The sequence below is a fragment of the Aquarana catesbeiana genome, linkage group LG08 (genome assembly GCF_042186555.1).
Source record: "Aquarana catesbeiana isolate 2022-GZ linkage group LG08, ASM4218655v1, whole genome shotgun sequence".
Classification (NCBI taxonomy): Eukaryota; Metazoa; Chordata; class Amphibia; order Anura; family Ranidae; genus Aquarana; species Aquarana catesbeiana.
Window position 1 is genome coordinate 165,872,300 of NC_133331.1, and position 72,089 is coordinate 165,944,388.

Consider the following 72,089-nt stretch of genomic DNA (forward strand, 5'->3'; position numbering starts at 1 on the left):
TAGTATTTTACTTGCTTTTCATTTGTCCCTTTTTGTGATCCCTTAAACTTGGATACTGGCCGAGACCTCTACCAACTTTATTACCATCACTATAATTCCATCTAGACATTTATTGTGACACAGACTAGCGGCGTTCTATTACCTTGAACACCGCTGCTTCATTCCTGAAATTTTACACACACCCTGCTCTCGGCCAGGCTCATCATTTAGAATCACTAAGTTACAAGTCAGTCTACTGGGACCCTGCATATATCACTGCCATTTGACCAGATCAGGGCAACCCTTATCAGCGTGATTTTATGTCTTTGAATCCCACAGTTTATTTCTATCATTATAGGGCCCTATATGTACCTTGTTATCAACCGCGGGCATATCACGCATTATTTCAGGTCACATTGCTCTATATTTCACCTGTATTATTCCGGCTTATTATAGAGAACCTCATCCACTTCACCGGCATATTATAGAGAGTTTCATCATATTTATATATTTTGTTCACATATAGTTTCATTACATTCACTCTTCACACTTACTTTGCACGTTGTCTGAATATTTTTATCAATATATTTTCTCTTTTTTTAATGAGAAATATTTTTTACACATTTTTTCCTTTCACCTAATAGTAATTTCTTTCTTTTTGATACTCATCACTTTTTATATATACACGTTATAGAAGTACATTTATTATTATATATACACGTTTATTGATAGGATTCACTACACACACACACACACACACACACACACACATTATTTTTTTTTTTTTTTTGCCTACACATGTACATATACACATCTTTTTTCACATTCTTTGTCATCTATTTACATGTCACGGTTTTGAAAACATTTCTCAACCAGTTAACACACCAAATAGCCAGCAGATGCTGAGACTCAATGACCATCTAATTGGGCAATCATGTGATACTCCATTGAGCTATATAAGAGTTTGTCTTTTTAATATTTGTTAGCTATGAGTAAGCACTCAGTCCTGAGTGCGAAACGCGTCAGCTTATCTGTACTTTCTGCATGACAGTCTTGTTATTTTGATGATCCCATTTTTTCAATAAAGTGAAGTTTTTTGACTACATCCGGTGTGCGGCATCCAAATCTTCCCCTCCATTCAGGTACACAGACAGATCGATAGGCAGGCAGATAGGTACACAGACAGACAGATCAGCAGACAGATTCATTAGCAGACAGATCGATAGACAGGCAGATGGATAGGCAGACAGACAGACATACAGACAGATCGATAGACAGGTAGATAGATAGATAGATAGATAGATAGATAGATAGATAGATAGATAGATAGATAGATAGATAGATAGAGCGAGAAGAGAGAGGGACAGAGATAGATAGAGACCTGGTGAAGATGAGGATATACTGTATACGATTGCAGTAGCAGGACACAGTGCTGGGACCCCTCATGGTACAAATACAGGAGATGATGTGTCATGAAATGCTCCTGCAGATTGCTGGGTGAAAGGAAGTTAATTCCCGGGCACAGAAGAAGCAGGGCACCCCCTCCCTCCACCGTCTGATCACAGACCATCATCACAAGATGAGAACATTACAAGGTATGTGGACGGACAGACACTGACAGAGTGTCAGATCACATTACCTTGATTCTTGCTTCATGGAGCCAACTTCCCACTGGCACAGAAACCGAAAGTGACACGGCTGCCCGGGGAAAGCACCACTCAAGTCCTACAGCGGTGCTAATGGTAAGATAGGCAGGCAGACAGAAGACTGACCCAATGAGAGTGGAGAGGCACTTAGCTTTGAGCCACAAAGCAACACAAAACCCCGCAAATGTAGCGTCTCGCCTGCAATCACGGGATTGCATTGGCATGACGCTTCCATAGTGCACTGTGGCTGGGGCCCGAGCACAGCGAACTTAAAGAACTTTTAAAACCTTTTTTTGTCTCTAGCTATGGATGGGCCGCCACTGGTAGCTGCGATATGTCGCATCCTAGTGGCTCACTTTAAACTTAGAACTTAGCTGTCATATACTGTAATTCATTATCATTAGGGATGCACCGATGCCACTTTTTTTTTTTTTTTGACACCGAGTACGAGTACCGATACTTGACATCATGTACTCGCCAATACCAATTACCGATACCTGATTTTTGTCATGTGACCATTTTTTAAAAAAAATCATGAAAAATTACACATTTTCACCATAATATGAGGAATTGAAACGCAGTCAAAAGATTATGAAAGAAAACATGTTTATTTGCTGGTCACAAAGCTGTTAAAGCGCAAATTGCACAGAACATGTTATTAAAAATAATGTCAATGTCATCAATGACATGTACATTGCAAGTTCACAATGTTTAGGCATGAGGAGAAGCAAGACCAGTATAGTACCTCAGTCAACTCACAACACAAGACATTATTTATAAAATTTCAAAAACCAAAATAAACACGTGTTTGTTTCCAGTATGGCAAGGATGTGTGTTAGGTTGGCATTTAGGCTGCAGTAAGGCCTCATGCGCAGCTTAAAGCAGCTGCTTCTCCAGGTGTTTTAGCTCTTTTGAGCTTTTTTTTTCTCTACCTGTTACCTCTTCCCCTCCATGTTAGTCTATGTGTTCATTCATGGCCATTGGCCAAGGAACACTATGCAGTTTCAGAAGTTTAGTGGCAGGGCAGCTTACAGGCAGCAGGCAGAAAAAAAAATCCAAAGAAATTGGAAATGGAAATCTTTGGAGTTTTTTTTGCCTGTAAACTTTCCTGCCACTAAACTCCTGAAACTAGTGTGCAATGGGCTGACATGGAGGGGAGGCGTTAACAGGCAGGAAAAAAGCTTAAACTCCTTGAGGAGCAGATGCTTTTAGCTGCATTGTACAGGCATTATGCCTTGAAAATGAAAAGCTCAAATGTCACACAGAACATGAAATATCATCATTGTTGATGACGCCACGTATAAAACAAACATCACAAGTTCACGTCATCACATCAACCAACCCAAATGCAATACAGTTAAAAAATGTTAGGCCTGAGGATGAGCAACTGAACAGTACCTCAAAACTAACATTATTTTGTAAACATTTTTTAAATAATAAAAAAAAAAGTGCTAGCTTCTAGTTCAACTTCTTATGAAACTCGTGAAAAAACATTTTTCACAGACCAAGCAAGGCCAAGGAGGAAAGGACTTAGCAGCAGTAAGGCACATGCACAATAAAGCTCAAAGTAGCTGCTCCTACAGGCGTTTGAGCTCCCTGTTTTTGAGCCTTTCGCTTGCCTGTAATGTTAACTCTATGCCGCTCCATATTAGGCTATGTGTCCCCCATGCTTTGCACGTTGAATCACCTATAGTGTGCAATGTGCACACCATAGGTGATTCACATTTTCACTTAAGGAAAAAGGTTGTGGTATGGAGTTAAAAAGGCATTTTTTTTTTTTTTTTTTTTTAAAGACCAAAATGGAGGGGAGTTAACAGGCAGAGGAAACGCACAAAAAAAACACTCAAATGCCAGGTGGAGCAGTTGCTTTGAGCTGCAACGTGCAACTGTGCATGATGCCTTACAGTTGGACAGTAACAGACGGTAAATTACTTTTCCAATTCAAACACAAGTGGCAAGTTTTTTTTGAGAAACAGAAGAATCTCTGCATGTTCATTTAGAAGTCAGTTTCTGGTGTCAGTCAGAATGTGTGACGCTGCACTGAACAATCTCTCACTTTCCACACTACTGCAAGGAGCTGAAAGATATTTTTGTGCCATTTGGGCTAGAGTGGAAAATCACAGTTTATTGACTGCCCAATACTCAAAAGGTTTGTCCAAACGAGGCACAGTGACCTCTCCAAGATATGCTTCTAGTTGTATGGTAGCAGCTGTGGGAGCACGTTCTCAAATGTAGATGAATAAGCAATTTCTTGAAAAACACTGTCCACAGTCACACCGGTACCTGGCTGTTGCTCAGTGCGAGGCCTTTTGGTAGCTGGTTTCTCAAGCACCTCAGGTGTAGCTGCCTGTGCCTGTAGTACCTGTACAGAAGATATTTGTTGCATTTCCAGCACGAACATCTCTTTGGCCTGCCTGCCAGCATCTGCAGTTGAGAAGAACCAATCTTTATACCTAGAAGAAGAAAAATACAAGACATTAGACAATGTCATGCAAGCAAAGCAACAACTGTGGAAGCTTGCTGTGGGGGCACTGCTAGAAGGAAAGGTGACAGCGGGGGACACGGCAAAAACAGTTGTCTGGCTTGCTCTGTGCAAAACCATTACACAGAGGCAGAGCAGGTAAGTTCGTTTGTCATTATCGATTTTGTTTTGTGTTTTTTATAAAGGTGAGATGTGATCGTGTTATCACTTGCATTACAAACATTTTTTTTTAATGCAAGCAAGTGATAATAAAACTGTAAAATATCACCTTCATCCAAAAAGCAAAATCATATCATCAATATTCAAATAAAAACAATGCAAAATAGCAGCCAGCAATAATTGATTACCTTGGATCGAGTAAAGTAGCGATGCAGTAAAGTGGATTTTGCTCCATGTCAGAGAACCGTTTCTGCAAAGCACCAAGCAATGTGTTCTTCATCGTTTTAACACCGTGGTCCTCATCCACTTCTTTAGATAATAATCGTTGTAGCACAGTCACTGCAGGAATTACATACAAGGCAAAAGAATCTGAACTCACTTGCCGAGTCAACTCTTCAAAGAGAGCCAAGATGTTGATCATCTTCTCCATGAGATTCCACTGATTTGCAGTGATCGTTGCAGGCAGCTCATGTTCTGACTCAAATGGCCCGTTTTTGCTCTATCAGAGACTACAGCATGTAAAAAGTGCTGTTCCAGCGAGTCTCAACATCTTGTTGAAGTCTTTTAATGGGTTGACCAAGCTGGATCTGAATATCTTGCAGCTGAGAATATGCCAGGTTTGAATGTTTAAAGTGCCCAACTATTTTGCAAACAACTCCCACAGCCTCCGTAATGCTGAGCTGTGATAAAAGCCCCTCTGAGACAGCCAGCTGCAGTGTATGTGCCACACATGAAAGACTCTGAAGACCAGCATCTTGTACACCTTTTATCATATTTCTGCCATTATCACAGACTACCACATGGACAGAACTTTTGGGAATTGCCCAAGTGTCAAGCATTTCTTCTAGTATGCTTCTTATAGCTTGGCCTGTGTGAGAGCCTTGAAATTTCTTTGTGTGCAGCATGACTTGGAGCAGAGTGAAATTGGCATCAATCCACTGTGCAGTTAAGCTAATTATAGACAAGGGACTCACACTACTGCTCCAAATGTCCATGGTGAAACTGATAGCCTTTATGTCCTCCTGTAGCATGTTGGTAATGTGTTTTTTCACTGTGTTGTGTAATTGTGGCAACATGACATCTGTGACATGACAGTAGCTGGGAATTTCGTACTTTGGCTACAAAAGATTCATAAGTCGACGAAAACCCACTTTGTGAACTATTGATAGTGGCTGATCATCAAGAACGATGAATTGGGTAACTACTTTAGAAATTTTTTTAGCCCTTGGTTTATCCATGGAAAATTTTTCACGTCTGGCAAGGGTTTGCTGCAGTGTCAGCTGCTGAGTGCAAGAGCTAGTGACAGCTGTAAATTCGCCATGCTCAGTCTTGTGTTTCATTTTGAGGTGTTTTATGAGATTACTGGTATTATAAGAACTAACTTTTTAAACCTCCTCTTGATATTTTGGCAGAACAGAGTTTGCAGTCTGCAATGCGTTTGTTGGTTTCATCAATTTAAAAAAACTTCCAGACAGCTGACATTTTGCTGGCAGTGGCATCCGTTTGCATTGCACTTAAAGCCAGAAATAAGTAAGTCGCTCTACCTTAAGGGGAAAAAAATTAGGAAAATGGGGAAAAAATTTTTAGCCCAAATGTTTTGATTTCTGATTTTTTCACACATGATGACACCTACTATTTTTTAGAATAATGAAGCTGCTGTCACCGGTGCTTGTTGTTTGTTCCTGCTGCATCCAGCATCTTGGTATGGCCAAGTAAACCAGCGGGGATGATGACATCCATCTGTCGGGTACAACGGTCTGTATCTCTACAACACAAAAAGCAGAGGATGGTCTCAGAAAGGCACATGCAGGAAAATGTTAGGCAAGAGACAATGATTTATGTAACAGAAGCAGTCATTTGCCGTCATGATGGACATGTTAGGCAACAGAGACATTGTGGGACACTAAGTTATGTAACACACACAAACACAGGCCAGCCGCCATGCTGGACAGTGGACATTATGTTAGGCAAGAGAGAGAGAGACAATGTGGGACAAACTAATTTAAGTATAACACAGGCCGACCGCCATATTAGGCAAGAGAGAGACAATATGGGACAAACTAACTTAAGAGTAACACAGGCCGGCCGCCATGTTAGGCGAGAGAGAGAGATGATGCGGGTAGGCAAATGATGATGTAAGCAGTGTACAGCAATCACCGGCCGCGGGACACATATGAAGAAAGCAAGCAACAGTTAGAAATAGAGAAGAGCACTCACTGGCCGCCATGAAGGGATATGGTGTAAGGAGGACGCTCGCCGTGTGGGGCAGCCATGTAGCAGGCGCAGCAGCAGCAAAACACATGTCTGTCACGAGGGAAACAGCACTCACCGCCGTGTCGAGAGGCCGCAACCTTATCCGGTTCCCGAACTCCGCCCAAGCTGACGTCACTTCCGGTATCGGTTTCACGATTTTCACAAGTACCGATACCCCCGAAAATGCCAAGTATTGGCATCGATACCGGTATCGGTGCATCCCTAATTATCATGTTTATCTGGGTCCTGCTGCCTGCCAATTCACTTTATTGGCATGTGTACATATTTATGATGCCATATGATGTCACATCTTTTATCATGTATTGGCTAGGGATGAGCTGAACATCCCCCAGTTCGGTTTGCACCAGAACTTGCGAACAGGCAAAAAATTTGTGCGAACACTGTTAAAGTCTATGGGACACGAACATGAAAAATCAAAAGTGCTCATTTTAGAAGCTTATATGCAAGTTATTGCCATAAAAAGTGTATGGGAACCAGTGTCCTGCCCCAGGGGACATGTATCAATGCAAAAAAAGGTTTTAAAAAAACGTCCGTTTTTTCGGGAGCAGTGATTTTAATAATGCTTAAAGTGAAACAATAGAAATGAAATATTCCTTTAAATATTGTGCCTGGGGGGTGTCCTTAGTATGCCTGTAAAGTAGCTCACCTTTCCCATGTTTAGAACAGTACCACAGCAAAATTACATTTCTAAAGGAAAAAATGTCATTTAAAACTGCTCGCAGCTGTAATGAATTGTCGGATCCCGGCAATATAGATAATAATCATTGAAAAAAATGGCCAGTCCATTACCAGGCCCCTTGGGGAACCCCGCACCAAAGTGTAAAAAAAAATTGCGTGGGGGTCCCCCAAAATCTATACCAGGCCCTTCAGGTCTGGTATGAATTTTAAGGGGAGCCCCTAGTCAAAATGTTTAAAAAATGGCGTAGGGGTCCCCCCAAAATCCATACCAAACCCTTATCCGAGCATGCAACCTGGCAGGCTTCAGGAAAAGGGTGGCAAGAGAGCATACCAGGCCACATGCCCTCAACATGGGGAGGGTGTTTAGGGGTCCCCCAAAATACTTTGTCCCCATGTTGCCTCATACCCACAACCCTTGCCTGGTGGCTGTGGGGATCTGCGGGCGGGGGGCTTATCAGATTCTGGAAGCCCCCTTTAACAAGGGAACCCCAGATCCCGCCCCCCATGTGAATGGGTATCGGTTACATTGTAGCCCTACACATTCAACAAAATAAGTGTCAAAATGGTAAAAATGACAGTAGACAATTTGGGACGTCAGAGGGGGTGGGGTCACCCGTTTACGTCACCGGGTGGCCCCGCCCTCAGCTATATAACAGTTGTCAATGCAGAAAGCCTGTGTCAGCGAGAAGTTTTTTCCGGGTTTTTTTTTTATCTTGGTCTGTCGGACACTGTGATCGAAGATGAATGGACATTGCGGGACACTTTTAATAATGGACTTACTGCCCTGAACTGTCTCCTGTCATTTTTACTATTTTGGCACTTTTTTGGTGAATGTGTAGGGGTACAATGTACCCGATACCGATTCACATGGGGGGGCGGGATCTGGGGTCCCCTTGTTAAAGGGGGCTTCCAAATTCTGATAAGCCCCCTGCCCGCAAACCCCCACAACCACCAGGCAAGGGTTGTGGGGATGAGGCCCTTGTTCCCATTAACATGGGGACAAGGTATTTTGGGGAGGACTCCAAAGCACCCTCCCCATGTTGAGGGCATGTGGCCTGGTACGGTTCAGGAGGCAGGGCGCTCTCTCATCCCCCCCCTTTTCCTGCAGCTGGCAGTGTTTTGGATAAGGGTCTGGTCTGGATTTTGGGGGGACCCCTATGCCATTTGTTTAAATTATGGTTCAGGGTATCCCCTTAAAATCCATACCAGTCCCTAAGGGCCTAGAATGGATTTTGGGGGGACCCCTATGTGATTTTTTTTAAATTGTGGCGCAGGGTTCACCTTAACATCCATACCAAATCTGAAGGACCTGGTATGGATTTTCGGGGGACCCCCACGCAATTTTTTTTTTTAAATTTTGGTGCAGGGTTCCCCTTAATATCCATACTATACCCAAGGGGCCTGGTGATGGACTGGGGGGGGGACCCATGCCGTTTTTTTTCAATGATTTTTATCTATATTGCCAGGATTCGGCAGTACATTACAGCCGCAAGCAGTTTTAACCATTTAAGGACCGAGCCACTTTTTGAGATTTGTTGTTAAAAACAGTTTTTTTTGCTAGAAAATTACTTAGAACCCCCAAACATTATACATTTTTTTTCTAACACCCTAGAGAATAAAATGGCAGTTGCTGCAATACTTTCTGTCACACCGTATTTGCGCAGCAGTCTTACTTTTTTTGGAAAAAATACACTTTTTTTAATTAAAAAATAAGACAACAATAAAGTTAGCCCAATTTTTTTTATATTGTGAAAGATAATGTTATGCCGAGTAATTGATACCCAACATGTCACGCTTCAAAATTGCGCCCGCTCGTGGAATGGCGACAAATTTTTACCCTTAAAAATCTCCATAGGCGATATTTAAAAAGTTCTACAGGTTGCATGTTTTAAGTTACAGAGGAGGTCTAGTGCTATAATTATTGCTCTTGTTCTACCGATCGCCGCGATACCTCACATTTTATGTTTGTCATTTACTTACATATCTGAGAAACACCAGATTTTATATCTGGCGTTTCTCAGGTATGTAAGTAAATGACAAAAATAAAATCAGGGATTAGGGATAAGCCGAACATCCCCCCCACGGTTCAGTTCGCATCCAGAACTTGCAAACAGACCGTTAAACACTGTTTAACACCGTTAAAGTCTATGGGACTTGAACGTGAGAAATCAACAGTGCGAATTTTAATGGCTAATATGCAAGTTATTGTCCTAAAAAGGGTTTGGGGACCTGGGTCCTGCCCCAGGTGACATGTATCAATGCAAAAAAAAGTTTTAAAAACGGCCATTTTTTCTGGAGCAGTGATTTTAATGATGCTTAAAGTGAAAAAATAAAAGTGAAAATTCCTTTATATATCGTACCTGGGGGGTGTCTATAGTATGCCTGTAAAGTGGCGCCTGTTTCCCGTGTTTAGAACAGTCCTTGCACAAAATGACATTTCTTTAAAGGAATAGAAGTCACTTAAAACTGCTTGTGGCTGTAATGTAATGTCATAATGTAATGTAATGTTGGGTCCCGGCAATATGGATGAAAATTATTGAGAAAAACGGCATGGGTAACCCCCCAGCCCATTACCAGGCCCTTTGGATCTTGTATGGATATTAAGTGGAACCCCGCACCCAAATTAAAAAAAGGAAAGGTGTGGGGCCCCCAGGCCCTATATACTCTGAACAGCAGTATACAGGCGGTCCCAAGAAAGAGTTCCCACAAAAAAAAATAAATAAAAGTCAGCAGCTACAAATACTGCAGCTGCTGACTTTTAATAATCGGACACCACTTACCTTTCCCAGGGTCCAGCGATGCGGGGGATCGGAAGCCCCGCTCGTCTCCCCCTCTGTTCAGCGGCGCCGGCATTGCAACTGTGGGCGCTTGGCTGTGGCTTCACAGCCGAGCACCCACTGCCGTGCGCCGTGATTGGCCACGCAATCATATGCGACCTGTCACGTGTCCCATATGATTGACAAGAGGGAGGGGGCAGAGCTGAGCCCTTCCTGCACCAAGGGGAAGTGATGTCACCAGCCCAGGCACTGAAGGAGGCAGACTACAAGGGACTCCATAGCAACAGGCATTTAGAGGTGAGTAACCAAAAAAAAAATTGTTCCAAATGTTTTTTTTTTTAGGCACATTTATGCATTTTTTTTTTTTGGGTGTAACACCATTTTAAGTTGAATCTGTTTGTAATTTGGAACAGGTACATTTTGTAAGTGTAGCTCCAGCCAAAAAATCTATTTTTAAGCTTTTTGGAAAACATAGGGAAGGGTTATCATCACCCCTGTAACATTTTTTTTGCTGTCTGTGCCCCTATTCAGAAAATTTCACCTCACTTTCTGTCCCAATGACAATTGGATTTTGAAAATTTGGGGTTTTTAGGGAAACAAGGATTGGTGATAAAGCATCAGTGGAGGAGACACCTTTTTCCCATTTTAACTCTTACAGGAGAGAATTTCCCTTCCTAGGGGTAGATTTCCTCTCACTTCCTGTTGTCTCCCTCTGTTTGTAAGTAGGAGTCGTTTGTAAGTCGGATGTTTGAAAGTAGGGGCCTGCCCTATATACTCTGCAGAAAATTGGGCCTTAGGTGTTGGTGGTACCAGAACACTGTAAGCCCTCACAGTTACTCTTGGTGGGCGCTGGAACGGGCCTTGCTGTGAAATATTATTGTAATTACATGCCCCTGTTGAACAGGGTCAGAAAAATTCGGCCTTTGGTGGTGGTGTGGTGGTGTTGCCACAACACTGTAAGCCCTTGAAGGGATCTCACATTCATAAAAAATTTATTCGGTTACATCAGCATCAGGTGCTTGGTAGCTGGTGATCAAAGACTGATTCATTTTTATGAAGGTGAGCCGATCAACCGAGGACAGGCGCATTCTGTGATCGGTTACAAAGCCTCCAGGAGCACTGAATGTGCTTTCCGAAAGAACGCTGGATGCAGGACAGGCCAGTAGCTCAATTGCATACTGTACAAGCTCTGGCCAGTGATCCATCCTCAAGACCCAGTAACCCAGAGGATTTTCAGTTGGAAAGGTCTCCAAGTCTGATCTTGCCCCTAGGTATTCCTGCACCATGTAAATCAGACGCTGGCGATGGTTGCTGGAACCGATCAGACCTTGGGGCTGCGGACTAAAAAATTGTCTGAATGCATCTGTCAGACGGCCACCTTCTCCGCTGCTCCTTCTGTGACTGACCAAAGCCTCAGCAACACATTGTTCAGGACCAGGAATTTGTAACCTCCCAGGCTCTGGAAACGCGTTGCACAAACCTTTCTGCAAGGCCTCCCGAACATGTTTCATCTCCTGCTCCCTCTGCGACGGCTGGATAAGTTCTGCAACCTTACCCTTGTAACGTGGATCAAGGAGGGTTGCCAGCCAGTACTGATCCCTCTCCTTGATACCACAAATCAAGGGTCCTTTCGCAGGCTTTGCAGGATCAGGGAAGCCATGCAGCGTAGGTTTGCTAAGGCATTCGGTCCGGAGTCCTCTGGGTCACTAAGGACGACCTGATCCGCAGCCACCTCCTCCCAGCAAGGTACAAGTCCATGGGTTTCTGGGGACTGTAAACGATCCCTTGAAGACTGCTGCTGATGCTCAGTGCTAGACTCCACCTCCATGCTGAAACAATCCTCCTCCTCTTCCTGTGTGATCGGCGGGCCCGCAGGAACACTGTCTGGATAAAGGGGGCCTTGAGAGGTAAGGAAGTCCTCCTCTTCCTGCCTCTGTTCTGCCTCAAGTGCCCTGTCCATTATTCCATGCAGCGTGTGCTCCAACAGGTAGACAAGAGGGATAGTATCACTGATGCATGCACTGTCACTGCTCATCATCCTTGTGGCCTCCTCAAATGGTGACAGGACAGTGCATGCATCCTTGATCATGAGCCACTGGCGTGGTGAAAAAAAGCCAAGCTCCCCTGACCCTGTCCTGGTGCCATAGTCGCACAGGTACTCATTGATGACCCTCTGCTGCGTGTGCAGCTGCTGCAGCATGGCCAACATTGAGTTCCATCTGGTGGGCATGTCACAGATTAGGCGGCTCTTGGGCAGGTTGTATTCCTTTTGGAGGTCAGCCAGCCGAGCACTGGCATTATATGACCAGTGGAAATGCACACAGACTTTCCTGGCCTGCCTCAGGAGATCCTGTAAGCCCGGGTACTTGCACAAGAACTGTTGCACCACCAAATTAAGGATGTGAGACAAACAGGGAACATGGGTGCAGTGTCCCTGTCGGAGGGCAGAGAGGAGGTTGGTGCCATTGTCGCAAACCACCATTCCTGCCTGAAGCTGGTGGAGCGTCAACCACCTCTGAGCCTGCCCCTTCAGAGCTGACAGAATCTCTGCACCAGTGTGGCTCCTGTCCTCTAAGCACACCAGCTCAAGCACCGCATGGCATCTTTTTGCCTGAGTGCTTGCGTAGCCCTTTGAACGCCTACGGAGCACCGCTGGTTCCGAGGACAAATCTATAGAGGAAGAAGCCATGGAGGAAGAAGAAGAGGAGGGGGTGGAGGAGAGAGGTGTGTCAGAATCACGACTAGCATTTTGGAGATGTGGTGGCGGAACAAGCTCCAACAACACTGTACCCTGTCCTGCATCCTTCCCAGCTGCCAGCAGGGTCACCCAGTGCGCCGTGAAAGATAGGTAACATCCCTGTCCATGCCTGCTTGACCATGAGTCAGCGGTAATATGCACCTTACCGCTGACCACCCTGTCCATCGAGGCCAATACTTGCCTTCCACATGCCGGTAGAGAGCCGGAATCGCCTTCCGTGAAAAAAAGTGGCGTTTGGGAACCTGCCACTGAGGTATCACACATTCCACAAATTCACGAAAGATAGCAGAGTCTACCAGCTGAAAAGGCAGCAGTTGGAGTGCTAGCAATTTAGACATCTAGCATTCAGCCGCTGGGCACGTGGATGGCTGGGACCGAATTTCTTTCGCCGGTTTAGCAACTGGGGTAGGGAAATTTGCCTGCTACAATCGGACGTTGGTGTAGCGATAGCAGATTTCCTGCAAGTACTTGGCACACCTAATTCTACACCTTCATTCCTCTCAGTGCAGGTTTCTGAGAGAACTGAAGGTATAGTGGGGTTGGAGAATCCAGCTGATGAGGAGCAAGGAGAGGTCCGCCTTGTTCTTTGGTGTGGGTCTTTTAAGTAACCTTGCCAACGGACTGCATGGGAGTTCGACATATGTCTGGTCAAGCATGTGGTGCCCAAGCGGCTGCTGTTTTGGCCACGCTTGATACGCTTCAAACATATGTTGCAAACAGCAATGGTGCGATCTGCTGCACACATCTCAAAAAAGGCCCACACCAAAGAACTTTTGGAAAAACGTGCGGAGTTAGCAGGGCCCTGCACATGTGGAGCTCTGTGGTGTGATCCAGTCGGTTGGCTGCCCTTAGGCTGGCCCCTGGAGGGCATCCTGCCTCGTTGGAGATGTGCCTCCTGCTCATCCTCCCCCTCCTCCTCTCTCCTATCAGGCACCCACGTAGAGTCAGTGACCTCATCATCCCCTCCCTCCTCATCACTGGAGCAAATCTGGCAGTATGCTTCAGCTGGGGGAACATGACTGCCAGTTTGTTGTCTTTCTTGGGCACCCCCTCTCTCTTGGCTCACGTTACTGCCTTCCTCAATCTGGGTACCATCATCGGAGCTTTCAAAATGCTGCACATCCTTCTGCAGCATGTACCCAACACTGTGGTCGAACAGTTCAGGGGATTCCTCAGGGCGTGATGGTGGGGCTAGGGAAGGAGTGACTGATGACATTGAGCCGATGGAAGAGGCCGTTTTGGCAGCTGTATTGGCAGTCAAAGTACTCTGAGCCTGGGTGACTCTGAGTCCCCTGATGATGACACGTATGCCCTGTGTTGAAGACGCGTAGGGGAGGGGCCAGGACGGAGTGTTAGGCAGCGATTGCTGCCAGTGTTGGGACGGACGCCATATCCTCGCTGCTGTACCTGTATACATGCTTGCTATAGGGTGGTGCACTGATGCACCCTGGAAATGTGAATACCCCCTCTTGGGGTGAGTGTTTTTATATCTGGTTGGAATAAATAATCTAAAAATGTATTACACTATATGGTACTTTCTTTTTATCCAATAACTGTTCCCATGCTGGAGTCTGTGATCCTGGAATCTGCACAAAGTCAGGGGTGGCTTAAAATCGTTTCCTGACTTTGTCTAGCGACTTAGTCACAATTTCTGAGGTAAGCGCATTACCTTGGGGGGGGGGTCACCTGTATTGCACCATCGCATGATCTGTGGCACGTGGAGATTTGAGCACGTTTTGAATATATCACAGTTGAAGATCTTGTACAAGCATTATTATCCATGTGCAGGACTATTCATACGCTTAATATTTATATAGTTCCTTTGAATATATTGTATACATGAATTGTGTGGCACTTAGCACTTTACAGTTTGTTTGGAACATGGCACTCTTTGGAATTTGTTTCCACATATGATGCATGTTTAAGTAATTGTGGTTTAGGTTTATAGGTTTACCGTATATGTTTATGCAATATTTATATTTATATATTTATTAATATTACTAATTTTGGGATTTTTTACCAATTAATGTTGGATGTGCTTTCAAATCTATTTGATACACAAATTTTGTGTCATCATATGGGTACACCTAGCACATTTAGTGCATCACTTATAAATTTGTGATTATATTTAATTTATTTATTAGTGTTGAATACGCTTTCACATATATATATTTTGATACACTGTTGGTCATGTCATCATATGGGCACGCCCAGCACACTCTAGCGCATCACTTTATTTATTACAGAGTATAAGAATGGCTTGGTCATCCACTCTACCAACTCTTCTGCATGTTGTGGCTCAACACGGTCAGCTGCCGAAAAAAAGGACAAGTGTGCCCCACGGCCACATGCTGAGGATGCACCGTGTCCACGATCAGCAATGTTGGCTGCAGACACAGAGCCTCAGAGCCTGCTTGTCCTCTTTTAGTGGCCTGTGAGCGTCTGCCTCTCCTTGTTGGCCTTCCAGACATACTGTATTTGATTTATTTGTAATGTATTTGAATAGGTACGCCAGGAATGGCCTGCAGTGAGATGTAGCTGCACAAAGCTGGGATATATATATACTGATTCTGAATATACTGCAGCTAACTGAATCAACTGCCTGCCTGTAGTATATTAGAAACAGAACAACAGGAACGGTCTGCAGCGAGATCTAGCTACACAGGATACAGTACTGAATATACTGCAGCTAACTGAAAGAACTGCCTGCCTGTAGTATATTAGGAACAGAACAACAGGAACAGTCTACAGTGAGATCTAGCTGCACAGGATAAAGTACTCAATATATACTGCAGCTAACTGAATGAACTGCCTGCCTGTAGTATATTAGGAACAGAACAACGGGAACGGTCTGCAGCGAGATCTAGCTGCACAGGATACAGTACTGAATATACTGCAGCTAACTGAATGAACTGCCTGCCTGTAGTATATTAGGAAAAGAACAACAGGAACGGTCTGCAGGGAGATCTAGCTGCACAGGATACAGTACTGAATATACTGCAGCTAACTGAATGAACTGCCTGCCTGTAGTATATTAGGAGCAGAACAACAGGAATGGGCTGCAGCGAGATCTAGCTAAACTGGATACAGTATACTGAATATACTGCAGCTAACTGAATGAACTGCCTGCCTGTAGTATATTAGGGACAGAACAACAGGAACAGTCTGCAGCGAGATCTAGCTGTACAGGATACAGTACTGAATATACTGCAGCTAAATGAATGAACTGCCTGCCTGTAGTATATTAGGAATAGTACAACAGGAACGGTCTGCAGTGAGATATAGCTAAACTGGATCAATTGCCTGCCAGAAGTAGATTAGAAACAGTACAGCAGGAACGGTCTGCAGTGAGATCTAGCTAAACTGGATCAAATGCCTGCCTGAAGTAGATTAGAAATAGTACAGCAGGAACGGTCTGCAGTGAGATCTAGCTAAACTGGATCAACTGCCTGCCTGAAGTAGATTACAAATAGTACAGCATGAACGGTCTGCAGTGAGATCTAGCTAAACTGGATCAAATGCCTGCCTGAAGTAGATTAGAAATAGTACAGCAGCAACACACTACACAGGGCCGACGTGCAGGCGGCCTTATATAGTGTGGGGTATGTACTTAGCCCCCTGAGCCATAATTGGCCAAAGGCACCCTGCCTTTGGCCAATTATGGCTCTGTTTGCTTACGGCGCTATGACTGGTCAAAGCTTGCAGGTCATAGTGCATGCTTGGCCAATCATCAGCCAGAAAACCACTGCAATGACGCAGTGCATTATGGGCCGTGACGCATCGCTCGAATTTGGCGCGAACAGCCCATAATTTTCGATCTTCGTCGAACGATCGAACAGCCGATGTTCGAGTCTAACTCACATTCGACTCGAACTCGAAGCTCATCCCTAATCAGGGACATATTTATAAAAATCTGGTGAATGCCGAAAATTCTCTTTTCTGTATTCATTGATATTTCCAGCAAACATTACCCACAGTTATATTGCAAAGAATGAGTTAGGACTGCAGATAATAATGGGGTGCCTTGTCGCAGCCTCTGCAGCTTATGTATTTGCAAATGTGTGCAAGCTATACACGTTTTTAACTGATAGACAGGACAGTTCGGTTGTTTGCAGGCTGGTTGGTAAGTTGAGCTGGGAATTTTTCTTTGTTTTTGTTTGACATGCATTGCCCTTCCATGAACACCTTGCTGTTAAGGCCAGTTATAACTTGGGGCAGTTGCCATTTGGTTGTACTCTTGGTTATTTGGTGAGGGGGCACACTGGATACCTTTGCTGCCACTGTGCTATTTGCTGGGTGTCCAGTGTGCCCCTGTGTCTTTAAGGAGTGGGTTCCCTCCAGGCAAACCTGCCCTCAATCTATCCATTGTTATGTGCTCCTACTATGGAGGCTCTCAAAATGTATAGAGTTATGCAGCGTACATACGGTCGGAATTTCCGACAACAAATGTTCGATGTGAGCTTGTGGGAAATTCTGACCGTGTGTATGCTCCATCAGATATTTGCTGTCGGAATTTCCGACAACAAATGTTTGAGAGAAGGTTCTCAAATTTTCCGACCAAAAACTTTGTTGTCGGAAATTCCGAGCGTGTGTACACAAGTCTGAGGCACAAAATTCCACACATGCTCTGAATCAAGTACGAGACAGAAGCGCTCGGTCTTGTAAAACTAGCGTTCGTAATGGAGATAGCACATTCATCACACTGCAAATTTTTTAATCTTTCAATGCAGCTAGATGCTAGAGTAATGAAGTTGCTTTGCTGCTGATATTCACACAGAGTTCTGACAAACTGATTTCTTTATTATTTCTCGTGATCTCCTGAATAATCCCTTTTTTTTTTTCGCCGGATCTCCAGAATAATGTTTATTATTTTTTTTATAGTGATCTACTTTTTTTTTTTTTTTTTTTTTTTATCTAGATCTCCCAATTTTTTTTTTGTTTTTTTGTTTTTTTTTATAGTGATCTCCATAATATTTTTTGTCATTTTGTGTGTCAAGTTACCACAACACCATTATTAGCTTGTATTTTTTAACCTCAAAGAGGTTGGTTGGTGTTGGTGTCCCTTGTTAATTTGAATTTGTATTTTTGAAATCTACCTGTCTACTAACAAACTGTCCTTTTTGAAGTAAAACGCATAGCCAAGTATTTGTCCAAAAAAAAAAAAAATATATATATTAGGGGTCATAACAAACTAAAGAGGAAGGCAACGTGAGATAAACTGTTGAAATTGGCGAAGCCTTTGTACCCTAGGGCAGACATCAATTATTTGACAGGCAAAATTAGTAGCCTGAGGAGTCCATTTAATAAGGAGCACAATCCAGTCCAGGACTACAAGAGATCGGGAGCAGCAGCAGATGACATATATGTCCCAAGGTTGTGGTCTTACAACAGCCTGCGTCTTTTGCCAGACCAGACCGAACCCAGGCCATCATTCTCTTGACTTCCTTCCACGCTTCCTTCCAGGCTGTGGCTGTGGTGTTGGAGTTGTGGCAGGAGGTGGAGGAGGAGTATGGTCCAACTCACATACATGACTTTTATTGGTGAGTTGGCCCCTCACCCCCTTATTTAGAGCCTGAAATATGACCTCCTCACAGATGAGGCGTTGGCCCTCATCCATTTCTTGCATCTTACTGGCCGTCATACAGCCAAAGGCCTCTTGAACATTGGAGGTGGTTCTAAGGGCCGCAGTAGCCTGCCACATCAAAGCAAGTGCTGACTCCTCCACGTTCCTCCCTTTCCTGGGCCTTTTTGTTGGAAGGCGGAGGCGAGGAACCTGCGATTCGGTCAGGCTACTGGGCCCGGTTACCTCCTGGCTGCCACTTTCCCCCACCTCCTCCTGGCTGACACTTTCCTGTGTATGAAAATGGGACATAGTTTTAATTTTTTGGTCATCAATCACACGCAAATTGAATATTAACAAATAGAAAAGACTATCATTCTGACCCCAGCATTTTTTCATTCTTGTCCCAATCATTTTTGGCTACTACTGTCTATTGATATGTAAACCACTTTGTTAAATCAGAAATTAGTGATCAATAATAGCATCTAGTTAACATCATTCAAGAAATATGTTGAACAATGCTATACCTGGCTCAAGCTGGGCTCCTCCACATCTTCTTGCTGGGTGGAAGGCCCAGGTTGTACATCGGGAAGTGTGGAAGGAAGGGTTGAGAGTGATTGCCTGGGTTCACTCTGGTATGACAAAAACCGCAGTCTATCGTAGTACCAGAGCCTGGGGACATAAACGTCATCTGCTGCTGCTCCTGATCTCATTTAATCCTGGACTTTCTTGCACTCCCTATTATATGTGCTCCTCAGGCCACCAATTTTGCACTTGAAATAGGGGATGTTTGCCGTGGCAATCACCGGCTTCACCAATTCCAATAGTTGATCCATCGCTGCCTTCCTCTTTATTTTGTTATTTCACTTGCCACAGACAGGGCAGTTCCCAGTACTTATCAATGAAGTTGGGGAGGAAGTCGTGGTCATTAAATGTATCCATATTCTCTGCAAGACACAACACAAGACAAACCCTAATGTCAGGCTAAACTCTCCTAATCTTGTCCCAATATAGGCCTCAATCTATAAGCAATATAGGCCACTAACCACTGATGCCCCAAGTTAGAATTGTACCTTTGTTAGCAAGATCGGCACTTTGGCTACTCCTTCCTCTGCTCACAGATCGTACGTACGACGCACGTGTGTTATGCTTTATCTACACTGCGCATGCGTGAAACTCCGCCCTGACCTTCTTTCTAGTATATTCCCCACCCCTTCTCTTCCGGGCAGTGGGAGAGCACATGGCGGAGAGACAACAGGTGCATGATAATAGCAGCAACGACGAGAAAAGCCTGGAGCCAGAAATTTCCCGATCCCGGAGGAGATATAAGGCCTCAAATATGTCCTTTGTAGAGATGGTGGACATCTTGAAGAGCTGTGATGGAAAGTATGGACCGTACCCAAACCCAAATATGAGAAAGGCCAAGATCATGACTAAAGTTGTGAGAAGTCTGCACAGGAATTTTGGGGTATGACAATCCAAGGAGCAATCGAGGAAACTCTGGTCAGACCTGAAATTGAGGGAGCACGATCAGTACAGAAGGATCAGGAAACTGCTTCTAAAAAGTAAGTATTTGTCGTGTGTTCCTATTATTATTATTACTTGCATGCTGCTCCATGTGCTTTTCTTTACTGCTGGACAGTTTAAAATGGCGGTTAAAATGGCAAGTTTCAGGACAGGTTCATGGGCACAGTAATCGCTCGTAGGAACCATCGTTCGTTTGACCACTAATACAATGTTTTTGGCAGATGCAGGTTAACTACATTTGTTATATTAAAATAAGTTTAGTACATTGTTGTCTAGATGGGTTTGTAGCTAGAATGAAATTCAAACTTTATTCAGTGTAAGGAGAGGACACTCAGCAGCTTTTTACACATCTGGACGCAGGAGCACTAGTGTGGGACACCAGAACACCCTTTTTATGGTGTCCCACACAGGTGCTCCAGTGGATACTAGTGGTCTCTCCATGTGTGAAACTTTACCAAAACAGGTAAGTATTCCAGCTTTAAGAAAGGGAAAAAATCATGTCTTCAGCTTGGAACTGCCAAAACAGACAATTGTACGACACTTCCAAGCAATGTTTCATATTCTTATTTCTTGCCTCAAATATCTGTGTGCTAAGTATATCCTTTTTTTTTTATTAACATGGGGAGAAAAGACTCGGGACATCTGAGGACACCAAGAACACCACACCTCCTAAAGAAGGGGAAATCCCCACACACCATGAAGATGTAAAGGGAGGAGAGGTTCATGAATTGGGCGAAATAGTGACCACAACAGGTCAGTGTCTGAGACCACAGCTTCAGGTAATAGATGTATGCCTGGATATTTATAATACATGGTGTTTTTTTTTATTTTTAGGTGATGTGGATGTTGTGGAAGAAGAAACTCATTTCAACAGTGCAAGTGCACAGATCCTCATCAGGGAGATAATGGTGTGCAATCGGGAATTAGAGAAGATCAAGGAAAACATCAATGATGTTGAAAAAAGACTCAACAACATCATTGATGTTTTAGGCAGAATATAAAACACCCAAAAAATGTTATAGTTTGTTGTTATATTTTTTATTTTTCCAAAAACTTATTGTAAAGTAATTTGAAAGCCAAATTTTGAAGATGCACACAATGTCTTAACATGTGCTATCTGCCATCCCGGGATATCAATGTACGCATTTTGTGGGTGCAACCCCTTCCTCGCAACTCAAGTAGGTGAGAGGAAGGGGTTGCACCCCCAAAACACGTCCATTGATCCCCCATGATGGGAGCTAGCACATGTTGACATTAGGCATGGGATCAGGAGGGAAATCCACATTTTGACTCCCAATTTGTGCGCATTTTCAAAATTTGGCTTTGACAGGGGTGACATCACCCCATCTGATTAAGGCAAGATCAACACAGTTTGGACATACTAATGTCTGATATGGCCTTCACTTTATCAAAGTTGAACTTTGTAAGTTCCTGAGTTGTGTATGTTATGGTTTTAAACATGGCTGTTGAACCAAAAAAGGATATTTCTACTGTCAAACATAAAAATGTTATACACCAAAGATGTCGTTTTTTTAAAAAAAAACTTTACTAACGCACATGTGAATGTTCACGGAGTAAAATGTTTTATAATCAACAATGTGTGGCTTCTTCTTTCAATGCTCAATACCAGTTTTTGGAGTAAGTTGGTGTTTACAGTGACAATGGGGGTTATTTACTAAAGGCAAATCCACTTTGTACTACAAGTGCACTTTCAGCGCAGTTTCAGTGCACTTTCAATGGCACTTGTAGTGCAAAGTGGATTTTCCTTTAGTAAATAACCTCCACAGTGCTCTAAAATTTGCCCCAATCAGGCCATTTTAGGGACTACAAGCAATTAATTCATGGTGCTGAAAATGATGATTCTTTTTATCATTAATGCATTACATACATTAACAACAAAACCAATGTGTTCGTGTAGCAGACCCACAACATAATAGTTAGCTGAAGAAGAGATTGTCACCTCATGTATCAAATAAATTACGTTTGCACTATTGAAGAAAATGGCCAAAATAAAAGGCCATTGGAGAACCTAGGAGACAGCTAAAGGATACACAAGCAGTAAATCAAATGATATATTATTTCAGTTTATAAAAATATTTATTTAAAAAATGTTTTAAAGATTCTCTGATACATCAATGGCCCCCCTACCCGCAAAGTACTCGAGATAACTTTGTCTAACTTTGCGGGCGCTTTGGGGGGGGGCAAGCCAGGATGACCAGGTTCAAGTGTCGTCAGATTAGTATTTTGAAATCTGGCCTCAGTTCCAAGTGAGGCCACATAGTTTGGTGGATTTTTTCTGAGGTAATTGTGGAGAATGCAGCAGGCAAGGACAATATAGTTCAGTTTATATTCCGCCATGTGTATAGCTGTCAGAAATAGGCGGAACCGGCGGCTAGCCATTATTCCAAATGCATTCTCCACGACTCTTCTGGCTCTGGCCAGCCGGTAGTTAAAAACCCTCTGCTCCAGGGTGAGGGTCCATCATGAGGCCATTGGGAATGGCCTCATGAGATGGTCACCCAGCCCAAATGCTTCATCAGCGATGTACACAAACTGGAGACCAGCCACGTTGTCTTCCAGAGGTGGCAAGCCCAAGCCGCCATTCTGAAGACGTCGGAAGAACTCCGTCTGGGCAATGACTCCACCATCCGACATCCGGCCATTTTTCCCCACGTCTACATACAAATACTCGTATGTCGCCGACACCACCGCCAACATCACAATACTATTAAACCCCTTATAGTTGTAATAGTATGACCCTGATTTGGGGGGTGGGATGATGTGGACATGCTCCCCATCTATTGCCCCTCCTCAGTTGGGGAAGTCCCAATGCTGGGCAAACTGGGATGCCACAGTCTGCCATTCCTGTGGGTTTGAAGGAAACTGTGAAGTCAAACAAGAAAAAAAAAATAGTATTTTTGCACATAACATTGCAAGCAGATTAGACACAAACATTCTTGGCCAACATAAGTATAACATTTATTTTATGGAGTATTTAAAGACAAAAGTATAAGGTCCACTTATCAGATTCCTCACCCCCTCTGATGGCCCATTGTAAAAATTTTAGGGGGGGGGGGGTGTTTTGGACAGGTAACCCTCTCCACTTCATTAAGAGCTGAATGCATAAATAATGTGTGTTACTTTGGCCAGCCCCTCCCTACTTACACTACTGGCAGCTCACTGGACAGGTAAGAAGTGTCATAATACAAAAATATAAATACACACTGTCCTAATTGAAGCACATTTTTACATTCTGCAATTACCTTTCAAGATAATAGGAGAACAAAACTTTAAACAGTACCACAAAAGAGGTAGGTATAGTGTGTATGGGTTTGGCAAAGTCAGCAGATAGAGTACTGCTATCAGTTGACTTAGAGGTTGGGGGGGAGGGAGGGTTCCAAATTAGTTTGGGCCCCCCCCAAAAAAAGAGCCTCTTGCACTCTGCCTGAATTTAAGGACAAAAAGAACATTTGTACACATTTTAGGGGGTGTTTAGGGTAAGCACTGCAATGGAGCTGACAAAATACATTGTTAAGTGACAAGGCTAGGTGTGCATGGACCCAGGATTGCATACTGGGGAGGTTAGTGAAGGCAAATATGCATGAAGGACAAAAAAGGAACTTTAAAAGCTTCCAGCATGCATGAGGACAAAGAGGACATTCACAGCATATTACAATCATGGTAATTAGGGAATGATGAAATAAATACAATACATTAGCAAACATTAAATACATAGAATGTGATGTTAAAGGAGAAAACTTACCTTAATATAGTCCTTCTGCAGGACCTGCATAATGGCAGAACAGGTCTCTGGAATAATGATCCCCAGAGCCTAGGGGGGAGATGCCTGTCCAGAACTTGATGTCCTGCAGACTTCTCCCCATCGCCAAGTACCGCAAGGTGGCGACTAGCCTTTGTTCTGGAGTGATGGCTTGCCGCATGCAGGAATCCTGCTTCATAATATAAGGGGACAGCAAAGCCCACAAACGGTAAAAAACAGGGTCCGTCATCTGGAGATAATTCCTGAAATCATCAGGATTATTCTCACGGATCTCCCGCAACAAAGGCATATGCAAGAATTGGTCACGCTGGAGCAAACAATTCTTCGTCCATGAACTCCTCCTCGCCCTGTTCATGGACTGGACTTGGGTCAAAGCAAGAACTCCAACATAAAGCCCCTGCACAGCACGAACTCTATGACGAGTACGTACCCGCAACATGGCTTCAAAGTGGTCGGCTGGTCAGAACGAACTAACAGAACGCACTGAAAATCAGAAAGGCCTGAGAAGAGCGAGCTGAAAATCAGAAATGAGCGGACAAGAACGCACTGAAAAACAGATATGATCTATTAAATAGAACGCACTGAAAGACAGGAACGAACTGACAACACGCACTGAAGAACAGATACGAACCCACAAGCACAAACTGAAGAGCAGTAATGAACTGAAAAGCATGAGGCTGAAAAGCACGAATCTTCTCTCACCAAACTTCTACTAACACGAGATAAACACGAGATTAGCAGAAGGAGCCCAAAGGGTGGCGCACTTGGTATTGAACTTCCTTTTTATAGTGCTGTCGTATGTGTTGTACGTCACCGCGTTCTTGGTGATTGGAATTTCCGACATTTGTGCAACAAGTTTGAGCCAACATCCGTCGGTAAAAAAAACATGGTTTTGTTGTCGGAATGTCCGATCGTGTGTACAGGGCATTAGGATTGCAGATGTTACTGGGGTGCATAGTCACGGCCTCTGCAGCTTATGCATGTATTTGCAAATGTGTGCAAACTAAACCCTTGCTTTTAACGTGAACTGTTAGACAGGACTATTTGGTTGGCTGCAGGCTGGTTGGTAAGTTGAGCTGGAAATTTTTCTTTGTTTTTGTTTGACATGCATGGCCCTTCCATGTGCTCCTTGCTGTTAAGGACTGTTATAGGTTGGAGCAGTTGCCATTTGTTTGTACTAGTGAATGGTACAGGATAAATAAGGTTCTAATGTAACACATAGTCTGATTCTTTGTCCAAGGAAATGATCTTTTATCAAATTATAGTGAATTAGATTGGCATATAAAGGCAGGGTTCACCAAAATCCACCAAAAATGTAATAAACACACCCACATTTTTGCATTGAAGCCATAATCATTGCAACAGCAATCAGTGCATGCCGGGTGCAATGCATGGGCACCTGCAAACTGTTCCCCAGCTCCGTACGGACCCTCAGTTATGGGGCTGGAAGGAGTAAACACTGGACTACAACTGCATTCATGTCACAGCTCTTGTGCTCCATTGAGAGCTACAAGTTCCTCTGCTTCAGTGAAATACAGAACTTGTAGTCTTACCCTTCACAGATTTGTATAAATGGTTAACATGGATGTGTGAGTGGAGCTATACACAACTTTAATAAATGAATAATATTAAAGTGGTTGAAAACCTCAGACATGAAATATGAACAAAGCATATCCCTCTATAGTGTCCGGGCTGGGCTCAGTCCTTCCTCCTCTGAGCTGGCCGCTCAGCTGTCGGCTAATTGCCAGCTCCTATCTCTCCACAGTGACTCACCTGTTGATGATATCCTGCTTGTCAGTCCTGCCTACTTAAGCCATCCAGTCCAGATGATCTCTGCCTTTGCCTTGGTCACATCTCTAGAGACGCTTGCCTGTGTTCCTGTTAACGACTTGCTTGGCTGACGTTCCTTCTGGCTCCAGATGCTGCTTGCTGTTCTACTACGCTCTTCTCTGGCTCACTGATGTTTTGGCTTGTCTAACTATCCGTTCCGGTTCCTGAACTCTGGCTATGTTTTGACTACGTTTACTCTGTTTACCTTTTTTTTATTATTATTAAACAAGTGTGATTTAACTGTACTTCTGTCTCAGTCTGATTCGTGGTTTCTGACAGTAGGCGAAGGCCATTAATTCAGAAGATGCAGTCAACTAACTTGTTGGTAATATTTTTTCCAAATTGGATGAGCAGGATCACTGCATGGATTAGTTTGCCATGTCGTTACAAACGCTCCTGAGTCGCACGGCTCACCTGGAATCTCCCACTGTGGCTGCTCAGGTACATTCTGTGTTGCAGGCCATCCATGCTGCTGCTCCGGTCTCTGTGCAGGCACCCGCCTCAAGTATTACCTCTATAAGAGGTATGTCTGGTTCTACTCCACTTCCCCAGCGATTTGGGGGTGATCCAGTCCAATGCAGAGGGTTTCTCAACCGGGTTGAGATGTACTTTGAGATGCTGCCCCAGGTGTTTCCCATGGACAGAAGCAAAGTAGGTTTTGTGATATCTTTGCTTTCTGAGAGAGCCTTGGCCTGAACGCAAAAACCTGTTGTCTTTAGTTACCCTGAGTTTGTGACTTTTTTTAAAAGGGTATTTGACGTTCCCACACGCTTCGCTTCTGCTGCCAAGTGCCTCATGTCCATCAAACAGAATATGAGAACTGTTGCCGATTACGCCATTGAATTCCATACCCAGGCAGCAGAGGTTGCTTGGAACCACGAGGCCCTCGTGGCTGCTTTTTCTCATGGTCTCTCAGATACCATCAAGGATGAGATAGCAGCCCAAGATATACCCACTGAGCTGGAGAGGTTTATCACGTTTGCCATTCTCATTGACTCCAGACTCAGAGAAAGACTCCTATTAAGGAGCACTTACAGAAGCCTCCTGTACATTTGTCTCTGAACTTTGCAGTCCCACCCTTGCCGCCCTCACCTACCATGCCTCCAGGTATCGAGTCGGTCAGTGAAGATGAACCCATGTACTTTGGCTTCACGCGTCTCTCTGCGGATGAGAAAACCCTTAAGAGGAGGGAGAGATTATGCCTTTATTGTGGCCAGGCAGGTCACTTTTTGAAGTCTTGTCCTACCCGTCCAGGGAACGCCTGAACCTTGAGGTCCTGTCACAGACAGACCTTAGGTGGTGTTGTTTCATCCCCAGTTATCCAGAAGGATTAGCCCCTGGTTTCGGTTACCCTTTCTTGGGCTGAGTTGTCAGTCGAGATACAGGCTCTAATCGACTCTCATTTTCTTACCGGGTAAGAATCAGACAATTAGCCTCAGACAAGAATGTCAGGAAAAAGCCTTTTATAGGCTCCCCCTTTCCTCATGGGATCTGAGGCAGCGGCAGTTTGCTTAAATCTGTTTTTAAAAAAAAGAGGTTTGAAATTGGAATAATCTAATTGGTCAAAAAAGATAGCCAATTATAATCAAATATTTTTTAAATTTAGAATAGGATACGTTATTTAAGTCAAAGCTTCCCCACCAATAAATGCTCTAGAACAACAGGGTACCCCTATAAATAAGGGTCAATACTAACGGACATTTGACAGTTGCCAAAAAGAAACTGAAGAAGACAGCGATATATTATCCAGTGAAAATGTTATTGCAAATTACAATGCTTATCTGGATTGAATTTATATAAAAAAAAAAAAAATTGCCTGCTGCCTTCTACCCCATGTGAGATTCTTATGGTCAGTAAGAATGAGAACCGGCACAGTGGTACCTTCGAGGAGATGTCACCATTCTTTCGGGGCTAAAATGATCGCTAACGCTTCTCTGTCACCAATCTCGTAATTGCACTCCGCAGGTGACAATTTCTTGGAAAAGTAGCCACAAGGATGCATAGCACTCGCAGAGGTAGGACGTTGTGACAGAAGGGCGCCAACTCCAGTCTCAGAAGCATCAACCTCAAGGATAAAAGGTAACGTAGGATCAGGATGTGCAAACACAGGAGCAGAAACAACGGCAGCCTGGAGACTGTTCATTTAAAGTGGGAAAAAAACAATAAAATAAAAAATAAATGTGTCTTGTGTTGTTTGAAATAGTCCCCACATTTTTTTTGATCCATACTCCACTGGCTGCTTATCTTATATTTTGACCAATAGAAATTAGGTCAAAATGCGCTTGTTTTTTTTCCACTTTAAATGAACAAATAAGTATATATTGCAATGCTGGATCATTTTGTTGAAGTACTTGAATGGATTGTGTTTGGCGGTGATACCCGGAAGCAGCCAGGGAGAAGATGACAGCAGCCAGCAAGGGATGTAACCGCTGCATCGCTATGTAGATGGATGGAGGTGAGTTTTTCTGAGAGTTTGGGACCTTTCATATGAGCATTTTGAACAGGTCTGCGGGTCTGTTTTTCAGGCAAACCTGATTGGAAACTCCATATAGACCTATGGACAGGCAGATATAAATGTACTTGTGTCCATTTACACCTTCCTACATCAGAGTCCGTCCAGGACCACTTTTCTGTTTTCTTAGGCCTAAATGTGACATATAAGAGGTAGCCTGAAGTAAATAGACACTGCAGTCCATTTACATTCAGGCACCATAGAGCTGTCAGAGGTCTGCAGGAAACGAACTGAACGGCATGGCTGTAAAAAAACTGACATACATCCTTTTATTGCTTTTATTAATTCATTTTTTTACAATTTAATTTGCTTTTAATTTTTTTTCACAATGCTTTTTGGGGGGAGGGGGTTGGGGCAGTGGACAGTGTTAGTAGGGCAGGAGAGAGTAGTTTTTTATTTTATTTTTTTACACTTTTTCATTTTTTAGAATTTTTTTACAATAATTTGATTTATATTTTTGGGGGGGCTTTGGTGAGATGTCAGGGGTCTAAACAGACCCCTGAAATCTCCCCTTTGAGACAGAGAAAAGGACTGAGGACAGAGATTCCCCAGTCCCTTTCTCAGCACTAAAGATGAATAGAGAGGAGACAGAAGCTCCTGTTCATTCATAAACTGAGCAGAGTAAACACAGTTTACTCTGCTCAGTTATCACAGGACACAGGAGCGATCTCGCTCACTGTGTCCAATTCCTGACAGTTCCCCCCGCAGCCAGGGAGAGAGGAGAGGAGGGGAGCCGGCTGCAGGGGACGAAGGGGGGGGGCGGAGGAGGAGGACAGCAGCGGCAGAGGAGAACACGGGGGCCAGGGGAGAACGGGGGGGGAGGAGGACACGGAGGGGGCCGGGGGGGAGCACACAGAACAGCTGGGACTGATCGGTGCTGTGGGAGGGACAGCTGTGAGCACCGATCTACCTGTATAGCTTTTTAGCTGACAGCCGCGGGAGGGAGAGTAGGAGAAGCGGCTTTCAGCTAAAAATCTATACATAGGTGATCGGTGTTCACAGCTGTTCCCCGCCGCACCGATCATTCCCAGGAGATCGGGAGGCGCTGCGGGAGCCAGCGCAGAAATGCGGGAGAATTGGGATGTCTGCAGCTATTTGCAAATAACAGTACAGCCGCAGTGCGCCCCCTACCTGGAAGTGCCGGATCATGTACTAGGTACGTGATCCGGTGCAGGAGAGCCGCTCTGCTGCTATATAACTAAGTTATGCCGTCGGCAAGTGATTAAAGTAGCACAATGCTCAATAGAAAAAAATGGCCTGGTCATGAAGGAGGTAAAATGTCCAGGAGCTGAAGTGGTTAATGTTGCATTTTCATATGTTATCACTACACCACACGCCAAACCTTTCTATGCAGTTTGCAATGCTACAATTGTGCCTTTCTATAAAGCCTTCTATTGTTGGGGCTTGTATGGTACCATGTATACAAATAGTAGTATGGTTGCAATTGTTCAAAATTATCTATCTTTATTATACTGTAACAATCCCTTGCACATAATATAATTTCTGTCACCGTGTTTCAGTATGTATTCTTTTATCCACTGAAAATGTCAATAAAACTTTATGGAATAAAATATGTTACTGTTAGAACATTACTGCTAAACGTCTTTCTTATAAGTTGTATTATAGAATGGATGTATTCCCTGGCCAGACCTCGCACGGTGACAATCTCTGCTGGCCTCATTCTGTCACTGAAGATGCAGTAACACAACAGCGCCATCTAGTGGCCACGAATGGGTACACCAAGTGGGAAAGACTCGCTAAGCGACTCCGTAGCCTCACAGTCACACACTACACGGCTCGGGTGTGAGGGAACTGGGGGGGGGGGGGGGACTCCAGCGTTATAATACCTGAATTGTACATGAGTGATGGTTCTCTCAACTCAATATTAGTTCACAGAGTCCTGGCCGAATCAGCAGTGAAAAAAAAAGGGGCAGCATTTGCTGAAAGACTGACAGAACCCCCCTTCTCTCACAGCAGCACGTCCACCCCCCTCACACACTTCTCCTCAGTACACCACTCCCTTCTGCAGCTACTTCGAAAAAACTTTAATAACAAAATATTTATTGCTGACAAACTGACAAAAGCAGCGTGTTCCTGTGGCCGGGAGAGAGCAGCACTGAGAGCTTTTCCAGGGACTAGTCACTTCCTGTGTGTGGGAGGCATTCAGGGACGGACAGGGCTGGAGGAGGCCGCAGAGTGGGCCTGGTAAGATGATACTGTTTGTGTATGCAGTGACAGGAGAAGGGAGCATGGCTGTATGTGGTGACTGCACACAATGTGTACACATAGCCTGCAGGCAGACATGACACAGCAGCTCTGACTTCTTTACAGCATATGGAGCATGCATAGACCATGCAATATCATCCCAGTTTAGGATGAGCTTTCCAATCATTGGCTAGGCTTATTTAACAATAAGGGCTCATATACCCAGACTTACAATGTGGACCTGGACACAGTGCTGTTGTATGGTGCAGGTCTATTCACACATTTCTGGGTCCGCAGTGCTTAGCCGTCTGCATTCATGGTCTGATTTTCCACTGTAGGTATAAAAACATTCAATGCAAACATCTACATGCACGAAGAACCTCTTCCGGACACCTACACCCCCTCCCCCCCCCCCCCCCGACTGTTCAGGCTGGGTTCACACATATGCGGTCGCGGTTTCAATGCGGCAGTCTGGTGCGATTCTGTTCATTGGTTCTGGTGCAAATTTTTACCGAAAAACGCACAGGAGCCTTTATTTTAAAACCGTGGCCGCCTCGCACATGTGTGAACCAACTCTGATTCATGTGGTATGCAAATTGGATGGGGTTACAAAACGCATCCAATTTGCATATATGTGAACCAAGCCTTAAAGGGTTAGTTCACCATTACCATTATAAAAACTACCTATACAGGTAAGGGGTGGCTGTAGATTAACCACTTGACCTCTGGAAGATTTACCTCCTTCATGACCAGACCATTCTTTTGCGATACTTTGACAATTGCACATATTGTAACGCTGTACCCAAATAAAATTGACGTCCTTATTTCCCCCCACAAATAGAGCTTTCCTTTGGTGGTATCTGATCACACCTGCGTTTTTTATTTTTTGCGCTATAAACAAAAAAAAGACAATTTTGATAAGAAAAAACAATATTTCTTACTTTCTGCTATAAAACGTATCCAATAAATTAAAAAAAATAACATTTCTTTATCAATTTAGGCCAATATGCTACATATATTTGGTAAAAAAAAAAAAAAATCAATCAGCGTATATTGATTGGTTTGCGCAAAAGTTATAGTGTCTACAAACTATGGAATATTTTTTTGTTTACTAGTAATGGTGGCGATCAGCAACTTATGGTGCGACTGCAATATTGCGGCGGACAATCGGACACTAACTGACTCTTTTGAGGGAACCAGTGACACTAATACAGTGGTCAGTGCTAAACATATGTACTGTACTAATGACACTGGCTGGAAAGGTGTTAAACATCAGGGGCGATCAAAAATACACACACACATATGTGTGTGTGTGTGTGTGTGTATAATATATATACACACACACATGTGATCCTGCACACAGCGTTCACCTTGTAGTAATAAAACAGCTATAGGGCGGTCACTAAAGGGTTAAATAACTGTGCAGCTCTGATTAAGGCCTTATTCACACCTATGCATTTTTAGTGCATTTTGTAGATTCGTACTACAGAACGTGTTCCATGGGTAACCATGTTAAGTGAACTGTAGTGCGAATCTGCAAAGTGCAAAAAATGCATAGGTGTGAATCGGGCCTTAAAGCGGAGTTCCACCCAAACCACTTGTTTGTCTCCTATCCCCCTCCAGTGCCACATTTGGCACCTTTCAGAAGGGAGGGGGAATGGGGACCTGTTTTTGACAGGTCCCCTTCCCCACTTCCGGGAGACGGGGCCGTGGCCCGTCTCTCGAAAGTTCGGCTCCCGCCGTGCTTCACGCATGCGCAATAGGGAACTGGCTGTGAAGCCAAAAGGCTTCACTGCTGGGTTCCCTTACCGGAAATGGCGGCGGCAGCAACCGACAGCCGACCAGAAGATCGGCTGTGATGCCGACATTGCGGGCTCCCTGGACAGGTAAGTGTCCATATATTAAAAGTCAGCAGCTACAGTATTTTTAGCTTCTGACTTAATTTTTCGTGGAGTAGGCGGACCTCCTCTTTAAGTTAAAATAATTTCACCTCCCTTTTGTCCCTAATGTTTTGTCCAGTGACCTGCATGCATTTTTATATTATATATATTGTTCTTTCTGCCTGGAAACTTGACATTGTCCATGGCAACCAAAAAGTGTCCCTTTACATCAAAAGTGGTTTTAGACCAGCTAGAAAACAGCGATAGTAAATTAGAACACTTGCAGAATTGAGCGATAGTGAATTGTGGTGAAATTCATTTTATTATTATATTATTTTTTTATAATTTATTATATTATAATTTATGATTTCGTGTTTCAAACTTTATCATACCCGGGATATCTACTACACGTTTGTTTGGACAGATTTAAGTGTGTTATTACTAAGAATTACAGGCCTACAATATAAAACGCTAAATTTCTATGCAAAACATTGTACCGCTTTGAGATTCAAAAATCTGATATAATCATACTGCCAGGGAGGTTAAATCGGAGAAAGAGGTTTATACCAGTAAAGAAGATTCCTCCTCCCAAGAGGGCCAAGAACCTCCTCCCAAGAACCTTATACCAGTAAAGAAGGTTCCTCCTCCCAAGAGGGCCAAGAACCTCCTCCCAAGAACCTTATACCAGTAAAGAAGGTTCCTCCTCCCAAGAGGGCTCTGTCTCATCCAGGGGTTCTAAGAGGCGGCCAGAACCTCCGAGATCTCTCCTTTCCCACGATTCTGAGGAGGAAGAGGAGTCTGAGGCACCCGATCAGGGTTTTTCTGATGAGGGTCTAGTAGACAGTCAGGAGGAGGAGAGAGAGGACTCCAAGTCGGGCAGACATATCTTTTTCAGCCGATGACATGGAGGGTCTTCTTAGAGCTATTTATGTGTCTGAAGAGATACAGGAGCCCGCGGCTCAGGTATCTGCTCAAGACAAAATGTACAGAGGCTTAGTCAAGCCTTAGTCCAGAGTCCTTCCAGTTCACCCAGCCCTGAAAGATATTATCCTGAGGGAATGGAAGGAACCTGAAAGAAAGCTCTTAAAATACAAGACTTGGAAGCGTAGGTGCCCCTTTAAAGAGGAAGATGAGGAAAAGTTTTTTTTAAAACTCCCAGACTTGACGCTTCCTTGGCGCAGGTTTCCAAGCAGTCCGATCTTTCCTTTGAAGACGCAGGCAACATCAAAGATCAGACGGATTGGCGGGCTGAGACCATTTTGCGCAGAGCTTGGGAAGCTAATGCTGCAGCTATGAGCCCCGCATTAGCTTCAGCTTGCGTAGCAAGAAACACAGATACGTGGAACTCCAAGTTAATGGACCATGTATCCCGGACTTCCAAGTTTAAAGAGGTCTTAGATTCTTTAGAGGTGATAGGTAGTGCAGTTGCCTACTTAGCTGATGCAGCGGTTGAGACAGTGCGTACAACCGCCAAATCTGGGGCCCTATTAAACTCAGCTAGGAGAGTCCTTTGGGTCAAGACTTGGGATGGAGATAATTAATCTAAAGCCCGTTTGTGTGGTCTCCCATTTGGAGGTTCCCTCCTTTTTGGTACTAGCTTAGATCAGGCTCTTGCTAGATCTACCGAAAAAGGGAAGAAATTTCCTACTAAGCCTAAGAAGGAAAAGAGAAAATTTTTTTCGAGGCCCCCAGGCAAAAAACATTTCCCAGATAAGAAGGGCTCCGTTAATAGATGTTGGGGGGTTGGTAGAGAAAAACAGAAGGGGAGTATTCTCTTTTCCAGCCAGAAGTCGGCCGACAAAGTCACCAAGTGACATAAGACTAGGGGGAAGGCTTTACCACTTTCTCTCTCAGTGGGAAAAAATTATGCAGAGCCCCCATATTCTCCAGATTATAAGAGAGGGCTACAGGCTGGAGTTTCTCTCAATTCCTCCCCCCAAGTTTCTCTTAACTCACTTGCCAAGGAACCCCCTCAAAATAGCAGGTATTCTGCAGAATATCAAAGAACTAGCAGAACAGGGCATCATAGTGCCAGTCCCAGAGGGTCAGGGGGGACAGGGTTTCTACTCTCACATCTTCGTTGTTCCAAAACCCTCAGGGAAGTATCGCCTCATTATAAATCTGAGCAGTCTGAATGTTTTCTTGCAGTACAAGAGGTTCTGCATGGAGAGCATCTACAGTTACACTCTCAGAAAACACCTTCTGAAGGACGTGTTTATGGTAACAATAGATTTGAAAGATGGCTATCTCCACGTCCCGATCTTTCCAGAACATCAGGTTTTCCTTAGGTTCTCAATTGCCTCAGCGCAAGGAATACAGCATTGGCAGTTTGCGGCTCTGCCTTTTGGGCTGGCCCAGCCCAGCCCAAGGGTGTTTACGAAAGTTCTGGCCAAGATGGTTGCCTTCCTGCATCTCCAGGGAGTGGCATTGATCCCTTACCTAGTTGACATTTTGATTTACAATCAGAGTCGAGATCACCTGCTGTCAGAACTAACCAAAGTAATGAGTACCTTGGAGTCTCTGGGGTGGATTGTCAGCATGAAAAGCATGATACCTTCTCAGACAAAAGTCTATCTGGGATTCCGGGTGGATTCCTCAGAACAGAAACTAATCCTACCCCAGGACAAGGTAGAGGGCCTCATTGCGGCAGTTTCAGCCCTGCTAGAGGTAGAAAAGAGCACTTACAGAGAGATCATGAGGGTTCTGGGTCTGATGACATCCTGTATCCCAGCAGTACCGTGGGTTCAACTACATTCCAGGACTCTCCAGCACTTCCTCCTATCCTCCTATCCTTCTGTGACAGGGAGAGAGGAATGCTGGACAACAAACTTCCCATTCCAGGCATGGTAAGGGAATCGCTACAGTGGTGGCTTTGTCCTCAGAGGCTTCAGGGGGTCTCCTTTGGGGCCAACTGCAGCCTCTCAAGATAACGACAGATGCGAGTTCCTGGGGTTGGGGAGCCCACCTAGAGGAACTGCATGCCAATTTTCGGGAGCTCTAGGCCATTGGGGAGGCTCTAAAGGCTTTCGAGGGAAGGATCAGGAACGGGGAGGTCCAGATTCTTTCAGACAATGAGACAGCTGTGGCATTCCTAAATCATCAGGGAGGCACCAGATCTCGCGCTCTTCTGACCTTGGCACTAGAGATCCTGGGATGGGCAGAGCATCGGATCCTCTCTATTTCTGCAGTGCATATAAAGGGAACATTAAACATCGAAGCAGACTATCTCAGTCGACAGCCAATTCTTCAGGGGGAATGGGAGTTGAATCCCAAAGTGTTCTCCCTAGTGTGTCGGCAGTTTGGCGATCCGGAGATCGATCTCTTCACTCGCAGGAAGAACAGAAGGGTAAAGAGATTCTTAGCCCCGCCTCACCATCTTGCTGTTCGGCAGGACCTTCTCCTTCAGGGTCCAATCTGCCACCCAGTTCCCAGCTTCTTCAGGCTGACAGCCTGGCTCTTGAAAGGCAGAACCTGCGGGAGAAGGGCCTTTCTGACAGAGTAATTGATACTCTTCTAAGTAGGAAGCCAGTTACAAGGCATATTTACGCTAAGACCTGGGGAGTGTTTTCACGCTGGTGTCAGGCGAGAGGGACCTCCCAACAAGAGATCCCTGCCATCCTGAATTTTCTCCAGGATGGCGCAGATCAGGGACTGGCAACCAAAATGCTTAGAGTACAGGTTGCAGCCTTGTCCTGTTTTTTGGACAAAAGATTGGCTCTAGACCCCCTGATCAAGACCTTACTTTGGGACCTTACTTTGGTTTTAGAGGGGTTAACCAAAGCTCCATTTGAGCCGTTAAATCAAATTCCCCTCAAAATCCTCACTTTTAAGTTGGATTTCCTACTGGCGATTACATCAGCCAGGAGAGTAAGCGACATTCAAGCCTTTTCAGTTAAAGAGCCATTTTTTTTAGTTTACTTGAGGACAGGGTTATACTTAGGCAGGACCCCCTGTACCTCCCGAAGGTAGCCTCGAAGTTTCATAGAACTCAAGAGATTGTGCTTCCTTCCTTTTGCAGCAATCCCCAGAATGAGATTTCATTTTCTAGATGTCAGACATTGTCTGTTAATTTATTTAGAAAAAGTTAGAGCTTAGAAGGTCCAGCCATATATTAGTTATTTTTTTTGCCCAGAAGAAGGGCCACCAAGCATCTAGGGCATGCATAGCAAGGTGGATTAAAAATACTATTTCTTTAGCCTATGAGGATTCTGGTACGGCAGTCCTGAGGGACCTTAAGGCACATTCCACCCAATCTCTGGCGACCTCCTGGGCAGAAAGGGCTGGAGCATCGGTGGAGCAAATATGTAAAGCCGCTACATGGACAAGCCAGAACATCTTCCTGAGGCATTATAGAGTGGAATTGCTGTCTCCTCAGGATCTAGCGTTTGGTGGGAACGTCCTACAAGCGGTTGTCACGCCCTAAGGTAGGCCTGAGCTACTTGTTTCTCTCTCAGGGTGCCATCCCGGAAGGCGACTTGACCAGTTACACTTACTGGTAACAGTATTTCTGGGAAGTCTTCCAGGATGGCAGGCCTACTTCCCACCCGCTCTTTTTAGGTATATTCATAATGTATAGAGTTTGTGGTGTTTGTTTTCACTCTTGTGCACTGGTGTGGGTCAATACTTTTTCACAACTGAGGAGCACAGGGAGGGGCGGGGGTTTTAACCTCTTTAATTGTGTTTCCTGTCAGGTGGACGTGGAGGTGGGGAAAAAGACTCTGCTAAATTAGAACACAAGCTGCTAACACTCAAACATACAAAGTTCAAAGTGAATAATATAATAATAGTGTAGCGCTACTAAAAAGAGAAAATAAATCACAAAAAATAGTCACCTGTCAGGTGGACCAGTCATCTCTCAGGGTGCCGTCCTGGGAGACTTCCCAGAAATACCATTACCGGTAAGTGTAACTGGTCATTTTTTTTATATATTTTTTTTGGATATGTATTCTAGCAGAAAGTTTGTTTAGAGAGCAAAAAATAAAAACCGCAGAGGTGCTCAAATACCACCAAAAGAAAGCTCTATTTGTGGGAAAAAAAGGACGTCAATTTTGTTTGGGTACAACGTCGCACGACTGCACAATTGCCTGTTAAAGCGACGCAGTGCCATATCGCAAAAAATGCTTTGGTCATTAAGGGGGCAAATCCCTCCGGGGCTGAAGTGGTTAAAGATACAGAGCCCCAAATATGAGCATATTGGTTACAAACTAACATTTCTCCAAGCGTCTTCCAGGACAGCCCATGAGACCTTGGGCTCCTCCTACCAGGACAGGAAACACGTCACCCCCACCAGATAAAAGGGCGGTCTTTCAGGCCCATGTCAGTTATTTGTGTTTCCTCCGGACGGGGGGTAACATGTTCATGGAACCTGCTCCCATAGGCATTATAAGCAGGGGCTTTGTATGGCTATTTTCTGGGGCATATCACTTACTTCTTCCTCTGCCAGAAGCAGCACACCGCTGGGGAGGTTGGCTGTGCTGCTGTTCCCTGTCCTCAGTGCCTGGAGAGGGCCAGGACCGGTGTGTGGTCGTGCCCCTAGCGCAGTGCATTGCACTATAGCTCAGCTGAGCTTCGGTTGTCCTTCCCTGCCGACAGCATGGCTGATCTGAGCAGGGAATGGAGGAAGCCGCAGCGCTCGAGGGGGCGGAGCTATTGTGTTCCAAGCTGGCCCACAGGAAGTGCCTGGAGAGGGTCACTTCCGGGGCATATGACCTCATCATCGGGCGCCGGAGACGAGGTTCCAGTCTTCATAAACGGCGCGAACAGAGAACGCTGGCTGATGGTGTTTCTTGGTGTTAAGCAGCCAGGCTGTGGATGACCAAGAGGGGCGGAATGGTTCCTCCTGCAGTACCTGCACAGGCAGCGGATGCAGTTCCCAACACCAGCACCTCACAAGTAAGCCTGGGGTGTTCTGTCACCACCTTGCTATCCCTGTGAGTGTTCCCTCCCCCTCCCCCCTCTGTAGTAGTGGGTGTAAGGGGACACATTTCCTCCCTCCTGCACGTGGTGTTACGGAGTGATTGGGTGGCTTTAATTATATTGTGGGTCATTTATTTTGTCTTGCAGACCAAGACTCAGGACAAGGCCCAAGCGCAGCCACTTAAAAGGAAATGTGCGGTTTGTGCAAACAAATTGAGCTCCTCATGGAGCAAAGCAGTTTGTCGCACCTGTATAGAAGGCCTAGTAAAGGATGACCCGGTTGCCTCTTGCCAGAAGATGCTTACTTCTGTTAGGGATGAGCTTGCGTCCACCTTCAGTTCCTTTAGAACGCTTATTGACAAGCTCCAGACTCCAGCAGAGAGTCCATCTTCACTGAAGGCGTCAGTAAACACTCCACAGCAGGCAGAGAGTGAGGACTCTGAGGCTGAGGTCAGATCTACCCGTTCTTCTCTGGAAGAATCAGGGTCAGATACAGAGATAGAGAATCCACTCGAGGCTCAAGATTTAAGTTATCTGTTGAGGATGTAGATGACTTATTAAAGGCTATCTATACTACCCTTGAATTAAAAGAGGAAGAGGTTCAGTTATCCAAACATGATCTTATGTATAAAGGATTGCATAAGAGAAAATCGAGAGTTTTTCCAGTTCATAGTTCTTTGGTTGATACTATTAAACTGGAATGGGATAATCCTGAGAGAAAACCATTCTTCTCTAGTAACCTAAAAAGGAGGTTTCCTTTTGATGAGGACACTGCGCAGCCATGGAATAAGAATCCCAAGTTAGACGCACCTCTTTCAAAGGTTTCAAAAAACTCGGACCTGGCGTTCGATGATATGGGTATGCTTAAGGATCCGATGGACAAGAGGGGGGATATCCTTCTCCACAGAGCCTGGGACTCAGCAGTTGGAAACCTGAAACCAGCTCTGGCTTCCACTTGTGTGGCCAGAAATCTGGAGGTTTGGTTGACTCAGATTCAGTCACATCTGTCAGCAGGTACCTCCAGAGAGCAAATTTTAAAGTCTTTTCCTCTCCTATTTCAGGCAGTGGGTTTTTTGGCAGATTCTTCCGCTGAGTCTGTAAGAATGTCAGCCAGGACTTCGGCTCTAGTGAACTCGGCCAGGAGAAGCCTTTGGCTTAAGACCTGGTCAGGGGACTCGGCCTCCAAGTTGCGCCTTTGTGGCCTTCCTTTAACTGACGATCATTTATTTGGCCCAGGTCTACAGGAGGCACTGGAACGCACGGCTGATAAGAAAAAGGCGTTTCCAGAGAAAGAGAGTTCAGACAGCCAGAAAATTTTTTCGTGGCCAAAGCAGGCAACAGAGTCCTAGAGAAAAGGACAGCAGGCCGAAAAAGCATTGGACTGGGCACAAAGGCAGAGGCAAAGGGGGAGTGCTGTTTAACCCTCCTCAACAGCCCACCAAGCCGCAGTGACTTGTGTTCCCCGGTGGAAGGGAGATTGAGGGCCTTCATCCCACAGTGGGCAGCAGTCACTCTGAGCCCCTTCGTCCTGGACGTAGTGACCAACGGGTACAGGCTGGAGTTTGTTCACCAACCACCAGAACGTTTGTTGGTCACATTTCCTCCACAAGATCGGGAGAAAGCAAGGGCTCTGGGTCTCCAGATCGGAGACTTATTAGATCAAATGTACTGATTCCTGTTCCTCGATCGGAGCAGGGCAAGGGATTCTATTCCCATGAATTTGTGGTCAGAAAGCCGGCAGGAAAATTTCGACTTATCCTGAATCTCCGGACCTTAAACAAGTCCATCAGATACAAGCATTTCCGTATGGAGGCGGTTTTTACAATCAAAAACCTACTATACCCAAACTGCTTTATGGCCACGTTGGACTTAAGGGATGCTTATCTTCACATCCCTATCCATCCAGCCTTCCAAAAGTTTTTGAGATTGGCAGTGAAGACGGGTATGGGGACCCGACATTTTCAATTTTCAGGCCCTCCCCTTCGGTCTTTCCTCAGCCCCACGCATCTTTACGAAGGTGTTGGGGGAAGCGCTGGCTCCACTAAGATTAAAGGCAATAACGGTTATCCCTTACTTAGACGACCTCCTGATAGTGGCAAAATCATACCAAAGGCTGTTGGAGGATCTCCAGGCTGTACAGGACTTCCTACAGTCCCTAGGCTGGCTAATAAACAAAGAAAAATCGTCCTTGATTCCGGCCCAGAAAGTAACTTATCTGGGTTATGATTTTTGCTCAGTGAACCAAAGCGTTTTTCTTCCTCAGGAGAAGATTACCAAAGTGTTCCAGACTATGTCAGCATTGCAGACCAACCAGTCGGTCTCTCTGAGACAGGTGTCGAGGGCAGTGGGTCTTATGACCTCATGTTTTCCCGCAGTACCATGGGCGAGACTCCGTCAGCGTCCGTTACAAAGGTTTCTTTTAAGAAACTGGGACGGGGACGTAAGGTCCCTGGAGTCAAGGATCTGGCTTCCCGACAGGATAAAAAGAAGCCTGTGGTGGTGGAGAGCTGGTCAGCACCTAGCAGGAGGTCTCCCATGGTCCTTTCCCATTTGCCGAAGGATTACCACGGATGCGAGTTCCTGGGGATGGGGGGCCCACCTGAGCAATGCAGTAGCACAAGGAGAGTGGTCCCCAGAGGAGGCAAGGGCCTCATCCAATCAAAGAGAGCTGCTTGCAGTCCAGAGAGCCCTCCAGTCTTTTCAGATGGAGATCAGGGGTCACAACCTCCAAATTCTGTCAGACAATATAGCGACAGTCACGTATATCAACAAGCAGGGAGGCACGAGAAGCCGGAGGCTTCAGTCCATTGCCCAGGAGATCCTTTCATGGGCAGAGGGGAATCTAGCCTCTATTTCTGCTGTACACCTGAAGGGGACAAACAATTGCCTGGCAGATTATCTCAGCTGTCACAGGATAGACCGAGACAACTGGTCCCTTCATCCCGAAGTCTTTGCAGACCTCACCAAGAGATGGGGGTTATCTCGTAGCGGATTTGTTCGCAAACCGAAACAACCGCAAGACGGAGATATTCTTTTCCATGAACCCGGCAGACCAAGCCTTGGGGATCGATGCTCTGGCAAACCTGTGGCCTCCAGGCCTATGTTATGCCTTTCCGCCAATCAGACTGATTCCAGAAGTCTCCGGAAGTTTCGGCTGGAAGAGACAGATCTGATTCTAATTGCCCCGTTTTGGCCCAAGAGGCCATGGTTTTCCCTGCTACAGTCTCTGGTTTCAGAGCCTCCGTAGAGTCTTCCGAAAAGGGAAGACCTATTATTGCAGGGTCCAGTATCACACCCTCAGGTGGTTTCCTTAAACTTGACGACCTGGTATCTGAAGAAAAGATACTGAGCGCCCAAGGGTTCTCTGACAAAGTAGTCAGGACTCTCGTTAATTGCAGGAAGCCGGTTACTAGAGCCATATATTCCAAAGTTTGGAAAAGGTTTAACTCGTGGTTATCTGAAAATGATAGATTAACTCATGATATTCCGTCTATTTTGGAATTTTTCCAAGAGGGTGTCGACAAAGGTCTTTCTGTTAGTACCTTAAAGGTACAGGCGGCAGCTATTAGTGTGTTCCTACAGTTTTCTCTCCTGGAAAATCCCACTATAGCCAGATTTTTCAAATCTATCTCTAGGGCCAGACCAGTAGTAGTGAGAAGTTGTCCAACGTGGGATCTGTCCCTAGTACTTCAAACTCTGGTAGAATTTCCGTTTGAACCTCTGGAAAGTATGTCAGTTAAGTTACTTACATTAAAAACTGTGTTCCTTATAGCTGTTACCTCAGCTCGTAGGGTAAGTGAGTTGCAGGCCCTATCAGTAAGGGAGCCCTTCCTCACGATTTTTGAGGATCGAGTTGCGTTACGAACCGATCCAGGTTTTTTGCCCAAGGTGGCAAGTACATTCCACCGATCTCAGAACATTGTATTGCCAACCTTTTGTAGTTCGCCACAGGGCGACTTAGAAAGAAAATTTAGTTTTCTAGATGTAAGAAGGATTCTCTTGGTCTATCTTGAGGTCACGAAGACCTTTAGGAAAACTGATGCCTTGTTTGTCCTCTTTTCTGGAGTTCACAAGGGGAATAGTGCATCTAAAGCCACATTGGCTAGATGGATAAAGCAAGCCATCTTGGAAGCTTACAAAATTAGGGAGGTCCCAACACCTTTTGTTACTGCGCACTCAACTAGAGCCTTGTCTACGTCTTGGGCTGAGAGGGCTGGTGCCTCACCGGAAAAAATTTGCAGGGCTGCCACTTGGTCCAGTTACTCAACCTTCATTAAACATTATCGCCTGGATCTCCTATCAGCTCAGGAGCAGGCGTTTGGTCGTAAGGTCCTTCAGGCAGTTGTCCCTCCCTAGACTGGTAGATTCTGGCTCATCGTCTCATGAGCTGTCCTGGAAGACGCTTGGAGAAAAGCTGAGTTGGACTTACCGGTAACTCCTTTTCTGAGAGTCTTCCAGGACAGCCGCATTCCCACCCGGTATTGTCTGAAGTTATGTGTATTATGCATATGTTTTGCAGGGTCCTACGGTTCTTGAGAATACTGACATGGGCCTGGAGGACCGCCCTTTTATCTGGTGGGGGTGACGTGTTTCCTGTCTTGGTAGGAGGAGCCCAATGTCTCATGGGCTGTCCTGGAAGACTCTCAGAAAAGGAGTTACCGGTAAGTCTAACTCAGCTTTTTTCTACTAATAAAGGGGTTTAAAACAAAATCTCCCATTTGACCAATATGTTTACAATGCAGATGTGTCATACACACCCCCTCTATGATATCTTACAATATGGTATGATTTTACTGTGGAGGTTTAAAGATACAGCGCCCCAAATACCAACCCATTGATTATAAAAGCAACCCTTTTTAAAGTGCGCTGGCAGGATGTCAAAAGCTCCTAAAGCAACCCTGCTCATTGAAATCAATTGGCATCGCCGCCAAAGCACCTCGATAGCGACAATTTGTGGGCTCTTTTAACCCATTATTCGGCCGCCAGGGGGCCGAAAAGTGCCTCTAAATCGACTGTAAACCGCCGATGCCCCCCCACTGTGTGTGTGAAAGGGCTCTTATGGCCCCCTAAACAGGGAGTGGATTGTTCAGGGATGATATGGCTGAACTTATTCTATCTGTTGAATTTCTGTAGAACTGGCTGATTTACTGCTACGAAAATTTTTGAGTACCCTGCGTTTTTCTTGCCTTTTTTTATTTTTACATTTTTCTATACCAGTGTTAACTTTGACCGCAAATTTTGATCTAGTTTTTGTTTTAGTCATATTTTTGTCATCTGAATTGTTTTAGTCTAGTTTTAGTCGACTAAATCTATAGTAGATTTAATCAACGTAAATGTAATGACCGAGATTACATACCTGTAGGGTTGCCACCCGTCTGGGTTTTACCCGGACAGCCCAGGTTTGGAGTTGGTTGCCCAGATTTCAGGCACCTTATGTTGTTTAGTCGACTAAAACAAAAACAATTCAGATGACCTAAAATATGACTAAAACTAAATGGCATTTTAGTTCAAACTTAAACTAAATGAAAATTTGCGGTCAAAATTAACACTGGTATAGAAAAATGTGTATGTATGAAAAAAAAAGGCAAGAAAAACAAATGGTAGTGAAAAATGTTCGTAGCAGTAAATCAGCCAGTTCTACAGAAATTCAACAGATAAAATAAGTTCAGCCACATCATCCCTGAGCAATCCACTCCCTGTTTAGTGGGGTCATAAAACCATTAGACTTAGGCCTCATGCACACAGGACCTTAGAAAACCAATGCAAGAAAAAAGCGGCCGTAAAAACATACTTTTAGTAGCTTTTTGCATTGGCGTTAGTGCACGTTTAGCCACGCTAGCTTTTAACAGCATTTCTCTACCTTTATCCAAAATCAATGGTTCCCTATGAGAGCCCATTGATTTGAATAGAAGTCGCACCAGAAGTTGGATCACAATGATCCGACTTGCGATCTTGAAGGGAAAGCCTCGCCAAATAAAAAACCTGGCGTGCGGTTCCCCCCCCAAGACTCTTCGGTCTGGTATGGATTTTAAGGGGAACCCCCCCCCACGCCAAAAAAAAATAATGGCTTGGGGGGGTGAATGAGCGCCCACACCCCGTTTTTGACCATACTAGGCCACATGCCTAGGGCTTCTTCCTGGCAACCCTGACCATTAGTTGTCGAGGGTCTGCAGGTGGGGGGCCTCTTCCTTCCAAATTCTTCTCCCTCCAGGGATGTCTTTCTCCGCTACCGGTTCTTCTTTCTCCGCTGTCTTCTCCCTCTGCCGGTTCTCTGTTCTCTTCTCCCTTTGCCGCATCTGCTCTCTCCGCTTCCTTCTCCTTCTCTTCTTCCTCCGATGTTCTCTCAACGCTCTCTCTCGCTGTAATTCTAGGGCCGCCGTGTGCCATTCTTTATATAGCCATGGGATGGGGCCACCCAGTGATGTCATCTGCATGCCCCACCCCTTGTGACATCATCACCCGGGGCATGATGGGGCGGTGCCACAAGGGGGCGAGGCCTCCGGGTGTCCCCGCCCCATGGCTATATAAGGAATGGCACACGGCGGCCCTAGTTTTTATTTTTGACTTTTCTTTTGGGGGGAGGGGGCGGGATCTGGGGGCCCCCTTGTTAAAGGGGGCTTCCAGATTCCGATAAGCCCCTCGCCTGCAGACCTCAAGAACCACCAACCAGGGTTCATCAACACAGGAACAAGATGCTTTGGGGGGGGGGGGGCGCAGGCACCCCCCCCCATGTTGAGGGCAAGTGGCCTGTTATGGTCCAGGAGCGGGGGTGCTCGCCCGTCCCTCCCATCCCCTTTCATGACCTGCTGGGCTGCGTGCTCGGATAAGGGTCTGTTATAGATTTTAGGGGGTTTCCCCTTCAAGAACGCTAGCGCACAAGCCGCACCGCAAGTCCAATCATGATCCGATTTCTGGTGCGACTTCTATTCAAATTAATGGGCTCTCATAGGGAACCATTGATTTTGACATGTCAAAAAAAAAAAAAAACGCAGCTGTATCCAGCGTTAAGCCGCATTTAGCAGCTTTTACCAGTGCCAGACGTTTTTACAGCTCTAACGCCGGTCCTCAGAACACGCTGCTTTTTTTTTTTTTTTTTTTTGCAGCTTGAAAACGCCTATGCCACTTACAGCTCCTAAAAGCCTGTGTGTGCATGGACACAGAATAACATGGAGCAGCGTTTTTAAGCTACAAAAAAACCCCATCTGACGCAGCTTTAGAAACTCCCCGTGTGCATGAGGCCTTATGCATGAAGGGGTGTAAATGTAAATATGTTGCTCCAATTGGAGATTTTATTTTTAAGTATTTAGAACATTTGAAAAGTGTTGCTTAAATAAACAATGGGTTGGTATTTGTGTGTCTGTATCTTTAAAGTTCCACAGTAAAGTTATACCATATTGTAAGATATCTTGGGGGGGGGGGGGGGGGGGTGACACATCTGCATTGTAAACGTATTAGTCCAATGGGAGATTTTGTTTCTGTCCCATTTTGAAGTATTACAAAAAAAGTCAGTTTGGAACCAATGGATTCATATTTGGGTGTCTATCTTTAAATCTCCAGAGTAAAATCCTACCAAATTGTAAGATATCATAGAGGGGGGTGTGTATGACACGTCTGCATTGTAAACGTATTGGTCCAATGGGAGATTTTGTTTCTAACCCATTTGGAAGTAGTGCAAAAATGCCAGTATGTAACCAATGGGTTCATATTTTGGGCTCTGTATTTTATCTTTTAAATTTGCACAGTAAAATCATACCATAATGTAAGTGTTGAAGAGAGTGATGTAATACATAAAATAATAACACAGAGCCGTCACACATACATTATGTTATATCTAGTTTTTCTGTGTTGAATACCTAACCAAAAAAAATTGTCTGATAACATGACCACTGATTTGGAACTGTCTGATGGCTTGACTCCAGTTATGAATGTATTCTGTAAACAAGCATGCACAGTGCAGCATTTCAAGTAATCTGAATTAGAATGGGTTGGAGCAATTGAATGAACAATTGAGCTGCAAATTGTACACTGTTTGCTCATGCAAGGATTTTTTTTCTTGCGACAGTTTATTGTTTACTGGTAATTTGTATGTTTCCTGTAGGTCAAGGAAAGTTCATAGTTACTTCAAAATGGTGAGAATCTTGGCAAATGGGGAGATCGTTCAAGATGATGACCCCCGAGTAAGGGCAAGTACGCAACGTAGAGATAATAACCCTCGCCAGGTGAGTCCATTTTGTTGCATTTGCACTTCTTTTCTATATTAAAGAGTAACTGCTAAAACCTAACATGAATAAAATAGAAGATTATATAGGCCCCGTTCACATCTACCAATTTGAGATAGCGGGGGGAATCGCCGCAAATATCTGCCTGCGATTCCAAATCGCACTGCAATGCTGGCGAAATGCAGCACGAGTGTTCAGGTGCCATTGATTTTCGATGGTTTTGCCGCATGAAGCTTGTCGCCCCGAAATAAACTACTGCTCCTTTTTGGGTGGCATGCTTTGCGCAATGCAGTCTTTCCGCAATTGCAGTGCGATTTATCATGGCAAAACCACATCATGTTTAGGTGCCATTGAAAATGAATGGCACCCAAACATGCGTGCTGTGTTTTGCCAGTATTGCAGTGCAATTTTAGAATAGCGGCCATTTCGCCCCCGAACCCAAAGCGCTAGATGTGAACGGGGCTGAAGGGTACATATGTAGGAACTATTCTTCCCTGAAAATCATTAATATTACTTTTTTTTTTTTTTTACAAAATACCTATTTGTCTTACAAAATCAATTGTGTATTTACACCTAAAGAAACCCTGTCACATTGGGGTTGATTTACTAAAACTGGAGCACTCACAATCTGGTGCAGCCGTGCATGGTAGCCAATCAGCTTCTAACTTCAGCTTGTTCAATTCAGCTTTGGCAATGAAACCTGGAAGCTGATTCTATGCAGCATTGCACCAGATTTTGCACCTCCAGTTTTAGTAAAATACCCTCACTGTGTCTTTTGTATTTGTTATTGCAGACTTGGAACCTAAAAGAGGATGTTGATTGGTTGCTATGCCATTTTTTTGTTCCTTTCCAGTGTCTTCCTTTCTCCAGAGCCCCAATAAATTCCTTTACACAATATGTTTACCTATGGACATATTGGAATATAATTTTGTCTTATTAAAATGTCTTTCCCTTATCGTCTTTCAGGACAGCACATGAGAGAGTGGCTCCACCCACTAGGAAACAGGAAACACAAACTCCACCACATTTTAAAAGGAGGCCTCTCTCCACAGCTCATCAGTTTTTGTGTTTCCTCTAGCAAGGGAACACCTAGTAGGGGCCAGGGTCTCTTATGGTGCTGTACCTGAGAGGCCAGGCTGCCTACCCCACCATTCCTATTTTTTCCTCCAGAGAGTCCGATCCTCCCACACCGCGCCACAGGGTTTGCTGGTAAGTGGGCTCCTTTTTCCTTTTCCTTTGCTCAAGATGAGCTGGGTGGTTCCTGGAGCCGCTCCTTAGGCGGTGGCAGCCGTTCGCGGGCATTTTTTGAAAACCACGTGACGGCGTTACTGGCCGCCACCATCTTGGTAGAGTACAGACTCGCCCGGTCGGAAGTGAGGTATCCGGCGAGTGGAAGGCACTAGGAATGGGCGCATCATTTCCGATCGGAAGTGGCGCAGAGGGAGAAGGGAGGAGCGGTCCTGGTTCCGGAGTCAAAAACGCAGTTGCACCCGACCGGAACCGGCGTTCGTAAGAGCCACCGATCGGAGCAGCACCACTATGGATTCTGTGGCAGCTGCATGTGGGACAGGCACAGGCACCAGTAAGGCCCAGGTAAGAGGGTATGGAGAACTATCCTGGTTACTTTGATGCCCCTCTCACAAATGTTTTTTTTCCCCCTTGGTGGCTGGGGCCTGTCTGGGCACATGGGGTTAACTGCTGTTCCACCTGTGGTGAGTCCGTTAGGAGGAAGCTTTGGCTTATTGGATGCTGGTGTTTTCTCTTTTGCCATTTTTCTGGCAGGCTAAGAGCTCTGATCCAGCTATTAAAAAGAGATGCCCCTTATGTAAAACAAAGTTACTTGAGGGTTGGAAGAAGTCTTTATGCCAGATTTGTATTGACTCCTTAGTCAAGGAAGAGGCTTCTTCTGCGTGCAGCGACATAATCGCATCTGTTAAGAGCTAGATGCTACTATACAGGCTTTTCGCTCTTGTAACACCAGCATTAAGTCAGGCAACTACCTCAGACCCCTCTCAGGACTCACACTTAACCCCAACGGTAGAGGCTGAGGCTGGCCCGACTACCCAAAGGGGGCATTCCCCCTCACACTCTGGAGAAGAGGAGGAAGAGGCAGATGCACCTTCAAGATACAAACTGTCCTTGGAACAAGTAGACAGTCTGTTGAAAGCAATATATGCAACATTGGGAATGGAGGAAGAAAAAAGAGTTATCGCTGCACGATAGAATGTATGAAGGACTTAGTGAAGCAACAGGTCGCACTTTCCCTGTACATTCGGTAATCTCGGAGACCATTAAAAAAGAATGGGCTGACCCAGAGAGAAAACCTTTTTTCCCAAAAGCTCACAAGAGACGTTTCCCATTTAAGGATAATCCTGAGTCACTTTGGAATAAAGTCCCGAAGTTAGATGCAGCTTTTTCCCAAATATCCAGATCAACAGATCTGGCATTTGAGGACATGGGTACTTTGAAGGATCCTATGGATAAGAAGGCGGATCAACAACTTAAAAAAGCCTGGCAGTCCATTATAGGGAATCTTAAGCCTGCTATGGCTACAACCTGTGTCTCCAGAAATATGGAGTTCTGGCTGAATCAGCTAAAAGCACATATTATAGCCGATTCACCCAAACAGGAGATTCTAGATTCCTTCCCAACCCTTACAGCAGCTGTAGCTTATATTTCTGAGGCCTCTGCAGATTCAATAAGAATGTCAGCTAGATCAGGGGCCCTGACTATTGCAGCTAGGAGAGCTTTATGGCTGAAGACATGGCCTGGGGACACAGCTTCCAAAAATAAATTATGTGGAGTTCCATTTTTGGGAGATCAGCTATTTGGTCCCGAGCTAGAGTCCATTTTGGATAGAACAGCTGATAAGAAATTATTTCCTGTTTAAAAAGAAAAAGCAGCCGGTTAGGCGATTTTTTCGATCTCAAAAAAATCAGGAAAAGCGTAACAGGCCCCAAGAAAAAAGAAAGAATTGGGCGGCGCAAAGAGGAAAAGGCAAAGGAAATGTCCTTTTCAATCCTCCTACGCCGGCCAATAAAACACAATGACTTGGTGGTGCCTATGGGAGGAAGGCTTCAAAAGTTCCTTCCTCTTTGGGCAAACATAACAAAAAACCCTTTTATTTTGGATTTGATAGCCCAGGGATACAAGATAGAGCTGTTGAACCTTCTGCCAGAGAGGTACTGTGTAACAAATCTGCCAAAAGACACAACAAAAGCCCTAGCTATGAAGAGCCTGTTAGGGGATCTGATAAAACAGGGTGTTGTGGTTCGGGTGCCTCCAGAGGAAGATTATCAGGGGTTCTATTCCCATATCTTTCTGATAAAGAAACCGTCAGGAAGCTTTCGGCTCATCCTCAATTTAAAACCGTTAAACAGGTCAGTCCAATACAGGCGATTCCGTATGGAGTCCATCTTTTCGGTAAGAAATCTCTTAGTCAAGGGATGCTTTATGGCATCAATCGACTTAAGGGATGCGTACCTGCATGTACCTATAGCCGCTCAGTCCCAGAGATACCTGAGGCTGGCAGTAAATATGGGGAGGGAGGTTCTGCATCTTCAATTCAGGGCCCTCCCGTTTGGTCTATCTTCCGCCCCTCGAATATTTACCAAAATTATGGCGGAAGCTCTAGCTCCCCTCCGGCTACAAGGGATTGCGGTCGTCCCTTACCTGGACGACCTCTTTTTCTTTGCCCCTTCAAGGGAAAAGTTACAGGAGGATTTGATCAAGGCTCGCAGTCATCTGGAGGCCTTAGGTTGGATTGTAAACATCCAAAAATCAAATTTCAATCCAGCACAAAGAGTCCAATTTCTGGGGTATCTGATAGACTCAGTGGATCAAAAGATCTTTCTTCCAGAAGAGAAGAAAGTAAAGGTATTGCATGCAGTATCCAGCCTTCAGACGAACCTGGAGGTATCAGTCAGAAGGATTATGTCAGTGCTGGGAACCTTGACCTCAACTATGCCGGCCATTCAATGGGCCAGACTCCATTTCAGACCCCTTCAGAATTTTCTCTTAAGGATCTGGGATCACAGTCCAGAGACTTTAGACTCATGGGTAAAGCTTCCCACCAGGGTAGAAAGGACCCTTTGGTGGTGGAGAGATCAGGCAGGGCTGTCAAGGGGTTTACTCTGGTCCTTCCCAACAGAGAGAAGGATAAGGACAGACACCAGCAGTTGGGGATGGAGAGCACACTGGGGTCAAGACATAGCTCAGGGAGTTTGGTCCCCAGTGGAAGCAGGAAGGTCATCAAATTGGAGGGAGTTAAAGGCAGTCGCTCTAGCCTTGGTTGCCTTCTCTCCAAACCTTCAGGGGTCCCATGTGCAGATACTGTCAGACAACGCCACCACGATGGCATACCTGAACAAACAAGGGGGCACAAGGAGCGGGACTCTTCTATTGCTATCTTCAGAGATCCTAGAATGGGCAGAGAGGCATCTACTTTCCCTGTCAGCAGTACATCTCAAGGGCACGCTAAATGGAGTAGCAGACTTCTTGAGCAGACAAAAGATTCAGGAGGCAGAGTGGAGTCTGAATCCAGAAATATTCACTCTAATCACCCAGACGTGGGGGTGCCCGCAAGTGGATCTATTCGCATCAAGAGAAAATGCTCAGCTCCCTCAGTTCTTCTCTCTGCACCGAGACAACGGATCGATAGGGATAGATGCCCTGGCGCATCCTTGGAAGTTTCAGCTGGGTTATGCCTTCCCCCCCCCTTTTCAGCTAATTCCTTTAGTATTGAGGAAGATACAAAAGGAAAAGATGTCGGTATTCTTGATCACCCCGTACTGGCCAAAAGGGGCCTGGTTTTCCTCCATTCTACTAATGTCAGTCAAGCCATTTTGGCGACTTCCCCTCAGACAGGACTTACTACTTCAAGGTCCAGTGTATCATCCGGATATAGCAAGACTAAGTCTCACTGCTTGGTATCTGAGGAGCAACAGTTAAAAGACAAAGGTTTGTCAGAGCCTCTAGTATCCACTTTGCTTGCTAGTAGAAAGAAGGTGACTAGAGATATCTATGCTAAGGTTTGGAAAGTCTACAACTCTTGGTGGCGCTCGGCAAACCGAGATTTAGAAGACATTGTGTCAGTTCTGGAATTTCTGCAGAATGAGGTAGACAAAGGGCTGGCAATTAGCACTCTTAAAGTACAAGTGGCTTCCCTAGGAGTATACCTGGATCAACCTATTTCCTCAGTTCCGTTGGTCACAAGATTCTTTAGGTCACTTACTAGATCCAGACCAGTTCCCACTAAATACTTTCCAAAATGGGACTTGACAGTGGTCTTACAAGTACTCACAAAAGATCCTTTTGAACCGTTACAGTCAATCTCTTTAAAGAATTTAACTCTGAAGACGGTATTCTTAGTTGCAGTTACAACTGCGAGAAGAATTGGAGAACTTCATGCTCTTTCAGTTAAAGAGCCCTTTATGTCAATTTACCCAGACAGGATTGTGCTTAGAACAGATCCAGGGTTCTTACCTAAAGTGGCATCAGTCCATAACAGGTCGCAGGAAATCATCCTGCCAACTTTTTGTTCAGATCCTTCAGGAAGTAAGGATGAATTATTTCATAAGTTAGATGTAAGAAGAACTTTATTACATTACTTAGAAAAAAACAAGGGACTTCAGGTCTTCAGACTCTTTATTTGTTTTTTTTTTTCTGGCAACAGAAAGGGAAGGCAAGCTTCAAAGGGATCAATTGCCAGATGGTTAAGAATGGCTATTTCAGAACCTTATGTCCAGTCGGAGTTGTCTCCTCCTCAGGGAGTACGAGCACACTCTACCAGAGCTCTAGCCACTACATGGGCAGAAAAAGCTGGTGCCACCCCAGACCAAATTTGTAAGGCGGCTACGTGGTCAAGTTATCTTACGTTTTTCCGTCACTACAGATTGGATCTTCTATCAGCTGGTGATCAGGCATTTGGCAGAAAGGTCCTGCAGGCTATTGTCCCTCCCTAGTTGGTAAGTCTCGATTATCCTCTCATGTGCTGTCCTGAAAGACGATAAGGGAAAACCGATGAGCTGTGGAGAGAGGCCTCCTTTTTAAAATGTGGTGGAGTTTGTGTTTCCTGTTTCCTAGTGGGTGGAGCCACTCTCTCATGTGCTGTCCTGAAAGACTCTTGGAAAACAAGTTACCGGTAAGTCTAACTTGAATTTGTTTAGGTATGTAAGATATAAATTCAGTGCAGATATGAAAACATTTAACAAATCGCTTTTTGACATAAATGTTCCTATGATTTGATTTGCTGTGTCTTCATTCAGAGTTTCCTATAGTTTATATAATTTCCTATGCTTACAGGGATTTTTTAACATGATGGGAAATACTGGACCAGGACCACAACAAGCTCCACAAGATGAGGCAAGACAGGAGGGACGCTCTCCTTTTACTGACTTTAATCAGCAATTGGTGAACATGGGATTCCCACGCTGGAATCTTGGAAACCAGGTGGTAGAGCCAGTCATGTCCATTCTCATCCTTTTTCTTATTCTAATGATGGGTGTTCGTGGCTTGCTCCTTATAGGCTTAATATATATTGTATCCCACCTCAGCCAGCGATAACTGCACACATGGGATTCTGGGAAATGAAACAGGAAGACAGATAAACAGAAGTCTGCAGCTGTGAATTTTTATGATCGTGCTTATTGGAGAAGTTCAGCAGAGGAGCCAAACTTTAAGACCATGCTTGCCTAATGGATATCAATAAATATATCCAGCTTCCTTTAGGACCAAAATCTCAAATGATCAACAGTGAAGTAAATATGGACTTGACTGGAGCAGAAGCCTTTTTTAGCCAGCTATTAAATTTTTCTTATTTAATTCCTAAATATGTTTCTACTTTCACTATTGTATATTTTTATGCTAAAATAATTCAATGAAGCGAACAACTGCATGCACATATTACTAAATTACATCAAAGGAATATCTTTTGTATTCCAGGTGTTCAAGGTCTATCATTTTTAGGACTGATATATATATACATATACACAGTTGAATATATTACTATGAAAGGTCATGGGAAACACAGCTTACTGAGACAGGTGTTAAGGCTATATAAATTTTTTTTTTTTTTTTTTTTAACAAACCTGTTATATTTACTTGCTGTGTGCAGTACTATTGTGGAGGGCCCCCCAGCCCCCTCTGATGGAGTCCCCCGCTGGCTTTTTCCGCTTCTTTTATTTTCTGTGTGCCCCCATAGGAAGCTGCTTTCTGTGGTGGTACACTTGCAGGCTCACTCCCGAGCCAAGTGGTGTGCATCTATAGACACACACAATGTGGCTCGATTTCCCCCCCCTCTACTCACAGCATTTGATTGACAGCAGCAGGAGCCAGTGCCTCCCACTGCTATCTCTGAGCCTGTGACAGAAGAGAGAGAGAGAAGCACAGAGCTGGCTTGATACAGGACTTGGGTAAGTATTTGGGGGGGCATGAGGAACAACTAGTGGATGGTATTTAACCATGATGCAGGTAATGCATAAGGGTAAAACATATTTGGGCTTTAGAACCACTTTAACTGAGCTTACATAACAAAGTATGAACTGGGGTAAGACAGGGCCATATTGTAAATGGCTGAAGTGGATATGACCAATGCTAATTCTAAAAACTTCAAAGAACTTTTGCTTTCAACATTTGATTTTGGAGTAAATAGATTTTCCTGATTGAAAAATCACATTCACTGTTGGAAATGTATTTGTTTGAGAAAAATTTTCCATCCTGTGCCTTTAAATTTTTCCATCACTGAAGGCAGCAGTCAATCCTGCCAATCGGGCATCATAGAGGAACTTAACCCAGCCCAAGCCTTGACCCCTGGCATCTATCCAGTTGGACCAAATTTTGTCAATTTTGTTTGGTCAATTATGACTCGCATATATAAACTTAAATAGCGGTAGAACTGCATTTATTGCCACCTTCCACTCTGCCACAGTGGAGGATTGAGGAACCTTCCACCCCCTGGTGCATCTGACATTATGAAGTTTGGACTCCCATAAAGGTTTAAATTACACCTGTCATGAGAGAAACTTGTAAGCATTTAAGCTTCCACTGGAACCCTGACTTTCTCTGAATTGCTGCATACTTTCCTGGTGTTTGTGACTCAGCTGTTATGAAGTAAAACACATTGGTAAACATTAGCAGCCTATTGCTCTGATGACAGCTTTACTTTAAATGTCAGGACATTCTTCCTGTCAGATAAATTAAAGGGGACTCTGAATAGAAGGTTAAACTCTTTGAAGACGGCTATGTGGTGTTCTGATCTCACAGCACTGCAGTATTCCTATAGTGATGCACAGACTCCATTTTTTTTTTTTTTCTTTTTTTCTTTTTTTCTTTTTTTAACATGAAAATAAGGAAAGTAGTTGTGCTGCTCCGAGCAGACTGTAAGATCTAAGCTTTTGTGCTAAGACCTCTAGCGTATACAATAACCGTTGAATTTTAATGGGTTGCTATTTGCCATAGACACACTTCTTTAGAATAACATATTAAGCAATACATTTTCACTAGCAGCTTATGTCTTATTTCTGCTATTTTCTATATTACAGTAAGGCTGTATTTAATGTTTTGTACAGCAGCTAAATAAACTATTCCAGGTGTCTGTGTTTGGATGTTTCTTATTCAAATAAACATGGTTCTGGACATTGGCCAAGTACATCTGTGTGGCTTGTTTGTGTCATGGGTTATCCTGCACTGCTTAAGGCTGGGTTCACAGATATGCGGTCAAGGGTCCAGTGCTGTTCTGTTCACCGGTTCAGGTGCAAATTTTTACCTGAAATCACACCTGAACCAGACCCAAAATCACACAGGACTCTTTTTCAAACCGCACCGCGGCTGCCTCGCACATGTGTGAACTGGCTGCAGTGAGAAGAATGCCAGTTCAAAACACATCTGATTCGCATATACGTTAACCGAGCCGGTTAAAGTGACGCCAAACTTTGATCTATATGTATTCACCCCCCCTTGGCTTTTTACCCATTTTGTTACATTACAGCTTTTAGTTCAATGTTTTTTTAATCTGAATTATATGTGATGGGTCAGAACACAATAGTCTAAAGGCCCATACACACGATAGGACTTTTTGACAACAAACATGCAAATTAGCTGTTGTAAGGCAACATCCTACCGTGTGTACGCTCCATCGGACAAACTTTTTCAGTTTTCATCGGACTTTTGTTGGCTGTGCAAACAAACTTTCCAGCAACAAAAGTCCTATGGTGCAAAATCCTATCGTGTGTACACAAGTCCATAGGACTTTAGTCCAAAGTACAAACACGCATGCTCAGAACCAATGCAAAAGATCAGACAACAATACAGAAGTTGACCAAAGGGTGGCAGTAAAGAGCTGAAAGACCACGTGATTTGGTGAAAGTTGGCTGAAAAAGTCCTGCCGTGTGTACGCTTAATTAGTTTATGGCCGACGCCTTTGCACAAAAATCCTCAGGAAAGTTTGTACAAAGTCCTATCGTGTGTATGGGCCTTTAGTTGGTGAAGTAAAATTAGAAAAATATATACATAAAACTATTTTTCAGAAATAAAAAACTGATAATTGGCATGTGCGTATGTATTCACCCCCTTTGTTACGAAGCCCATAAAAAGCTCTGGTGCAACCAATTACCTTCAGAAGTCACATAGTTAGTGAAATGATGTCCACCTGTGTGCAATCTAAGTGTCACATGATCTGTCATTACATATACGCACCTTTTTGAAGGCCCCAGAGGCTGCAACGCCTAAGCAGGAGGCACCACTAACCAAATACTGCCATGAAGACCAAGGAACTCTCCAAACAAGTAAGGGACAATGTTGTTGAGAAGTACAAGTCAGGGTTAGGTTATAAAAAAAATATCCAAATCTTTGATGATCCCTAGGAGGACCATCAAATCTATCATAACCAAATGGAAAGAACATGGCACAACAGCAAACCTGCCAAGAGACGGCTGCACACCAAAACTCACGGACCGGGCAAGGAGGGCATTAATCAGAAGCAGCACAGAGACCTAAGGTAACCCTGGAGGAGCTAGGAGCTGCAGAGTTCCACAGCAGAAACTGGAGTGTCTATACATAGGATGACAATAAGCCGTACTCTCCAGAGAGTTGGGCTTTTTGGCCATCAAAGAAAACACTATGTCTAGCGCAAACCCAACACATCACTCAAAGAACACTATCCCCGCAGTGAAACATGGTGGTGGCAGCATAATGCTGTGGGGATGTTTTTCAGCAGTTGGGACTGGGAAACTGGTCAGAGTTGAGGGAAAGATGGATGGTGCTAAATACAGGAATATTCTTGAGCAAAACCTGTACCACTCTGTGTGATTTGAGACTAGGATGGAGGTTTACCTTCCAGCAGGACAATGACCCCAAACACACTGCTAAAGCAATACTTGAGTGGTTTAAGGGGAAACATGCAAATGTGTTGGAATGGCCTAGTCAAAGCCCAGACCTCAATCCAATAGAAAATCTGTGGTCAGACTTAAAGATTCCTGTTCACAAGCGCAAACCATCAAACTTGAAGGAGCTGGAGCAGTTTTGCAAGAAGAAATGGGCAAAAATCCCAGTGGTAAGATGTGGCAAGCTTATAGAGACTTATCCAAAGTGACTTGGAGCTGTGATAGCCGCAAAAGGTGGCTCTACAAAGTATTGACTTTAGGGAGGTGAATAGTTATGCACATTTACTTTTTCTGTTATTTTGTCCTATTTGTTGTTTGCGTCAAAATAAAAAAAAAAAATCTTCAAAGTTGAGGGCATGTTCTGTAAATTAAATTATGCAAATCCTCAAACAATCCTTGTTAATTCCAGGTTGTGAGGCAACAAAACACGAAAAATGCCAAGGGGGGTGAATACTTTTGCAAGGCACTGTAATTCTATTCAAGTATGTATTCTTAAAGTGATAGTAAACATACAGTTCAATTTACATTGTCTCTTCTATTTTTTTTTTTTTTTTTTAATTGTATTTTTATTAAGATATCAAAGAACAAGTACAAAATTGTATTTTTATTAAGATATCAAAGAACAAGTACAAAATTGTAGCAAATTGTACAATATACTATCAATGAAAGTGTATCATAGACAATCATAATAGAAAAGAAAAAACAAAGTAAGAGGTAGCATTTATAAGTAAAAAGGAGAAAGAAAAATGTTCACAGATACTAGACACACGTGTGAATTATATCATTTCCCTTTGGTGCACACAAAAAATGCAATATGGATAAAAATCTAGGGCCTCAAGAATAATTAGAGCCATATAATAGGTAAAAAATTCTACGATAGAAGCACTAGGTAGTTAGGGCATGTTTGGTGGCATAGGGTTCCCGAATCCCGAAAGATCCCACGGTTCCCATATTTTATTAAATTGGGAGATGCAGTCATGTACTGAGGCCGTCAAAAACTCCATCGTCTGAATCTCGCCCACCAGATGGAGAAATCCGGACCATGAAGGAGGCGTATTGGATAACCAGGACATGGGGATAAGCCTCTTGGCGGCCAACAAAATATAGGATATTAGTCGGTTTGTCTTTTTAGATACACCTAAAGAAGGTAATCCTAGCAGATAGTTTAAGGGATCCATCGGAAAGGACACCCCGACCACCTTTTGTATAAGTAAATGCACATCACGCCGAAAGGGTTGTATCAGGGAACATTGCCAGACGATATGAAATAAAGAGCCTATGCCAGTCCCACACCTCCAGCAATGTGGCGGAATTGAGGGTTTGTATTTATGAATTACGTCAGGACTTTTATACCAGAACATGAGAATTTTAATGGATGTCTCCCTCTGGGTGACACACTTGGAGGATCTAAAAGTAGAGGGCCAAATCCTGTCCCACATCTGTACTGTGACAGGACGGCCCATTAAGTGGGACCACCTGCTCATATAATGGTGCAAGGTCTCTGTGATAGGAGTCGACTCATGGAGGATACGGTAAATACATGAAATTAAATGTAGTTGATGAGGGCCCTGTGCACATAGATATTCAAAGGTAGTAGGCTTGTCTAGGGTCAGGGTTGGCGATTTAGAGTGGAAGAAGTGTCTAACCTGCAGGTAAAAATGAAAAAGATGTGGTGGAATATCAAATTTTTCACCTAAAGTATCAAAAGTATGAAGTCTCCTCATTATGGGATGTACCAGATTCCGGAGCTGAAAGAGATGAGCATTGATGCATGGAAAAATCCTTCCCAGGGACATGCTGTCTGGAATGAGCGGATTGAATAGTACATTCACAAGAGGAGAGCAGGGGGACACAAGGGGGTAGCGCTTGAGGCAATTGCGCCAAATGGGTAAAGTTAATGTCATTGGGCCCGTGCACTGATGTTTATATATGGGATCTAGAGAGGGGGGGGCACCCCAAATTAAGGAACATGGGTGAACCGGGTAGAGTACCCCTTTTTCAATGGCTGCCCACTGACTGAAAGGAAGTCCAGGACGTAATGGCCCTTAAATGTGTAGCATAGTAGTACTTAGTAATGTCTGGAGCTCCCAGACCTCCCCTGGACCTAAGGGAAAATATCACAGAGCTCGCTATGCGATGGGCTCTACCATTCCATATAAATTTTAGAAAATTCCTGTGGAGTGCTTTTAGTTGTGGGGCGGGTACAGCTACTGGAAGAGTTTCAAAGTGATAGAGCAATCTGGGTAAGATAGACATTTTTAAAACATTAATCCTGCCTAAGAGAGACAGGGGGTATTTGGTCCAGTTTGACAGGGATTTATTAATATCCAATAGCAGAGGAGGAAAGTTAGTGTTATAAAGAGATGCGTAGGAAGGAGTTAGTAGAACACCTAAATATTTAAGAGAGGCGTTACACCATTTATAAGGGTATGATTCTTTAAGTTGGGATAATAAGGGCGGTGGAATGTGTATAGGAAGGGCTTCAGTTTTGGAGGTGTTGACTTTATATCCGGAAATAGCACTAAAAGAAGCCAGTAGTTTATGTAGTGAGGGAAGAGATATCAACGGGTTAGTGATAGTAAGCAAAATGTCGTCTGCAAATAACGATAATTTATATTCCCCCTGTCTCATCACCACCCCACAAATATCTGGGTGTACACGGATAGACCCAGCCAGGGCTTCCAGACATAAGATAAAAAGGAGTGGCGAAAGAGGACAACCCTGCCGAGTCCCGTTTGTCATGGGGAAGCCAGGAGACAGGAAGGACGACTCTTCTTTCTAGCGGACAAACCGGTCGTCTGTGTGCTAGTCCGACGAACTCAAAGTGACGCATGCTCTGAAGCAATTACAAGGCGGAAGCGCTCGGTCTGGTAAAACTAGCCTTCGTATTGAAGCTAGCACATTCCTCTTCTGTGATCTTTTAATACAGCGCTTTTTTTTTCTTTATAATGCGAGAGGAATGAAGTTTTTTTCTGAGAGTTCTCACAAACTACTTTCTTCATGATTTATGCTCATGCCATGACTAATATGATATTTTGAAAAAGCCAGATCTCCATAAATAAAGTATTACATTAGATTTTGGACTCATCTTTTTTTTTTTTTATTGATTTCAACACCTATCTATTTTACAATGTGTGCTATATTATACAAACATTTTTTTTGTTTTATTTTATTTTTGTATTTTCAAGTTACCACAATAACTTTAATATTTTGTGTTGTTTTAATGAACCTAATGAGGTTGGTGTCCCTTGTTAATTAGACATAGGGGGGTTTATTTTCCAAAGGCAAATTCATTTTTCACTACAAGTGCAAATTCTAATTGGAATTGCACAGAAAGAGCATTTTGAAGTGCCTTCGCTGTGGATCCGAGGGGCACATGCAAGGAACCCCCCCCCCCCCTCCAAAAAAAAAAAAAAACAACTTTTTCTTGCACATGATTGTATGATAAAATCAGCAGAGCTTCCCCTCATTTCAGCTCTTCCCCTCAGATTTACAGCGACTGCACTACCAACAAGTGCACTTGCTGTGCAATTTGTAAAGTTCACTTTTCACTAGTACTTTTCACTTGATTTTAGAAATGATTTAGCCTTTTGGCAAAAACACACATAGGGGTTGATTTACTAAAGGGAAAAAGACTGTGCACTTTGCAGTTGCCCTCTGCAAGAGCAGTTGCTCCAGAGCTTAGTAAATGAGCAGAAGCTCTGCTGACTTCCATCATCCAATCATGTGCAAGCAAAAATGCTGTTTTTTGAATTTTCCTTGCACAGGATTGGGTACTCTTTGCAAAGTCAAGCCTTACCTCATTTCCTAAGCTCTGGAGCAATAGCACTTGCAGTGGGCAACTGTCTATTTGCTTTTATTAAATCAACCCCATAGTCTTTTTGACCTGTACCTGCCTACTCCCAAAGAAAATGGTGTTTTGGAATCAAAACACATAGTCAATAATGTAAGGTAACCCAAAAATCCATTTATTTTTGTTACAAAAAAATTAGGAAGGCAACACTGGAGACACTTTTAGAATCTGTGAAGCCTTTCATCCCCCAGGACACACATCAAGTTTTAGGACAAGAAAATTGATATCTTGCGACTAGGGAGCACAGGGAGCACAGTCAGACCAGGCAGAAGCCAGGCAATCACTTTCGACTCTTCCGTGGAGCCTTCCCTGCATGCTTCTCTGCAGCTTTCCCTCCACGCTTCGCTGCAGCCTTCCTCGGAGGCTGGGCCTCTGGTGGTGTACTTGGGGCAGGAGGAGGGGGAGGAGGAGGGGTGGCTTCATCGACCAGATGCGTGGTAGCAGTAAGCTCCCCTCTCAAGCCCTTCTGATAGGCCTGAAAAATCAAACCCTCACAGAGGAGGCGTTGTCCCCTTTCCAATTCCAGCAATCCAGCAATCTGGTGGCCATATATGTCCCATACGCCTCCTCTGCATTGGGTGGTGTACTCAGGATTTGGCTTGCTTCACGTATGAGGGCTAGGGACTCCTCCTCAGTTGGGGTCAGTCTCCTGGGCCTTTTGGTGAGAATGCGGAGGGGAGGCACCTGACACTTCGTGTGGCTTCTACTTGGCAAACCCTCACAGAGGAGGCGTTGCCCCTTTTCCAATTCCAGCAATCCAGCAATCTGGTGGCCATATATGTCCCATACGCCTCCTCTGCATTGGGTGGTGTACTCAGGATTTGGCTTGCTTCACGTATGCAAGGGCTAGGGATTCCTCCTCAGTTTGGGTCATTCTCCTGGGCCTTTTGGTGAGAATGCGGAGGGGAGGCACCTGACACTCCCTGTGGCTTCTGCTTGGCCCAGCCACAGCCTCCTCCTCTCTCCCACTGGGCAAGGCCTCCTCCTCTCTCCCACTGGTCAAGGCCTCCTCCTGGCTGAGGTCATCCTGTGTCAAAAAAAGATACATAGTTGTAATTTTGTGTTACGCAATCACACACAATTTTCAACTCATGACTTGCAAATATAATTCTCCACAAATAGTAAAGGCTATCTATTTGACACCACCATTATTTCAGGTGATCAACAATATCTGAGAAGTATATTTTTGGCCACTACTGTCTAGTGATATGTCTACATATTAATATTTGTGATGAAGTCATTTTTTATTAAGCACTTCAAAATTTAACACGTTAACATCATTAATAACATTTACACAATCACAAATTCAACAAAAAAGGATACCTGGCTGAAGCTGGGCGCATCCACTTCATCAGGGATGAAAAGGCCCAGTTCTTCCTGGGACTCCTCAGCTGGGGTGGAGGTGGATGGAAGGCTGGAGGGAAGAGTGGGGGGAAGGGTCGAAAGTGATTGCCTGGCTTCTGTCTGGTCATCCAGGAATCGCATTTTGTGGTAGTACCACAACTTGGGTACATAAACTTGGTCGGCTGCTGCACCGGAACTGAGCGACTCCTGGATTTTATTGTGTTCCCGCTTGTACATGTTTCGCAAGATACCAATTTTCTTGTCCACAAACTTGAGGTCTGCCTGGGGTACTCGAGTCTTCACAAATTCTAAAAGTGTGCCCAGTGTTGCCTTCCTTACATCTCTATTGTAATATAGTAGGTGTTTGACCTCCCACAGGTTTTTTTTTTCCTGATATAGGTCAATAAATCACGACAAAAAATCTGCCTCTTTAAAGGGCTTCATTGTTGCTGAAAGACAAGACACAAGATCAAAACTGTAATGTCAGTCAGAACTCCCAGGATTATTTGGTGAAGAATCTAGGGGACACATATACACACACACACCCCCACGTTTAATTTTACCTTCGTTTCTGACGCTCGCTACTTCTGCACGGACATACGTAGGCCATCGTAATAGCTTTATATACACTGCGCATGTGTCATGCTCCGCCTGTATCGCCCGCCCCTGACGTTCTTTAGTACGATTTGTCCCCGCCCCTTCACTCTTTGTTGCGCAGTGGGAGTATATTGAGAAAGATGGCGGAGACAATCTGTGGAAGTAGCGCGGAGGAAAGCCCGGAGCCACAACCATCCACATCCCAGAGGAGATATAAGGCCACCAACATGGCTTTTCAAGAGATGGTGGAGATGGTGTCCATATTGAGAAGGGAGGACTACGATGGGAAAAAAGGACCGTACACACGACCGAATATGCGTAAGGACAAAATAATGTCCTCAGTCACCGCTCTAGAAGCTAAATTTGGCACAAAAAGGTCTAAAGAACAATTGAGGAAGCGGTGGTCTGACATCAAAAGTCGGGAGCCAGAACAATATTTGCGAATAAAGAAGCTGCTTAAAAAAAGTAAGTACTTGTTGTGTTTTCCTATTGAGATACTTAACTTGCATGCTCATCCATATTTTTTTTGTTTATACAGCATCGTTCGTAAAGACCGTTCTTTGTAAAAGACATATGATACAAAAGAAACTGACGTTTTTTTTTCCGCCAAATACGATGGTACAGGGTTGGACATATACATTTATGTCTTGTTAAAGCGGGGGTTCACCCACACCGCCAAAAAAAAAAAATATTAAAAGCCAGCAGCTACAAATACTGCAGCTGCTGACTTTTAATACATGGCCACTTACCTGTCCCAGGGTCCAGCGATGTCGGCAGGGGACGCCGAGAACCCGCTCGGTTATCGGCAGCTGCCGCCGCCATCCTAGGTGGGGGAATCAGGAAGTGAAGCGTTGCGGCTTCACTTCCCGGTTCCCTACTGCGCATGCGCGAATCGCGCTGCGAGTCCCTAGTGGTCCCCGCTCTCTCCTGGGAGCTGTGTGTTCCCAGCAGACAGCGCGGTCGGGACGGGAAGAGGCATAGACTCCCATGGGAGTCTATGCCGGAAGTGGGTGCAAATACCTGTCTTAGACAGGTATCTGCACCCCCCTTAGTTCAGAGGGAATGTTCATCCTGTCTTCTAATTTTTGGAGGACAAAAAAAGGCAATTGTCCATAACTCCTAACCAACGTTTCAGATTATTTAGAAAAATCTAAAATAACACTGTGTTTTAACTATACCTTTTGTTGACTTATCATAGGGGAGAAAAGACTCAGACAACAGTCCAAGGATCCCAGGACCCCCCCAAGTCACCAGCCTGAGGCTGAAGATAGCCCCAGCCCAAGACCACACCCACCCGACGAGCTGGAGGAAGGAGAGGTGGAGGAAGTGTGCGACCTTTCAACCCCACCAAGTGAATGACTGACACCCCAGCGTAAGGTAATGTATTTAGGCGTGCATATTTTAACCTTTGTTTTTTTCACACATTTTAGGTGAGCTTCTGGTTGTGGAAGGCCAAGCGGCAGAGCCATTCACCACACACAGTGCCCAAAGACTGATTGGCCAGATAATGCTGTGGAATGGCCAAATTGATAAAATGCGTGAACAAATTCACACCATGCAACTTCGCCTGGACTGCATGCAACAGGAAATGAAGAACATGATTGATGTTTTGGGCAGAATATAATAACGTTTGGCCTAAAAACATCAATCATGTTCTTCATTTCCTTGTGAAGTTTCTTTCTTATAGAAATGTTGTTAACAATTTTTTGCCTTCACAAAAAATTTTTATGATGCACACGGTGTGTCATCATGTGCTATCTTCCATCATGGGATAGCAATGTACTTGTTTTGTGTTTGCAACCCCTTCATCCTCAAAATTATTGTGTGGTGAGAGGAACAAAGGGATTGCACACACAAAACACGTACATTGCTCACCCATGATGGGAGATAGCACATGTTGACTTGACCCTTTTGTAATACTCAATTTTGAGCATATTAAAAATTTTAGATTTACAAGGGTGACATCACCAGCACCGTTCTTCAAATGTTGAACTTTGTAAGTTCTTTGATTTTTTTTTATGTTTTTCAAAAGACTGTTGGGAATTTGAAGATTTTAAACAAGGTGTATTTTTGTTTTAATATGCCTTTAATAAAGTTTTCTACAAAATAATTTATTTTTGTTAAAAAAAAATTTTAAAAAATAAAAAATTTTCCATTAATGCACCTTTCAATGTGCACACAGTAAAATGTTTTTACTACTACAATGTGTGTGGCTGATTATTTCTCAATCAGATGTTTAGTAAATTTGTGTGTGGTTACAGTGACAAAGGGCCTTATTAACTAAAGGTAAATGCACTTGCCACTACTACAAGTGCACTAGGAGACAGACCAAACTAAATGCAAACAAGAATAAAAACAAGATCTTTCTTCCAAATTTTTTTTTTTTTTTCTAAAATTAAAGCTCTTCTTGAATAGCAATGGCCCCCCGACCATTAAAATAATTCACATATCGCTCACGCACTTGACGTGCGGTTCGGGGGGCCAAGCCAATACGGCCAATTTCCAGGTCTGTCATTGTTGGATCTTGTACAAGTCCAGCCTCAGGCCCAACAGAGGTTAGATATGTAGCAGAATGTCTACGTAAAAAGTTATGTAGTATGCAGCAAGCAAGTATGACGTGATTAATTTTATAGTCCGCCAGATTTATGGCTGAAAGGAACAAACGGAACCGCCTGGCCAGAATCCCAAAGGCATTCTCCACAACTCTTCTTGCTCTGGCCAGCCGGTAATTAAATACCCTCCTCTCAGGGGTGAGTGTTCTTTGGGGGAATGGCCTCATCAAGTGCTCACCGAGAGCAAACGCTTCATCGGCGATCCATCCATCCACATTCTGGTCATCAAGTGGCAATCCCAGGCCACCAGTCGTGAGACGCTGGCACAGCTCGGTCTGTGCAAACACTCCCCCGTCAGACATCCGGCCATTCTTCCCCACATCCACAAACAGAAAGTCCAAATGTGCCGAGACCACCGCCATCAAAACTACACTATGGAACCCCTTATAGTTGTAGAAATAAGACCCCGAATGCGGTGGTGGCACAATGCGGACATGCTTCCCGTCAATCGCCCCAACACAGTTGGGAAAGTCCCAACGGTCAGCGAACTGGGAGGCCACAGTCTGCCATTCCTTTGTACTGGAAGGAAACTGTGGAGTGAAAAAAAATAAAATTAATATAATGAATTTAAAATATAACTTGGGTATCAGATTACACAAAAACATTAGTGAACAACAGCAGTCAAACATTATTAATATGTGTGTTTGTTATTTAAATTAGAAAAAACATAAGGCCCACTTATAAGATTAATCACCCCCTCTGATGGCCCATTGATCAATTTTAATGTGGGGGGTGGGGTTCTAATTAGGTTAAGAAACACACCTGACATTTTAAAACATGTGAGGGGTGGGGAAGGGGGTCTAATTAGGGTGAAAAACACACCTGACATTTTAAAACATGTGAGGGGTGGGGGAGGGGGGCTAATTAGGGTGAAAAATACACCTGACATTTTAAAACATGTGAGGGGTGGGGGAGGGGGGCTAATTAGGGAGAAAAACACACCTGACATTTTAAAACATGTGAGGGGTGGGGGAGGGGGGCTAATTAGGGAGAAAAACACACCTGACATTTTAAAACATGCGAGGGGTGGGGGAGGGAGGCTAATTAGGGAGAAAAGCACACCTGACATTTTAAAACATGTGAGGGGTGGGGGAGGGGGGCTAATTAGGGAGAAAAGCACACCTGACATTTTAAAACATGTGAGGGGTGGGGGAGGGGGGCTAATTAGGGAGAAAAACACACCTGACATTTTAAAACATGTGAGGGGTGGGGGAGGGGTCTAATTAGGGAGAACAACACACCTGACATTTTTATACATTTGAGGGGTGGGGGAGGGTCAAACAGTACAATAGAGCTGACAATATACATTGTTCAAGGGACTATAGGCTAGAGATATAAATGGACCCAGGATTGCATGGTGGGGAGGTTATTGAAGGTAAATATGCATGTAGGGCAATAAATGATTAATGTCCAAAAACAGGCATGCATGAAGATAAAGGGGACATTCACAGCATATTCAAAGCATGGTAATTAGGTAACAAGGACATTTAGACTATACATTAGCAAACATTTAATACATATCATGTAATGTTAAAGGATACAACTTACCTTCATATAGTCCTTCTGCAGGACCTGAATGATGGCAGAACAAGTCTCTGGGATTATTATCCCCAGAGCCTGGGGGGAGATGCCTATCGAGAACTTCAAGTCCTGAAGGCTTCTCCCAGTCGCCAAGTAACGTAACGTGGCAACTAGCCTCTGCTCTGCACTGATGGCTTGCCTCACGCAGGTATCCTGCCTGCTGATATAGGGGGTCAGCATAGCCAGCAGACGCTCAAAAACGGGGTCCGTCATCCAGAAATAATTCCTGAAATCCTCAGGATTATTCTCACCGAGCTCACGGAGCAAAGGCATATGCGAGAATTGGTCACACTGGCACAACCAATTCTTCATCCATGAACTCCTCCCCACCCTGTTGTGCCTCATTGAAATTAACAGTTCCACCAATTTACATCTCCACCTCCACCATCAGTAAGAGAGGAGGGAGACAGTCACTGTAACTCAAGAAGCCTTATATGAGCCTGGGCAGCTAAAAGAATGGCAGGGACAACTGCAGTGTGTATGCTGGAGTCCCAAGATGGCCCGCTGACCTCCAGGAACAGGCCGAAGCCGCGGTCTATCCTGAGGGGTGGCCGCCCCCCAAGGCACACAGCGGTAAAGGATCGGGCAATCCAATGCCCCCCGGGGACCCGACCGCGGGTGGCTGCACAGTACAGTCTACTCACTGTTTCTCAAGGGGACGTCCGCAGCCGAGTCCGCAGGTCGCGGCAATGCGGCAGGCCGCAATAGGCCTGGGCTATCTGTCCGAGGCACCTCCACGCTGACGGGTAAGATCAGGTGTTCTTTGGTGCAGACAAGACAGAGAAAATGAATCACCGCTCAGGAGAACTTGCTTTCAGGTGTGTGTTAGTGAATCCTTCAGAGGAGAGGAGTCCCAGGTGCTGGCTAAATGCAAATTGAAGCAGGGTTTGAAACAGGAAAATCTGGATGCCGCACACCGGATAAAGTTGAAAACATCTTCTTTATTGTAAAACTTGGATCATAAAAAACAGGACAATCAGGCGGGTGGTACAGACACAGTTGACGCGTTTTGCGCTCTAGTTCGAGCGCTTACTCATAGCTGACAAATATTGGGATGACTGTCTTATATATCTTAATAAGAGATACCACATGACTTCATGGTCACTCATCTAATGGATATCAGCTGAACGCTGATTGTGCAAAGTCTCGGCATCTGCTATCAAAGACATGTGCTACCCAATAAGAGAAACTCTTATGGATATGACTTTTTAAAAACAACAACGAATACATAGGAAAATATATACATATATATATATATATATATATATATATATATATATATATATATATATGCATATATACACACATATATATGTATGTGTTTGAATATGTGAGTGAAGTGAGATAAACACACAATATGTATGAACAAAGGGGGAGTGTGATGCAACTTAATTGTGTTAAAACAGAAACTGTGAGCACACTAATACATGATCCAGATGATAGTGCGTCCAGTAAGTAGAAAATTAATAATATATCAATACGCAGGTAGGCACCTGGAAAATTGATGCAAATCCAATCTGTAAAAATGATGGAAATATATTACCATACAGTTTCTGTACATTTTAATGTGAATTACTAGATGGTCAGTTGTTTAGTGGTCCAGCATCTGCTGACATGCATTGCTAAATATAATCCTTTACACGAGACACCATTAACACAACATTCAGCACATTGTTATTTGTTGTGGTTCAATATTTACTCCCGTTTTTTTGCAACATCTTTACCCTCTATAGCCAGCTTACATACCACATACACAACTGCCGTTCCTATTGAAACTTTGTATCACACTGCTATACTCACTGATACATTTCTATTTAAAACATCCATGCCCACTCTTTATTCTTAATTTTATCCTTATTTGCTGAATAGCTTGATGCGCTCCCAGTCCACAGAGACATCACTGCTCTATCACATGCAGTTTTACATCACATCGCAGGGCACTTCATATGTTTCTATTGCTCCAGCTATACCATACTTACATCTATGTTTATTCATTGCTTTGACAACACCTTTTTTACACACTTGGTCTGTGGTGGGATCGCAACCCACTGCTTATAAACCTTGTGTTATATACAAGGCATCTCAATTTTATATGTGATTGCTTTGACAGGCTTTGATACAACCACACACAAACCGATCTCTTTTCAGGATCAACTACTTAAACTAATTGCTATACATAAGGCATTCTACCTTTAGATGCGTGCACTTTGACAGGCTTTAATACATCCACACACAAATCGATTCCTATTCACAACTAATTATTTAGATTGACAGCACCATAATATGGTTTCTGTGATCGCACCGATGGGTTTTGATATACCCACACACAAGCCGATCTCTATTTATGATCAATCGCTCAGATTGATTGCTACACCCAAGACACTTCACTTTTAGTTGTGATCGCTCTGATAGGCTTTTGACACATTCATACACAAGCCGATTTACATGCACAATTTATCACTCAAACTGATAGCACCATAACATGGTTCTTGTTTAGTTATTTGACATTTTCTTTCATTCACCTTTTTACTTATACTTTATACACTATCTTGGAATCAAAACCACGTTCATGTATATACACTGGTTCGACCAAATAATTTGGCTATTTATTTCATTATGCATCCCATACTTTGACATTTAAACGGCTTGTATACATATACAATTACAATTTGGATTTTATCTTTCAAATTCAATCTCATTCATTTCTTTCACTATATCTTATTCTATTTTCATCTTCACTTTTTTATTATTATTAATATTTTTTCATTATTGTTCTTTTTTAATGCATATGGCTACATTGCATTACCTATTGGTGCACATATTCAATTTTCACTACCAATTATTAATGCACATATTTATTTATTTTCATTTTTACTTATTTATGTATTTATTATATTTTTTTACTAGTAGTGCACATACACTGCTGTAGTCATGCGTTTTACATATAAATTCAGGTCCACACACTTTTACACCTTTTTTACATATATACAGTTTTTTCCACTCACTAACTTTTCACTCATTTGTTGCTGTGCTTTTTTGCTTTTTTGCATTCTGTTTTAACACAATTAAGTTGCATCACACTCCCCCTTTGTTCATACATATTGTGTGTTTATCTCACTTCACTCACATATTCAAACACATACATATATATGTGTGTATATATGCATATATATATATATATATATATATATATATATATATATATATATATATATGTATATATTTTCCTATGTATTCGTTGTTGTTTTTAAAAAGTCATATCCATAAGAGTTTCTCTTATTGGGTAGCACATGTCTTTGATAGCAGATGCCGAGACTTTGCACAATCAGCGTTCAGCTAATATCCATTAGATGAGTGATCATGAAGTCATGTGGTATCTCTTATTAAGATATATAAGACAGTCATCCCAATATTTGTCAGCTATGAGTAAGCGCTCGAACTAGAGCGCGAAACGCGTCAGCTGTGTCTGTACCACCCGCCTGATTGTCCTGTTTTTTATGATCCAAGTTTTACAATAAAGAAGATGTTTTCAACTTTATCCGGTGTGCGGCATCCAGATTTTCCTGTTTCAAACTAAGATCAGGTGTTCCCCCGGAGGTGGATCGGCCGCCCGGTATGAACAGACAGTCCGTCCACCCTCCGGATCGCGAATCCAATCCACAGGGAGCTCCAGATGCCTATAGGCCCCAAGATGGCGGAGGGCCTCTGTGATCCGGAGGAGGCCTCAGCACGGAAGTGGATCAGGCAGGTAGAACCCCAGATAAACACCAGGAGCGGGTTAGCAGGAGTCCGGGATCCAGATGGAAAAAAGTTTTGGCTGAAAAAGGCAGAAAATAATAGCGGATGGCACTGGATTTGTATGGGGTATGAGTAGCCGAGCTCATACACGTCTTGCTAGCAGCACGTCTGGACATGCCCCCGTCCCTTCTATTTCTGCATATGGATGATGGCACTGTAATTATTTTAACCCTTTGGTGCCGGTGCCTCCTGGCCCTTTAAGGGGTTTTAGATGCCGGGAGGTGGGGTGGGGTTTATGGCCATGTGACCGCCATAATTGGCTGTCAAGGTGCTCACATGATCGAAAAGCTATTGGGAGCTTCTCGTTAGCCGCCTCCCAGCACAGCTGTTTTTGCAATATTTCACGCAAATATTGGATTTTTGGAGAATAAGGATATTGTTTAGTGTCACTTTAAAGTCTCAAGATGAATGTCATTTTGGTAACTATTATTTTCCTGGTGTCTCCATCATTCCACTCGGATGAGACCACAGTATGTCAGTATTAGAAAAAATCTGGTTGACTTTCTTCTGGAAATGTGAAAATTGTTTTCTGTGTAACGTATATCATAATATACTCATGTGTTAAAGTGAACAAATGAATGTGCCACTCAGGAGCTAGTAGTTGTTTTTAAGTAGTAAAACTTTAAGGGCTGTTGTTGCCCAACATATAAATAAAATTCTCTGCAAATTAATATTTTTTTGCCATCTATTAGAAGTATCCTGCTACATTGTGCTCTATATTAAAGATTAGTTAAAATCTGTGTTTAACCACTTGCCGACTGTCCCATTGCAGATTTACTGCTACATGGTGGCCAGGCTGCGCAGGATCACATAAACTATATTGCCAAAAGTATTGGGACACCTGCCTTTCCAGGCAGATGAACTTAAATGGCATAGCAGTCTTAGTCCGTAGGGTTCAATATTGAGTTGGCCCACCTTTTGCAGCTATAACAGCTTCAACTCTTCTGGGAAGGCTGTCCACAAGGTTTAGGAATGTTTAACTATTCTTCCAAAAGTGTATTTGTGAGGTCAGGTGCTGATGTGGACAAGAAGGCCTGGCTCGCAGTCTCTGCTCTAATTCATCCCTAAGGTGTTCTATATGGTTGATGTCAGGACTCTGTGCGGGCCAGTCAAATTCCTTCACCCCAAAATCGCTCATCCGTGTCTTTATGGACCTTGCTTTGTGCTCTGGTTCAAATCATTTGGTGGAGGGGGAATATGGAGTGGGGTTGTTTTTCAGGGGTTGGGCTTGGCCACCTAGTTCCAGTGAAGGGAACTCTTAAGGCATTAGCATACCAAGACATTTTGGACAATTTCATGCTCCCAACTTTGTGGGAACAGTTGGGGATGGCCCCTTCCTGTTCCAACATGACTACACACCAGTGCACAAAGCAAGGTCCATAAAGACATAGATGATGAGTTTGGGGTGGAGGAACTTGATTGGCCTGCACAGAATCCTGACTTCAACCCGATAGAACACCTTTGGGATGAATTAGAGTGGAGATGGCGAGTCAGGCCTTCTCATCCAACATCAGTGCCTGACCTCACAGATTCCCATAGACACACTCCTAAACCTTGTGGGCAGCCTTCCCAGAACAGCTGAAGCTGTTATAGCTGCAAAGGGTGGGCCAACTCAATATTAAACCCTATGGACTAAGACTGGGATGCCATTAAACTTCATGTGCATGTAAAGGCAGTTGTTTTGATACCTTTGGTAATCTTGTGTATATATATATATATATATATATATATATATATGATTC

The 72,089-nt window shown here is 44.0% G+C and overlaps 1 protein-coding gene across 1 annotated transcript; it reads left to right on the top strand.

Moving 5' to 3' along the window:
• Nucleotides 1–30,027: 30,027 nt before the first annotated feature.
• FAM241B (family with sequence similarity 241 member B) lies at nt 30,028–53,258 on the top strand. The gene is made up of 3 exons (XM_073596692.1): nt 30,028–30,168; nt 46,063–46,183; nt 52,487–53,258. The coding sequence occupies exons 2-3, from the start codon at nt 46,091–46,093 to the stop codon at nt 52,745–52,747; spliced, it is 354 nt and encodes a 117-aa protein (XP_073452793.1). The 5' UTR covers nt 30,028–30,168; nt 46,063–46,090; the 3' UTR covers nt 52,748–53,258.
• Nucleotides 53,259–72,089: the final 18,831 nt, after the last annotated feature.

Coding starts and splice junctions, on each gene's coding strand:
- FAM241B (XM_073596692.1), top strand. CDS start 46,091: ATGGTGAGAATCTTGGCAAATGGGGAGATCGTTCAAGATGATGACCCC. Junction 46,184..52,486: donor GAGATAATAACCCTCGCCAG/GTGAGTCCATTT, acceptor CTATGCTTACAG/GGATTTTTTAACATGATGGG.